At 42.4% G+C, this 72089-nt stretch overlaps 1 protein-coding gene across 1 annotated transcript; it reads left to right on the top strand.

The window, feature by feature from the left end:
* Nucleotides 1-25701: 25701 nt before the first annotated feature.
* LOC138848167 (uncharacterized) lies at nucleotides 25702-71334 on the top strand. The gene is given in 5 exon segments (XM_089336785.1): nucleotides 25702-26501; nucleotides 64629-64755; nucleotides 65000-65092; nucleotides 68503-70397; nucleotides 70399-71334. Coding segments are annotated over 4 exon segments (2211 nt in total). The 5' UTR covers nucleotides 25702-26501; nucleotides 64629-64631; the 3' UTR covers nucleotides 70498-71334.
* The last annotated feature ends 755 nt before the right edge of the window (nucleotides 71335-72089 follow it).

The following is a 72089-nucleotide window of genomic DNA, read 5'->3' as shown; positions in this document are numbered from 1 at the left end:
TTTCAGTCTCATAAGGAAAAACAGTTCCTAATATTCGTCCCACAACAATGTGCATATCCTCAACACTACTCAACTATACACTTCGAAATGCTTAAGATGATAAAATTCATCAGCTGTATTTTGTTTTGTCAGGACCACAATAATAGTACATTTTAAAAGTGGTCAAATAGGAGCTAGACCTGTGGCACAGCAGGTTAAAACCTTGGCCTGTAATGTCAGCATCCAACAAGGGTGCCGGTTCAAGTCCTGGGTGCTCCACTTCCCATCCAACTTTCTGCAAATGTGCCTGGAAAAGCAGTAGAAGATGGCCCAAATACTTGGATCCCCGCACCCACATTGGGGACCTGGAAGAAACTCCTGGCTCCTGAATTCAGATTGGCCCAGCTTGGCCCATTGTGGACATTTGGGGAGTGAACCAACCAATGGAAATTTCTCTCTGTCTCGACCTGTCTTTCTCTAACTCTGCCTTTCAAATAAATAACACAGATCTTTAAAAAAAAAGTTGATATGAAAAAAGTGGCCAAATACACATCTCATAAAAATTAACATATTCTCTCAGAAGTGCAGTTAATACTTACTAATTTTGTACAATCTCTTATATTTGCCCATTTTCACAATAACATTCCTAATTCCATTTTGTTGAGTTTTATGTCATCAATTTTTTTTGAAATAGGAATCCGATGCCATCCTCTCTCACTAAAGACACTGATGACAGAGTGGAGAAGCCGAAGCCGTGTTCAGTGTGGGTGTGGCCTAGGTTCCCTCCCTCCTGGCTGTGTTTGAGGGAGATATAATTTGGTCACCCTTGGGCATCTTACACTTGGGTGGAAGCAGGTGTACCTTGTGCTGAACAGAGAGATGTTGTGTCAACAGCCAGGGCAAAATCCTGGGGCCTGTGCATTCCCTCATAAGATATGCACACCTGAGCCCCAACTCCTCATGCACCAACACTACCACAGCAGGAAGAACAAGCATGACCCTTGCCCCTGCAGCAGGAGCTAGTTTTATGGTCACTTAACACTTGCATTGACAGGTGGGATGGATCACTCTGAAGAAATCATTGGATGATGCTCTCAGTAGAAGACGTGGACTTATGCCAGGGAAAAGCATCAGAGTTTGAGGATCATGCAAGTCCAATCCCATTTCTACATAACAAAATGTTTTTTCTATTGTGTTTCTTTGAAGTAGAAGTTTTCTATTTATTTTTATTTCTTTTTATTCACCATTTTCTACATCTTGAAAATTGATTGATCCTTCTTCATTGTTCTATGTGTTTTTTGAATTCCTCATTTTCTTCCTATATTATTATTGATATTGTTGAGTGTTCCTCTGTGTACTTTTCTAGGTTGAACAACATGCATACCCAACCTCAGAACACCAGAATATATAAGCAAATGTTGACAGCTCTGAAGGGATAAACAGCAATGGAACAAACAGAATGTATTACTACTCCACTTTCAAGAGTGGTAGATTTGAACAATATTATAAATCAACTTTTCCTAACAGTTATACAGAGAGCATTCTACCTGACAGCAGCAGAACATGTGTTCTTCTCAACAGCTGTCAACAATTCTCCAGGTGGGATCATCTGTTATTTCAGAAAATATGTGTCAACAGTTTTTAGAAAATTGGAGTCATATCATTGCTTTCATAACTTCAATGGAATTAAAATAGAAATCAATTCCAGAAAAATGGGAAAAGTCACACGTATGTGGATGTCAATCCACACTGTGTCAAACAGCCATTGGCTTGAAGAGGAAATCAGGAAATATTTCAGTGGGTACATTTTGAGTTTTGAGCTGGGATCCATAGCCACAATCACAATCCTCAAGTCCAGGCTTGGTACAAAGAGAAACCAGGTGGACATGGAAGGTCACCAGCAGAAAAGCTCTCTGAACACTGAGAACCATGGGGATCTTTAAACAGAGCAGACAGAAGTCTTCTTACTGCCCACAACAATTAAGGAGACAAGGATACTGATGCTTATGACCGAGTTCAAAGGCAGACTGCAAATTCATATATATATATATTTTTTTGACAGGCAGAGTGGACAGTGAGAGAGAGAGAGACAGAGAGAAAGGTCTTCCTTTTGCCGTTGGTTCACCCTCCAATGGCCGCCACGGCCGGCGCGCTGCGGCTGGCGCACCGCACTGATCTGAAGGCAGGAGCCAGGAGCCAGGTGCTTTTCCTGGTCTCCCATGGGGTGCAGGGCCCAAGCACCTGGGCCATCCTCCACTGCACTCCCTGGCCACAGCAGAGAGCTGGCCTGGAAGAGGGGCAACCGGGACAGAATCCGGCGCCCCAACCGGGACTAGAACCCGGTGTGCTGGCGCTGCTAGGCGGAGGATTAGCCTAGTGAGCCGCGGCGCCGGCCAAATTCATATATATTTTATATACAATATAAACATTTCATAGTCAGCTGAGCTTTATTTTATGAATGGACTGATTGAACATAAGCTCCTTCATTAACATTTAGTAAATAGTTCAGTTTGTTCATTCAACAAATGATCTTCACGTGTCAGGCACTAGACACTATTCTAAGTATTTGGGATGGAGAAGCAAAAGACATACAATCAGGAAGGTTGCTTTGTAATAGGTCACACACTACATATGAGAAAATGAATGAAAACTCACACTGATGCTGTCATAAGTGCTATAAAAATGTAAGTGTAGACAGAGAAAGAACTGGGATACAAAAAAGCTGCTTTGAGTACTCTGAACAAATCAATCCATTTCCTCCTAAAGTGCAGTATCCCCCAGATGCTTGATCCTGATGGGAGATATTTTAGAGATTTATTTATTTTGCTGAAAGGCAGAGTGAAAGGGAAGGAGATACACACACATAGGGGAGGAATAAAGAGAGAGAGAGAGAGATTTCCATTCACTGGTTCCCTCCCCTAAATGGCTTCAACAGTTGGGCCTGAGCCAGACTGAAGCCAGGAGTCAGGAACCTCATCTGAGTATTTCATGTGGGTGGCAAGGAGTCAAGTAATCAGGCCATTATCTGCTAATTCCTAGGCACAGTTAGGAGATTGGATCAGAAAGAACACAGCTAGGATTCAAGTTGGCACTCTGATAGGAGATGCAGGCATCATAAGTGATAGTTTAATGTGCTGTACCACAATGCCAGTCCCAGCAAGTGAGTTTTATGTTCATGTTCTTGATGATTATTTCCTATTCCATATTTGCACTGGAACCTGTGAACTAAACCACAGTAGAAGGTGAAGAAAAGTCTATTTTCCTGAGAACAAATGTAGGTTTCACTCAGATTTGTTCCTGGAGGATATTTAACACATATCAGGTTGTTTCTTTGCTCTGGAACCTGTGAACTAAACTGCAGTGAAAGGTGAAGAGAAGTTGGAGAGGTCCCCTGCTCAGAGGCCTGGTCTGCCTCTGTGGTCTGCTCTGGCAGTAGGCTGATATGGACGCCAGGCAAGGTGATGAGGCGGCATCTTGGCTGGAGCATCTCGTAGTCACCTTGTGTCACTTAGCAAGGGGGCTAGGGAGCTGGTGCTTCGGCTCCACATGCGAGGAGATCCAGAGGTTCGCATGCACTGGGCCCATGCACACACACACACACATACACACAGACAGTGGGGTTACAGCTCAGGGACAGCTCTGAAGGTTGGCTTGTGCCACTACCTGCTCCATGCAGAGTACTGGGCTGCCTCTTCAGCTCCGGATGTGAGGAGATCCAGAGGTTCACACACACCAATTTGGAAGAGTATTCATTTGGTGAAATACGAGTGGTTCAATTTAATTTCCATCCAAAAGCACCTTGAGTTGCATTGTGGCTGATTGAGCAGCTTATAGTTACAATCCTATTACTAAGAAGAAAGTGGTGTTCTATTGTAATACTGCATGTCCTGTATGTGTGTTAAATTTAAGAGAAGTTGTCTGTTAAGTGGATTTTTTAAAATGTTTATTTTATTTGAAAGGCAGAGTTACAGAGAAGCAGAGGCAGAGAGAGAGAGAGAGAGAGAGAGAGAGAGAGAGAGGTCCTCCATCCACTGGTTCACTTCCCAGGTAGCTGCAATGGCCAGAGCTGGGCTGATCTGAATCTAGGAGTCAGGAGATTCCTCCCAGACTCCCTCCACCCTGGATGCAGCCCCAAGCACCTGAGCCATCCTCCACTCTTCTCCCAGGCCACAGCAGAGAGTTGGATCACAACTGAAGCAGCAGGGGGTGGCCCTAACTGGCACCCAAATGTGATGCTGGCACTGTGGGTGGCTGCTTTACCCAATATGCCACAGCATCCGCCCCTGTTTAGTGGATTTCCTATAGTAGAGGTTTTGTGAGAGATCTGGTAAATGCGATGGAGTAAACATTTAAATCCCTTAAACCATCCAGCAACTGTGTCTGTGGCTGTTGATGCCCAAGGAGACAGTGAGGAGTCCTTGTCAATTTAGAAAATGCAGGAGCTTTAGGGATATTTTTCCCATTCTTGGCTCTTTTTTTCTCCCTCCCCTCCCCTTCCCTCCCCTTCCCTCCCCTCCCCTCCCCTCCCCTCTCCTCTCCTCTCCTCTCCTCTCCTTTCCTTTCCTTTCCTTTTATAAAGCATTTACTTAATGAATACAAATTTCATGGATACAGTTTTAGGAATACAGGAGTTCTTCCTCCCATACCCACCCTCCCACCCCACTTCTCCCTGTCCCACCTTCTACTCCCTCTCCTATCCCATTCTTCATAAAGATTCATTTTTAATTATCTTTATATACCAAAGACCAACTCTACACTAAGTAAAGATTTCAACAGATTGCTCGTACACAGACACACAATGTATAAAGTACTTTTGAAGATGACAAGTTTTACCATTAATTCTCATAGTACAACTCATTAAGGACAGAGGTCCTACATGGGAAGCAAGTGCACAGTGACTCCTGTTGTTGATTTAACAATTGACACTCTTAATTATGAAGTCAGTGATCACCTGAGGCTCTTCTCATGTGCTGCCAAGGCTATGGAAGCTTTTTGAGTCCACAAACTCTGTCGGTATTCAGACAGGGCCATAAGCAAAGTGGAAGTTCTCTTCTCCCTTCAGAGAAAGGTACCTCCTTTGATGGCCCTTTCTTTCCACTGAGGTCTAACTCACAGAGATTCTTCATGTAGATTTTTTTTTTTTTTTTGCCACAGTGTCTTAGCTTTTCTTGCCTGAAATGATGTCATGGGCTTTTCAGCTAGATCCAAAGGTCTTATGGGCTGATTCCTTTGTCAATATGCTGTTTAGGTCATTTGTCATCAGCTCCCCATCAAATTTCTCTCAGCTGCGGCCCAGACAAGCTATGCAGGGTGGGTATGGATCACGGATGGGTGAGGGTGTATAGTGCAGGAAGATGAATAGGGTTAGGACTCATGGGAAGCCAGCCTTTATCATGTTGCTGTTTTTCCTTTTAATAATTTTTGGAGAATTATTGAAATCCCTTAAATGTCTCACCACCCTGGTAGGTAGATTTGCAACCTCTACAGACTGCCACTATTTCTAAGGTATGCTAACTAAATACAATGTTTGGAGTTCTCTCATCTTGTACTCTCACATTACGCTAGAATCTATATACAGCACCCATACTGGGGTTTTCAGATCTGAGATAGGTTTTGGAATTCTTGGTAATCAAGAAGCAAGAACTAGGACTCAGAATACTGACTCAAATTTAAAAATTTAAATATTTAAAAATCTGGACATTGCTAGGCAAGACTGCCTAATGCATGTAAGAATAACAGCCACTGATGATGTACTATGGAGAGGCAGAGCAGTTCACTCTTGGACAGCCCATCTCACTATTGCAACCTCATAAACAACAGGGAGGTTCCCAGCTCACAGTCACACGACCTGCTCATTAATCTAAAAACGACGGGTGTCAGCCACCTTTCTTCTAAAGCCTTCTGAGGAACATGTGCATGGATGCTTGGAACACTGTAGTCCAGCAAGCCTGTATGTGATTGACATCCCCTTTAGAAATTCGGATCTGGAACTCATTTTTTTTTTAAAGATTGATTTTCTTTATTTAAACAGCAGGGTTATATAGAGAGAAAGCGGTAGGAAACTATGCTTTTTCTTATTATGCAGGTGCCTATTGGATGGTGAAGGAGAGATAGAACTGAGCTTAAATTTCCCTACTGAGGAAGGCAATCCCCCAAAGCCAAATGGCTTGAAACACCCTCATGGCCATCCAAAGAAGAAATTTGTGCCTCCATCAAAACAAGATATTGTGTATAAAATCCCAATAGCTCTGGGATCATTTTCCTAGCTAACATGCCCATCCAGTTTAATACTATGTCTGACCTACAAACTGAGCCCTAGTCAATGGCTTTACTTACTTGAGGTTAAAAATTCTTAGTGAAAGCTGCCAACAGTTTTATGATTTGCTGTTTAGGTAGAGTAATGTTAATATGTTGTTGCTTTTATTATTACTGTGAAATGATAAGGCACCTGCAAGGTAAAACATGTGGAAACTACCTGTGTGGCTCCCCTTTCCCAAGGAGGTAGAGACTGGCTTTCAAATTCATTTCCTGGATACCATCTGGAACCAGGTCTATTTTAGGAGGAATTTTAAATGAGGACTAACATTCTAATAATGTTATTGGGAATTTACTTAGGGTTTAAAGTCACTATGTTACAGAAACTTTACAAATGAACCTATGAGCCAGAAGCTAAACAAATGTTCTTGCCTTTATCTCTCTTCAAAGGGAGAAAGCAAGGGTCAAAACAATGTCAATTTTCCATTCCAAAAATTCCTCTACATTACTTTCATTCAGCAGAAAGTAGCCAGAATGGAGTCAATTCCCCTATTCCATACATATGGATCAGAAAACTTGACAGTGAGGAATTATTAGCCATAATAAAGGCACCTTCCCTTCCCACATTTTACCTTCATGAAGGCATCTACTCTAACCCTAGTCTTGTGAATATTGTTTTCATAAGAATTTTAGGAGTCCACTGAAAGGGGATGATTTGGAATGGCAGACTTTTGACCCAGCTAAAAAAAGTCTCCTCCCAACTGATGTTGAGCTCTCCCAACTGATTTTGAGCTCTGTATCAAGAACTGCCAGCCGAGGGATCCATGCTACACTCCTCTGCCAAGGTAGGACCCTCATCAGAACAAAGCATGAAAATCTGCATAATTGTTAATCAAATAGACTCATTGTTCTATTTCCAACCTCACTCTGCAACTGTCCTGTTGGCTTGTTGGGAAAGAGCTCACTTTGGATTGGGGGATCTCTTTCCCCCAAGAGTACTGGATTTTTTAAATTAACCCTTCCCTTTTACCAACACTCTGATGAATTGACCATCTGAGCAGCAAGCAGCAAGGGCCTGATTATTTGGTAACTATCATTGAGATTTGATAGACTTCTGTGTCCTCGTTTGCAAAGGATTAACTGCTCTGTTTTATTCTCCCCAAAACCATGTCCTCATTATTTTAATTGGCACTTGCTGTGGGGAGATGGGCCCTGCTCCCCACAGGGCCCTGCTCCCCACAGCTCCCCCTTCTTTTTATTCTTTGTGGTGTTCATACACGCCTGTCTTCGGTGCCCCTTGGCACATACTCTGCTCTGCTAGGTTGCCCACAGGTGCTTATCACCCTAGGCAGTCCGAATCCAAGCCCTCTCATTGCCATGTTGTGGAGAGACTTTCTTATTTTTTTTTTTTCTATTTCCCGGCTCTCTTATCCCCCCCGCAGCTTTTTTCCCCTCAGCTTTCTTTCGCTCCCTGCGGTTTTCTTCCTGCGGCTTTTTCTTATTTTCCTTTCTCCAGCTTTCTTATTTCTCTCTATTTTTCGCCCGCGGCTTTTTGTCTCTCGCTCCCCGTGGCTTTTTGTCCCCATCTGTATCTGAGTCACGGAACCACTTGTCGCTCCCCCACGGGCTCACAGGGGGAGCTACACCGGACTGGATGCTGTTGTTTAAGCGAATGACTCTGGGTTGTGTGCTCAAGTTTGCTCCTGTGCTAACTGCATTCTAACCGCATTCCACTTGGTGTGTGTCCGCATTCTTGTTATTCTTTCAGTGCATTTTGTGAGATGTCTGTGGTGCATAAGCGAATCCCTCCATGCTGCTTCTATCTTGCCTTTATAGTCCTCTTCCACCAATCCGTGCTCTGCTGCCCACGCGCTGAGCATGCTGTTCTCCTCCAATCAGAGGTTGGATCAGGAATCAGCTAATTGACGAAGCAGCTGTGTAAGATTTGTTTACTTCCTCAGAGCGCCATATGGTGGGAGATCAGGCGCATAGTTAGTCTCAATAGTCTCAGTAGTCTAGTCTAGTCTTGGTAGTCTCAGTACTTATTTCACCATGTTGCAGGAGATGGGCCCTGCTCCCCACAGGGACCCACTCCCCACACTTGGGACAGAGTCCAAGCCTTTGGAAACAACATTATTCTAATTTCTAATTAAATTTTAGTACTTTATCATCAGGTTTGATTTCCAAGTTATCTGGTTGAGCAGCTTGTTAAAATAAACAGACTACAAGAGAATATTTTACATTTCTGATTATTAAATGAGGAAAAGACATTTTATGTTTTGTCAAAATCTCATTCTCTACTTTTTTTGCTTTTGAACATTTATTTATTTATTTATTTGAAAGTCAGAGTTACACACAGAGAGAGAAGGAGAGGCAGAGAGAGAGAGATCTTCCATCCACTGGTTCACTCGCCAATTGGCTGCAATGGCCGGAGCTGTGCCAATCCAAAACCAGGAGCCAAGAGCTTCTTCCAGGTCTCCCATGTGGGGGCAGGGGCCCAAGGACTTGGGTCATTTTCTACTGATTTCCCAGGCCACAGCAGAGAGCTGGATCAAAAGTGGAGCAGCTGGCACTCAAAGTGGTGCTCATAAGGGATACTGGCACTGCAGGTGGAAGCCCTACCTGCTCCACCACAGTGCTGGCCCCCAATATGTATTGTTTTTATAAGCAGATCATACAGGGGCCAGTGCTGTGGCACAGAAGTTTAATCTCCACCTGTGGCACCGACATCCCATATGGGCATCAGTTCTAGTCCTGGCTGCTCCTCTTCCAATCCAGCTCTCTGCTGATGGCCTGGGAAAGCAGTAGAAGATGGCCCAAGTCCTTGGGCCCCTGCACCCATGTGGGAGACTTGGAGGAAGCTCCTGACTCATGGCTTTGGATCAGCCCAGCTCCAGCTGTTGCCACCATTTGGGGAGTCAACCAGCAGATGGAAGATCTTTCTCTCTGTCTCTGCTTCTCACTGTCTGTAACTCTACCTGTCAAAAAAATAAAATATTAAAAAAAGAAAGCCATATGAAGACACACAGAAAGGAGATGTCATGACAACAGGGGCAGAAATTAGAGAGATACAGCTTCCAGCCACTGAATGTCAATGATTGAAGGCAATCATCAAAAGCTAGGTAAAGGCAAGGAGGCATTCTTCTCTAGAGCCATTAGAAGGAACATGGCCCTGCCAACACCCTGATATCAGATTTCCGGCCTCAAGAACAGAAAAAGAATATATATTTTTTCCACATTTTTATATGCCTATCCCATTTTAGTTGTTTTAAGTCACCTATTTTGTCATGATTTTATGGCAGCCTAGGAAACAATACACGTTCACAATGCTGACATCTTTTACTCTGTGACATCAGATTCCGCATTTATTCATTAGCAAGGCATTAATTTTTTTTATAGGCAAAGTGGACAGTGAGAGAGAGAGACAGAGAGAAAGGTCTTCCTTCTACCATTGGTTCACCCTCCAATGGCCGCTGCAGCTGGTGCACTGTGGCCGGTGCACCGCGCTGATCCAGTGGTAGGAGCCAGGTGCTTCTCCTGGTCTCCCATGGGGTGCAGGGCCCAAGCACTTGGGCCATCCTCCACTGCACTCCCAGGCCACAGCAGAGAGCTGGACTGGAAGAGGGGCAACTGGGACAGAATCCAGTGCCCTGACCAGGACTAGAACCTGGTGTACTGGTGCCGCAGGTGGAGGATTAGCCTATTGAGCTGTGGCACCTGTTGGCATTAATCTTTCAGTCTGTCCTTCTCCAAGATAAATCTACATTGCTTCAAACATTTTTGATGTAACACAATTACTACAACCTGGTTGATTCTGTATCCTGCAACGTTATGGAATGCATTTTTGGATTTAATAGTTTTTTTTTAATTTTCCTTTTTAAAGATCTATCTATTTTAGTCCAGCAACCACCTGCCATTCCGCTATACCACGTGTGCACTGATTAGAGTCCTGTCTCTTCTACTTCCTATCCAGCTTCTTGCTAATGCACTGGAAAATCAGGGAAAGATGGTTCAGGTGCTTGGGCCTCTGCAACCTATGCTTCTGGCTCCCCAGCCATGCCACTGTAGACATGTGGGCAGTGAACCAAGATCAAAGATCTCTCTATCTCCCTGTAACTCTGCCTTTCAAATAAATGAAAGAAATCTTGAAAAATATTTATTTGCTATGTTTGCTTGCTATAATATTTATTTACTTGAAAGGCAGTTACAGAGAGAGAGAGAAAGAGAGAGAGAGAGAGAGAGGATCAGTTTTTCCATCTGCTGGTTCACTTCTGCAATAACCAGGGTTGGGACAGGCCAAAGCCAGGAGCCAGGAGCTTCTTTCCAGGTCTCCCATGTGGTTGCAGGGGCCCAGGCACTTGGACCTTGGACCCAGGTGTATTACCTGAGAACTGGAATGGAAGTTGAGCAGATGGAACCCACACTGGTATCCATATGAGATGCTGTTATTACAGGAGGCCACTTAACCTCCTCTGCCACAGTGCTGGTCCCTATTTGTCTTAAAAGCAGGAGACTCTGAGATAGGCAGAGACAGATGGGGAGAGAGAGTAAGAATGACAGTTTATTTCTTGAATGGCTACAACAGGCAGATCTTTGGCAGGCTGAAGCCAGCAGCCATCATTGTCTCTTACATTGGGTAACAGGCACATAAGGCTTGGACCATCCTCTGCTGCTTTCCCAGGCATATTAGCAAGAAACTGGATCAGAAGCAAAGTAGCTGGGATTAGAGCTGGGGCTCTGATAGGGAATGCTGGCAGCACAAACAATGGCTTGACATGCTGCATAATTCAGGACAATGAATAGCCTCTCATGGAATCATTAGGGTTTTCTAAATAGCTAAGGTCCAGTTTTATTTCTTTTTCTCACTAATTGCTCCCACTAGATGTTTCAGTCCTATACACAATTGAGGTGATAAGACTAGACATCCTTGTATATTTTGTTGTTATAGGAAATGTTTTTCTTTTCTTTTTTTAAGATTTATTTATTTATTTCAAAGTTAGAGTTACACAGAAAGAGGAAAGGCAGAGAGAGATAGAGGGGTCTTCCATCTGCTGGTTCACTCCCCAGATGGCTGTAACAGCTAGAGCTATGCCATCAGAGGCCAGGAGCCAGGAGCTTCCTCCAGGTCTCCCACATGGGTGCAGGGGCCCAAAGACTTGGGCCGTCTTCTACTGCTTTCTCAGGCCACAGCAGAGAGTTGGATCAGAAGAGAAACAGCTGGACTAGAACCAGCACCAATATGGGATGCCGACACTTCAGGCCAGGGCTTAATCCACTGCACCAAGCGCTGGCCCTGGAAATGTTTATATTTTCAAGGAGTCAGGAGAGACAGAGAGAAATCTTCCATGCTCTGGTTCATTCCTGATGGCTGCAATGGCCAGCCTTGGGCCAGCCGAAAGACAGGGGCTTCTTTTGGGGCTCACATGGGTTACAAGGGCCCAAGCATTTGGAGAATCTTCTTTTGACATTTCCTGGTCATTAAAAGGGAGCTTCATCAGAAGTGGAGTATCTGGGACACAAACAATGCCATATGAGAGGTTGGCATTAGATGGTGTGACTTTACCCAGTATTCCACGATGTCTGCCTAATAGGAAAAGTTTTCAAATTTTCACTGTTGACTGTGGTGTTAGCTGTGAGCTTGTCATTTATGGCCTTTATTTTATTGAGATGCATTTCTTTTTTTAAAAGATTTATTTAGTATTTGAAAGTCAGAGTTACAAAGAGAGAGCAGAGGCAGAGATCTTCCATTCACTAGTTCAACTCCCCAAATGAATGCCCAACTGATGGCAGGGCTGGGCCAGGTCAAAGCCAGGAGCCAGGAGCTTCATCCAAGTCTCCAACATAGGTGCAAGCAGTTGGGCCATCCACTGCTGCTTTTCCTGGCACAGTAGCAGAGACCTGGATCAGAAGTGGAGCAGCTGGGACTTGAATCAGTGACCATGTGGGATGCTGATGCTGTAGACAGTGGCCTAACCATCTATACTGCAACACTGGCCCTGTCTCTCTCTCTTTTTTAAAGATTTATTTATTTAATAGAGTTACACAGAGAGAAGAGAGGCAGAGAGAGAGAGAGAGAGAAAGAGGGAGAGAGAGAGAGAGAGAAAGAGAGAAAGAGGTCTTCCATCCAGTGGTTCACTCCCAGGTTGTGAGAGAGAGAGAGAGAGAGAGAGAGAGAGAGAGAGAGAGAGGTCTTCCATCCAATGGTTCACTCCCCAGATGACCACAACAGTTGGAGCTTCACTGATCCAAAGCCAGGAGCCAGGAGCTTCTTCCAGGTCCTCACTTGGGTGCAGGGGCCCAAGGACTTGGGCCATCTTCTACTGCTTTCCCAGGCCATCAACAGAGAGCTGGATTGGAAGAGGAGCAGCTGGTTCTAGAACTGGCACCCATATGGGATGCTGGCGCTTTAGGCCAGGGCGATAGTCTGCTGCACCACAGCATCAGCCCCTGGCCCTCTCTCTTGAAATTTTTAAATAATGAATCTGGGTTTGTTTTGCCAGATGCTTTTTTCTTTGCAGCTGTTATAGAATACAAAATTAAGAGAATTTATATAACCTAAGAACCAATTTTTTGAAAAACAAATTCTAGCAGAAAAAATAAATATATAGAAATGAATTTAATCTAGGAAGATAATTACCTGAATGCTGAATATTTTATAATGTTGATGAAGAAATTGAATACAACAGAAATAATTGAAACATTACTCAAGTTCATAAGTTAGAATAGTATTAGGATATTCTTACTATCCAAATCAATATACAGACTCAGTGCAATTGCAAAGTTTCAATGCTATTCTTTAACAAAACTTTTTAAAAGATTTATTTATGTGAAAGAATTGCGGAGAGACAGAGACAGAGAATCAATTGTTCCATCCACTGGTTCACTCCACAGATGGCCACAAAGGCTGTGGCAGGGTGCTGATCCAAAGCCAAGAAACAGGATTTCTTCAAGGTCTCCAAGGACTTGGGCCATCTTCCATTGCTATCCTAGACCATAGCAGAGAGCTGAATCATAAGTGGAGTAGTCGGTACTTGAACTGGCACGCTTATGGGATGCTGGTACTGCAGGTGGTGGTTTTACCCACTAAACCACAGTGCCAACCAGCCCCTCTTTAACAAAATATTTTAAAGTCCCCAGAATTGTACAGAACTGTGAAGGATAATGAATAGTCAAGTCAATATTGAAGTAAAAGAAGAAAGCTGGAATGGTCACAATACTTTATTTACAAAGCTATAGTAATCAAAATAGCATATCACTAGCACTAAAGCAGATACATTAAGCAGTGGGGCAGAATAGAGAACAAGTCATTAACCTATAGTCAATTGACTTTTTTTTTTTTTTTTTTTTGGACAGGCAGAGTGGACAGAGAGAAAGGTCTTCCTTCTATTGGTTCACACTCGAATGGCCGCTGCGGCCAGCGCACCACGTTGATCTGAAGCCAGGTGCTTCTCCTGGTCTCCCATGTGGATGCAGGGCCCAAGCACTTGGGCCATCCTCCACTGCCTTCCCGGGACACAGCAGAGAGCTGGACTGGAAGAGGAGCAACCGGGACAGAATCCAGCACCCCAACTGGGACTAGAACCTGGTGTGCTGGTGCCGCAGGCAGAGCATTAGTCTATTGAGCTGTGGAGGTGGCCAGTCAATTGACTTTTAAGGTGTCTAGAACAGATGAAGAAAAATAAGTAGTCTCTTCAATACAAAGTGTTTGGAAAAGTCAACCAATTCTTTTTGCATTTGAAGAGAAATTATCCAGATAACATTGAGAGCCTGGAGTGCTTCATGAAATTTATGGGGTCATGTGAGGGTATTTTAAGGATGAAAAGAGAGGAGGTTGTAGGCATTTCTTTAATTTCTTTATTTGCTTACTTATTAATTAACAGGGAGAGAGAGAGGGAGAGATCTTCCACCTGCTGTTTCACTTCCCCAGATGGTGGCATCAGCCAGGGCTTAATCATGCCAAATCCAGGAGTCAGGAGCTTCTTCATGGTCTCCTGCCTGGGCAGCCGGCGCACAAGTACTTGGGACATCTTCCACTGCTTTTGAAAGGCCATTAGCAAAGTGTTGGATTGGAAGTGCAGCAGCCAAGACTAAAATCAGTATGCTGGAGTCATAGTTGGCAATTTTACCTGTTACACCACAACAGCAGCTGCTGTAGGTGTTTCTTTAAGAAAAAACTCCCAAGTTCTGGGTTTAGCTGTAGTGATCTTCTGCATAAATAGAAGGTTTACACAGCCAGTTTCTGCATAGCTTTATCTTGCAGGTGCATCACCATTCTACAGCAGTAATAAAAGCAACATGCTAGTATTTCTGTACCTCAAATGAAACCAGAGAAATTAGTGATTTTTCTGCCTGAAAACTTTCAGTTTAAAACCAGGAAGAGTCATTGATTAAGACTTTGTGTGCATGGGGCTTCCACTTTAGTGTAGAGGATAAAGCCACTGCCTGTCTTGGCAGCATAATATGGACATGGGTTTGAGTCCCAGATGCTCCACTTCTGATCCATCTTTGATAATGCACCTGGGAAATGAGCAGAGGATGGCCCAAGTCCTCAGTTCCTACAACCACTTGGGAGACCTGGAGAAGCTCTTGGCTCTTGACTTGGGTGGGCCCGTCTCTGGCTGTTGCAGCAATTTGGGGAGTGAACCAGCAGATGGAAGATCTCTCTGTCTCTCCCTCTCTCTCTTTGTAAGGCTATCTTTCAAATAAATAAATAAATATTTAGCAAAAATAAAAAAGACTTAGAATGAGGCCAGACATTGCATTTTAAGACATGTTGAGTTCGGAAGCAGTCCACACAGCAGACTCATAGAATGACAATCATTTTAAATAGCATATAGATGTAGCATTAGGTGTGAGAATATTAAGTATCATATCTAGTTCTCCTCTCTTTTTCAAAATGGGAGGGCACTCTAGAGATTGTAGTTCTAGCAGAGTCTTTTTGTGCCAGTTACTATCCATCATTCATTAAAAATCTTTATAACTTCTTTGCTTTATCTAATTTGCTTTAGAGTTCACACCAGTGACTCACTACATCTTGACTTTTGTTTCTTCCATGTGATCAAGATCTAGTTCTGAAATCACAGCTGATCAATCATGTTCCATCTGTCTCTTGTTGCAAAGTTGTATTTGACCTGCTTTTTCATGCAGACCCATGTCAAGATAGAAACATTTGATGAGAAGAAGTCAGTGTAAATATGTTTTTAGTCACATTTGATTAACAAGGAAGATTTAGGAGTGGTCATCAGGCTAACTATCTGTAGTCCATTGCTAAACTTAGATCTATCTGTTCTGTATACAGAAGACGTTGCCCTGAAGTACCTAGCCAGGATTATTTTGCTGGGAATTGTACTTCTGCAGAAGTATGCCATTCAATAGGCCCAAAGTTCAAAATAAAAGTGTTTAACAAAACCAACAAGATGATAACAAATTGAGTTACATCTATGCATATAAGCTATACAGAAGTTATATGTTAAAACAATGAACAAGGTTACAAGCGAATAGCAGAATACCATAATTAACATCATATAAGTACACAGGAAATGCTTATTAACCTCAGTGAAAGTTTTCAGGCCCATGAACATGGGCTGGTATTGTGGCCCAGTGGTTCAGCTGCCATCTTTGATGCCTACATCCCATACGAGTGCCAATTTGAGTCACTTCTGATTTGGCTCCATGCTAATGGACCTGGGAAAGCAGTAGAAGATGACATAAGTGCTTGGACCCCTGTCACCCATGGGGAAGACTCAGATGAAGTTCCTGATTCCTGGCTTCAGCCTTGCCCCATTCCATATATTGCAGCCATTTGTGGAGTACACCATGGATGGAAGACCTCTCTTTCTCTGTCTCTCCCTCTTTGTCTGTAATTCTGCCTTTCAAATAAATGAAAAACTAAATCTATGAAATAAAACAAAAACAATGAACAGAGTTGTGATCTGAAAGAAGGAGTATTACAGTGTGCTAACTACTTACATTAAATATGTATAATGTCTGATCCAAAAATTCTGAAAGTTAAAAATTGAATCCAAGACAGGCTTATATTTTCTTTTTTACCAGCAATATCTGGTATTTTCAAGTTTTGGGGTTCACTAAGAAGTGAAAACTCTATTCACTAATTGCAAGGGTAGGAGTTCATGATGCCAGATATTCTGTGCATAATTTTTGTATATGCTAACATTTTCAAGGATATTGTGGTATGATGATAATAGATTCTTCTTTTTTAAAATTTATTCATTTTTACTTGAAAGCCAGAATTACAAAGAGGCAGAGGCAAGAGGGAGAGAAAGATGTCCTCCATCTGCTTGTTCACTCTTCCAAATGGCCACAATGGCCAGAGCTGGGCTGATCTGAAGCCAGGAGCTTCTTCTGGTTCTCCCACACTGGTGCAGGGGCCCAAGGGCTTGAGCCATCTTCCATTGCTTTCCCAGGCCATAGCAGATAGTCAGATCAGAAGTGGAGCAGTCGGGACCTGAATCATTGCCCATATGGGATGCCAGCACTGCAGGTAGCGACTTTGCTTGCTATGCCACAGTGCCGGCCCTGGTAATGGATTTTTACTGGGCTCATACAATAACGTTGCCACAAGAAATCAAAAAAGTTTTGCATTTTAGAGGAATTAAGTAGGTAGAAAGGTAAACATTTCCACCTATTTATAAAACTATACTAAAGTATAGTAACCAATAGAAATTGTAGAAATCTTCCTGAATCTAGATGAAACACTGAAATGCAGAACCAAAAACATTTAAATAAAAGCATAGAAATCCATAAATATGATTAATTCAATCTCATGTAACTAATTCTATGTATTTGAAAGACAGTTACACAGAGAGACAGAGACACACAGAGAGAGAGAGAGCACTTGCATTTGCTGGTTCACTCCCCAAGTGGCTGAAACAGTTGGAGCTGAGCTAATCTGAAGCTAGGATCCAGGAGCTTCTTCTGGGTCTCCCATGTGGATGTAGAGGCCCGAGGACCTGAGCCATCCTCTGTTGCTTTCTCAGGAACATGAATAGGGAGCTGGATCAACAGTGGAGCTCCCAGGACTCAAACTGGTGCCCATATGGAATGCTGGAGTGTCAAGCCAGGGCTTTAACCCACTGTGCCACAGCACTGGCCCCTCTACTAGCAGTTTAATGGGATTTTTAGTTTTTTTCTTTGCCGCAGCATTCTGGAAATTAGTGTCTAAAGTAGCCTAAGATCTGTATTTAAGAATATTTTCTGCTAAACTGATTTCAAGTGTTTTTAGAAAATACAAAATTATCCTTTGACATATCCAAGGGTCCAGCTAGAAATCTCAAGGTCAAAATGCTTAGAACCTTGATCCTGAGAAATCCTATCAAGAATGCAAAAAGGGCTTCACATGTTTGGTCAAAACTTCTCTTGTCATGAGCTGTACCAAATCCTCTCTGGATTTGGGGGACCAAAAATTGGGAATTTCTTACACCCAGGGGGCTGAAGCTCATGGCTCTAAGGCAGTCACCATGCTGAAAAATGACTATATTGACTCCTCAGGTACCCTAGTCTCTACTGTGGACCACATATTGATTGTCAGAGTGCTTTGCTTGCACACTAGAGTTTCTCACCTGATTTCACTCAGATTTAAAAGCTGTAGGAAATCATGGCAGTATCCATTAGGAGTTTAGGTCTCCAGACATCACCAGTCACTGGGTTCCACATTCCCCTTCCTTCCCACAACTAAGTTCAGCTAAGTCAAAGGAAAAGGGTAGCTCTTTGTATTTCCTTTCTGAAAACATCAATGCTGAAAACATTTAAGTGAAGTCTTCTCTAGAAATTTCAAGTTGGATGGGCCAGGGCCGTGGCTCACTTGGTTAATCCTCTGTCTGCAGTGCTGGCATCCCCTATGGGCACCAGGTTCTAGTCCCAGCTGCTCCCCTTCCAGTCCAGCTCTGCTGTGGCCCAGGAGGGCAGTGGAGGATGACCCAAGTGGTTGGGCCCCTGAACCTGCATGGGAGACCAGGGAGAAGCACCTGGCTCCTGGCTGCAGATTGGTGCAACTCTGGCCATTGCAGCCATTTGGGGAGTGAACCAACAGAAGGAACACCTTTCTCTCTGTCTCTCTCTCTCTCACACTGTCTATAACTCTACCTGTCAAATTAAAAAGAAAAGAAAAGAAATTTCAAGTTGGAGAGAACATTTATCCAAGGTCTATGATCTAGATTGCTGATTATTTTTAGCATCTTTGAGCAAGAATTGTTAATGAGCTTTTCATCTTAGATCACCAAAGTGTTCCAAGTTTCAGTGAAGCACCACAGAATTCAAAGGAAATCTCATCAATCTCTTCCTAGCAGTTTATTTCCTGACAGTCACCTCCCAATAAAAGCAGCCAAAAGAACTTCGAAGATCACAGACACACATTAATGGAGCAATATGCCAAGTCCATGTTTATAAATTAGCTTTCAAATGGTCGGGGATTGGGGTAGTAATCTTAAATCTCCATGCACAAGTCCACAAAACAAGACAAGCTGTGTGCCAAGAAAGAGGAGACAGAGCATGGAGCCACAGGCAGACCAGGTTTATTCAGAATGTTGATTCCCTCCAAGGTGAATGCATGGCAGAGAGTTCCCAGCAAACACAGCAAAGAGAGAACCCCCTGTCTTACAGACTGGTGCTTTATATAGCACAAAGTGGTGGGAAGGAGCTTGGAGGTCTGAGCTAAAGCAGGGCTGCTGAGATAGAGAAGAGCTTGGGCTAGATTTAAAGGTCCTTTGAGGTCACAGTGTGAGCTGGGAGGGGTTTGGGCTGAGGCTGGGCTCTGAGGCTGAGCACTGAGATAGAGGGAGACAGCTTGGGAGGAGTGGGGGAGATCTCAGGCTGATAGCAGAGTTTTCACATAGTGTTGTGTCTAAAAGTTGAGGCAGGGCATGGCTGGTCAAGGTGGGGTGGGGGGGAGAGGCTGTATTAGCAAGTCAGAGAAACAGGGGACTGCTTGTTGTGTAGGTGAGAGATCAACATGGACATAAGGATTTTTGTCCTTTCTCCATCACTGTGTATGACAAAGTCAGAATAAAGCAGACTTTGGTGGGAAATTTCTGATATAAATTCTATAATAAAATTTAGCCAATCACAATCTTTTGCAGTTCAGATAGATTTCTGTGGGTGATCCCATGGGACTGCCTGCCCTGCCCATGCAGGAGGTTGAGAGGGCATGGTGCGCTATGCCTCCCAGGAGGGACCCCACAGCCTGGCTGCTGGCAAGTGGCAGGAACTCCAGGCCCATTTCCTCCATCCCCTCTTCCTGTTGGAAGCCTTGTGGCTATGCTTTTGTGGTTCATAAACAGAGAGCTGATAAGCAACTCCCAGACATGGGCTGGTTGCACAAAGGAGCCCAGGGGCCTATGTGTGCTAAGTGACCTAGAAGTCAATTAGTTGGAGGTCTTTTGGCATGTTGCCCCTTCTGCTCTATAGACTTGCTGTTGCCACCCAAGGTTTTTTCTTCCCCTCTTCCCCTATAAATTCTGAGCCTGATTGCTAAAAAACAGACAGGCTCATCAGGCCTGTCTCCAGTGTTTCTTGTGGAGAGATGCTGTTGCACTTCCAGCCGGACAGCTGAGGGTCTCACGCAAAGAGACCACAGATGTCAGTCTTTAGATAATGGGATTCATGTTTGGCTGCCTTTCAGCTGGGAACCTGAGGAAATGTCTAGCAAGGGTGAATGCCATAGGAGTTGTCAGAGACCTAGTTGAGAAAATGATGTGCACCACCAATGGCAAAATCCAGCTCTAATGACAGAACTCCCAATCCCAATATGGAGCCACACATTTAGCATCTTTCAAGTCAGCAAGGAGTACTTACATTTTGCAAGAACTCTCAGTCAAGTCTCAAGCTATGTGCATGCCTATATTTGTTTTAAGCAAATATCATTTGTTGGGCCATGTGTAGGAAAGATAAGCAGAATATTAGCCACATTAGGCCCTTTATTCACAAGTTCCAACATCATTACTGGCACCAATTCAGATTTAAGAGGAAGGCAATTACTAACCTTGGGTGTGCATCTTGGGGAAGGGGCAAAGGAGATGCTGTGTTTCCTGTCTCTTTGCTCATTTTCTAGCCTGCAAACCTTTCTTCTTCTCTAGTAGCCCCAGGCAAGAAATCAGCCTGCTTCACTTGCTCATAAGTTCTTCTTGAAAATCCCATGGCACGGCCAGCGCTGTGGGTCACTAGGCTAATCCTCCACCTTGTGGCACTGGCACACCGGATTCTAGTCCTGGTCCGGGCACCGGATTCTGTCACGGTTGCTCCTCTTCCAGGCCAGCTCTCTGCTGTGGCCAGGGTTTGCAGTGGAATATGGCCCAAGTGCTTGGGTCCTGCACCCCATGGGAGACCAGGAGAAGCACCTGGCTCCTGCCATCGGATCAGCGTGGTGTGCCGGCTGCAGCACGCTGGCCACGGCAGCCATTGCGGGGTGAATCAACAGCAAAAGGAAGACCTTTCTCTTTGTCTCTCTCTCACTGTCCACTTTGCCTGTCAAAAAAAAAAAAAAAAGAAAAAAAGAAAAAAAAAAGAAAAAGAAAAGAAAATCCCATTGCCCACTCTCCCTCTGTCTGACCCTCATTCATATCAGGCATGTGAGTGAACACATGAGACAGCACCCAACATTGCACATTAAGTTGTCATTATGACCCACAGCCTGCATTCATTAACCAGAATCTCATCTGGTGGTCTCTCAACATCACCCACCCAGCTTGTTGTACTCAATTGAGGCTCATCTAAGTTCAGAGGAGCATAAGGGGATGGGCATGTAGTCAGGAGTCCACCCTGCCTTGCAGGGCTACCCCTGCCACATCACCTTCTGAAAATATTATTGGTATGGCAACTTTCCAACCTTGAGGCCAGTGCTTCATACTTCCTCTGACTGTAGGTCTACACACATCCCTTGGCCTCATCAGGCACTCCAGGAGCAGACTTGCTCCATGCATACTGCAATGCTGGCCAGACAGAGGCAGGATTAGCTCAAACCACTGCCACCAGTCATCCCTGATGTGTCAACAGCTGCAGCCAGTACCACGAGGCCACAGCTCACAGCACATCTGTGACCATCCTACTCTGTGGGCAGATGTGTGATGTGGCAAGCCTCTGAGTCTTCTGCTGGATCCTTTAATCAATGGGTTCTAGAGGGGCAGGGCCTTTCCTCCCCAAATGTTTTCTACACTGTCAAGACAGTGCCTGCCCAACTCTGGTCTTAGGGGATTTGTCATTGTTCCAGGAGCATGTACTCAGGGGTGGTTGGCTGGGCACTTCTGAAGTGTGAACAGGATTTTCTGTGTTTTGTTTTGTTTTGTTTTGTTTTGTTTTGTTTTGCTTTGTAAGGAGGACTCTATGGTTGAACATGACCAAAGTCCCCTGCCTCAGTTTTCTCACCTTCAAGTACACCCATAAGGTGAGAATAGATTCATGAGTCTTCCATTTACATGATACCTCAAGATTCTCTTCATTCAGCCATTCACATTCACATGTGCCCGGTGATGTGGGGCTATGGGAGGTCTGGTGGCTTGAGAGGTTTATGCTAAGAAGACAAGGTCAGGAATGAGCCTTCCTATGAAAGAGGAAATCTCAGGGTTAAAAAGATTCTGGCTTCAAATGTGGGGAGCTCCCACAGTCCCCTCAGCCACGGCCAGAGATGATTTTCTCTTTCTTGGTTATGCCTCTCTGCCAAGACATGGGCACTAGGATACAAGTTGGGAGATCCCAGCCTAGTCCAAGTTGATGATTGGTTTGACAGCCTGCCAGTCAAGATCCATGTGCTGATCCCAGCTTTAGTTACCAAGCTTCTACCTACCATCTGCCTATTTTCATTTCATACAATGGTGTCATTTCTGGGCTCTGCTACCTCTGAGATCTGACTCTTTTTTAAAAAAAGATTTATTTATTTATTTGAAAGTCAGAGTTACACAGAGATAGAAGGAGAGGCAGAGAGAATAGGTCTTCCATACACTGGTTCACTTCACAGTTGGTGGCTGCAATAGCTGGAGCTGCACTGCTCAGAACCCAGGAGCCATGAGATTCCTCCAGGTCTTCCCATGAGGGTGCAGGGGCCCAAGGGCTTGTGCCATCTGCTTTCCCAGTCCACCTCAGAGTTCTGGATCAGAAGTGGAGCAGCTGGGAATTGAACCAGTGCCCATATGGGATGCTGGCACTGATGGGGGTAGCTTTACCCTCTACACCACAATGCCAGCCCTGAGATCTGACCTTAACCTGGTGGTTCCTGCCTGATGGGCATGGCATCCACAAATGATGTTGGTGATTGTATTCTGCACCCACAACTTTTGTCACATTGTTTTTAATTATCTATGTCCTTGTCATTTGCCCACCAGGACTGAAATCACCTTTAGGGTAATCATGATATTCACATTATTCGTATTGCATCAATCATACCCAGGAGAGTACCAGGCATAATGCAGACAAGTCACCCCTGTCTCCCTTCCTCCTCTGCTCCTCATTCCCACAGTGCTAGGGGCTCTTGCTCTTCTCCTCCTCCACCCCTCCCTCTGCACAGCTACCACCACCATGAGACCCACACACCATGCTCCTCTACTCCCTCTGACCCCATACACTCTCCAGTTCCAGTGGATCCTAACAGGAGGACATATCAAGTGTGGAGGTTTAGTTGTACTCATGAAGCGAAGCTACAGAGCTCCACTATCACTAAGTGAATTGTGGATGTTGGCCTTGAAAGCTCTGATTCTTGTGCTCAGTTCCATGGTCCTATGACAACTGAGAGCATGGCAGAAATTAAGGAGATGCCTGCCTGCATATCCCATTCAGTTAGGAGCCACAGAGCTCTGCAGCATTGTTGTTGGAGCCCTTTCCATTTATTCACTGCTCAAACCTATTGCTTTCTTTTCTGCTTTGTGTCCATCCACTCATATCAGAGTAGCCAGGACAGTGAGTTTTTGTGAGTCATGATGGTGAGCCAGCGGCTAGACACCTTACTTAGACTTTATAATGTGCATTTTGGCTATTCCAGGAAATTGTTTTTTAAAGATTTACTTATTTATTTGAAATAGTTACACAGAGAGAGAAGGAGAGGAAGAAAGAGAGGGAAAGGTCCTCCATCCGTTGGTTCATTCCCAGTTGGCTGCAATGGTCAGAGCTGTGTCAATCTGAAGCCAGGAGCCAGGAGCCTCTTCAGGTCTCCCACATGGGTGCAGGGGCCCAAGGCCTTGGGCCATCTTCTACTGCTTTCCCAGGCCATAGCAGAGAGCTGGATCAGAAGTGGAGCAGCCAGGACTTGAACCGATGCCCATATGGGATGCCACACTGCAGGTGGCAGCTTTACCCACTATGCCATAGTGCTGCCCCCTCCCCAAGGAATTTTTTTTTACTTCTTTCCTGCTTAATTGTGCTTTAGTTACCTAAGGTTGATGAATCTATAAATTGTGAATTAGCGAGGTATTCCAAATTTAGCTTTGAAATATATGATTTTGTGGGTTTTTTAACTTAACTTTTTTTATATAATTTTTTTTTTTTTTTGACAAGCAGAGTGGACAGTGAGAGAGAGAGACAGAGAGAAAGGTCTTCCTTTTACCATTGGTTAAACCCTCCCATGGCCTCTGTGGCCGGCGCACTGCAGCCATTGCACCACGCTGATCTGAAGGCAGGAGCCAGGTGCTTCTCCTGGTCTCCCATGGGTGCAGGGTCCAAGGACTTGGGCCATTCTCCACTGCACTCCCTGGCCACAGCAGAGAGCTGGCCTGGAAGAGGGGCAACCAGGACAGAATCTGGCACCCCGACCGGGACTAGAACCCGGTGTGCCAGTGCCACAAGGTGGAGGATTAGCCTATTGAGCCACGGCGTCAGCCTTTTTATAAATATTGACCATTACTACTCTTTTTAAAAAATATTTATTTACTTACTTATTTGAAAATCAGAGTTACACAGAGAGAGGGGAGGCAGAGAGAGAGAGAGAGAGGTCTTCTATCTGATGGTTCACTCTCCAATTGGCCACAATGGCCAGAAGTGTGCTGATTCAAAGCCATCAGCCAGGAGCTTCCTCCAGGTCTCCCATGTGGGTGTAGGGGACCAAGTATCCTCTACTACTTTCCCAGGCCATAGCAGAGAGCTGGATTGAAAGTGGAGCATCCAGGTCTTGAACAGGGGCCCATATGTGATGCCGGCACTTCAGGCCTGGGTGTTAACCTGCTGTGCCACAGCACCAGCCCCTGAATTTTACTTTTTTATTTAGAGAAATGGATTATGTCTTCTAGTTTCTAAGTAACTGCATCATAATGAGGACCATTGTAGATTGTAGCAGTTAAAAATATTTGGCTTGATGATCAACATAAGGCTTATAGATAGTAGCTACCCATGAAATTGTGTCTTGGATTTAGGGGAAGTTTATGTCAGTTGGAGGTAGCCTTTTATTACTGATGAACATGAATGTACTGAGAACTCCTTGTCCTTTAAATAATAAAATCCAAATTGAAGATATACACATGAGTTCCCTCCTGCCTTCATCTACCACTGAAATCCCGTTGTTTCTGCCTTTTGGATCTCCCTGTAATCTGTTGCCTCTTCTTCATTCCCACTACCACCATACCTTGGTTCAGGTCCTACTAAATTACCTTTGATATACTTTTTAATTGACCTCTCTGCTTTTTGTTTTTCTTACCTTTGTGTAAAGCCTCTTATTTCATCCATTTTTCTGATTGCTCAGGTTCTCTTATTCCAATAACTAGGAAAATCATGTGGCTGGTAGTTCTTTCAACACACTGTGTTTCTCTACAGTGAAGATTAGGATTGTAGATACTCTTCCTCTTCCTCACTTTTTATTTTAGAGATGAGAAATCTGGGGTTTTAGAAACTGAGCCTGCAGATAAAAAAAATTTCTTTTTTTAAAGAAGATTGTTTTATTTGAAAGGCAGAGCTACAGAAAGGCAGAGGCAGAGAAAGAGAGAGAAAGAGAGAGAGAGAGAGATAGAAGTCTTCCATCCACTTGTTCACTCCCCAAATGGCTGCAATACCCATAGTTAAGCTAATCCAAAGCCAGGAGCCAGGAAATTCTGGGTCTCTGATGTGGATGCAGGGTCCCAGGCATTTGGGCCATCTTCTACTGCTTTCCCAGGCTAGAGTAGAAAGCTGTATTGGAAGCGGAGCAGCAGGGACTTGAACTAGCCCCCGTATAGAATGTCGGTGCTGAAGGCGGAGGCTTAGCCCACTATGCCACAGTGTTGTTCCCGAAAGACTTCTTAAACCAATATTTCATGTTGGTTGGCCTTTAACCTAGACTTTTTTTTTTTTTTTACCATACTTCCATGGGCAAATTCAATTCTAATCTCTTTCCACCTCAGCTTTCTCTTTGTAAATTGAGAATATGGTCTCCAGAATTAACCCAAGGTATAATTGATACAAAGTAAGGCATTTACTCTGTTAATCTGGACCCTAGAAGATACTTGGCAATGTTAGTTCTGTATCCAGTTGTCTTTTTTTTTTTTTTTGTACTTGGTGAATTAGAGGGTGGTGTAAAATGCTTTGAAAAGAACCACAAATAAAAGACACAAGTAAAAATCGTATTCTCAAATCTAGATGTTAAACTGTGCCGTGTACACCTGTGCTGAGAGTTACATTGAAATCCTTGTCATGGGTTACTTGAGAGAAGCTGTCCAGGAATAAAGCAGCAGGGGATTTTCCTGAGGGAAACAGCGTGTGTGAGGGAACCGGGATTTGGGACTCAGCAGCAGTGGCTGTCACTTCTTAAGATTTTGTTCAAGAAAGGAAGAACAGCAGCTGACCCTTGAGATCTGGGGTGGGAAGGAAGGGAAGGAGGGATGGAAACAAAAGCAAACGCTCTCTGGTTCCCAGCCTGTCTCCACCCACCCCGCACTGAAGCCCTAGGAGAGGGCCAGTAAGTCTATCTAGGAATGCCCTGGCCTGGACTCCATTTCCCAGAGTCACCTGGTGCTCCAACGTTTTCCGTGCTCTGAACGCCTGTGCGTGTGCATGTGGGAGAACGTGCGCATGCGTGCCTTTCCCTGTGGCTCAGGGCTGGGAACAGAAGTTCATTTACTATCAGAGAGGTCGCTGAGAGGCCGCGCTGCTCCTTCTCCCACATTCACTGGGGAGACTTGCTGTGCAAGTGCAATTGCAGGCGGTTCGGGAGCACACACCCCAGACCTGCCGCCCGCTGCTTCTGTGCCTCTGCATCTGCCACCGTGGGCCCCAAGTTCCAGCGACTTCTCCTGTCCCACACTCTCCGCTTTGCTCCCTGTGTGTCCTGAAGAAAGGGGACGTGCTCCCGAGATTTTCCACAGCAAGTATGGAGAACAGGAGGGGCACAGATGTGTGTGTGGGAGAGGGGAGGGTGCGATGGCGGGTGGCGGCTCCCAGACCTCGATCACTTGCTTCTCAGTGATGCTGGGAGCTTCTCTGGCAGAGTCAAGTCTGGGGCCCAGGTGTTGTGTCTCCCACCGCCGCTTCCCAGTCTCCCGATGCTCGGCCAGTCCCACAGGCTGCCTCGCTCAAATTCTCCTTAAAGTACACTGGACGAGGAACGGCACCAGCAGGGCAGTTGAGAGCACGCTGAAGGAAGGAGTCCCATTCCCTAAATTTAAATAAGCCCAGTTCTCACTTTGGGTGGGTCAGAGAATGCCTTGTGGCTGGCCTCCGGCTATATCCCCTGGTAGTTCCCGCTGGGCGGGGCTCGGTGGCCCTGAGCCAGAGCCTGAGGCAGTGGAGAGGTGGAGATGGAAGATCAGAGTAGGCTCTGGCTCCTGGCCCCCATGCTGGACCCCGCGGACACATTTTCAGCTGGGGCGCTGTGTGTTTGGCTGACTTTCCCAGCAGCACGTGAAGCTTGTGCAGTAGCTTTGTGGATTGATCGCTCCTCCGTGTTTAATTAACAGACTCTTTTTCAATCTGGAGCTTGAGGCCATGGAAACCTAGCTGATTTATTTTCCTGCGTTTCGATTTCTGTCTTCAACCCTTCTTTCTTCTCATGTTATTAGGGATGTCAACTTTTATTACCTGCTGCTAATCCCTTTGCAAAGTGAGAAGTGAGCTGAAATTAATGCAAGTCTACCGTGTGAGTTAATAATGAGCTACTTCAATCTGCATTTTCATAGTGGAGAGCTACAAAAACATAAATACAGAAAAGTATCAATTTTTCTTCTCTAGTTCTTTACAGTCACTCAATGCTCCACCAAGCTGATTATCTTACAGTCCATATGGTTGTAATTAAGGGGGCCAGTTACTTTTTTTTTTTAATTTGACAGGCAGAGTTAGGAAGGTCTTCCTTCCGATAGTCACCCCCCAAATGGCCACTATGGCTGGCGTGCTGTGCTGATCCGAAGCCAGGAGCCAGGTGCTTCCTCCTGGTCTCCCATGTAGGTGCAGGGGCCGAAGCACTTGGGCTATAGTAGAGAACTGGACTGGAAGAGGAGAAAATGGGACAGAATCCGGTGTGCATATGGGATGCCAGCACTGCAGGCAGAGGATTAACCAAGTGAGCCACGGCGCTGGCCAGTTACTTTAAAAAAAATTATTTATTTATTTTAAAGGCAGAGTTACAGAGAGGCAAAGACACACACAGAGAGAGAGAGAGAGAGAGTGAGCGAGCTCCCATCTGCTGGTTTACTCCCCAGATGGTCACAATGGCCAGAACTGCATGGATCTGAAGCCAGAAGCCACGAACTTCTTCCAGGTCTCTCACACAGGTATAGGGGACCTAGCACTTGGGCCATCTTCCACTACTTTCCCAGGCCATAGCAGAGAGCTGGATCAGAAGTGGAGCAGCCAGGTCTTGAACCAGCACCCATATGGTTTTACCCGCTCAGCCACAACACCAGCTTCAAGTTACTTTTCTTATTCTGGGTTCTGTGTTTAACCCCATGACATTTTCAACACGGGAGGATATTAGTGATAGATTTTCAAAATGACTGGTCTGTGGATGCCTTTGTACACGGTGTTAATGTGAAGATGGGTGAGGAAGAAAAGAGAAAATGTGCCCCTCTCCCCCACAGAGATGCCCACACAGTACAGTAAAAGATGTGGCTTTGGGCTGGCACTGTGACTCAGTAGGTTAATCCTCTGCCTGTGGTGCCAGCATCCCATATGGGCACCAGTTTGAGTCCCAGCTGCTCCTCTGATCCAGCTCTCTGCTAGGCCTGGGAAGGCAGTAGAAGATGGCCCAAGTGCTTGGGCCTCTGCACCCATGTGGGAGACCCAGAAGAAGCTCCTGACTCCTGGCTTTAGAACAGTGCAGCTCTTCTGGCCATTTTGACCAACTGGGGAGTGAACCAGCAGAAGGAAGACCTTTCTGTCCGTCTATCCATCTCACTATCTGTAATTCTACCTCTCAAATAAATAAATAAAACAGCTTTTAAAAAAAGAGAGATGTGGCCCTGAAAACTATTGCTATAGACTAACTTTCAGTGTAATGAAGTTTTCACTTGATTAACTGAGTGATTCATAGATTCTGTTAGAGTCCTGTTGTCACCAGATTACTAATCTGTGAAACTCATTTAGCATAGTAAGGTTACCTAGGAAGTAAGAATAGAAAGGGAATCCTGGATAGAGGTTGCTAGGGTGACAGCATTCTTCCTCTCAAACCCAGTGTGTTTTGACCTTTTCTCCCATGTACTCCCTATCACAGTGCTTGCGAGTGGACAAGCAGTGATGTGTTTCTGCTGAAAAGAGCTGCTTCACACCCAGGAAACAACTGTAAGACACTTTCTCAGCAACTATGTTGTGTGTACGTTAATACGAACTTGAAAACAGCCAAGAACAGGATTCCTGGACTACTCAGGCTAACTCACTGTCCTTGGCACATCATTCCCTGCTCTGCAATAAGTTTCTGGCAAGTTCTTTAAAATTTTTAGGAGAGACATATTTCACATGAGAGACATAATCTGGTAATGCAGCAGTGATGTCTTTAAGAAAAGGTGCCATGTGAGGAAGCAGTCTGATATGTCCATTCATCTTCCCATTAATAACTCTCATTGATGTCTAGCATAGGGTGGCAGAAGCAATCCTCCTTCTGAATTGCATCAAGCCAGGAGGATTCCTCTACAATTTATCTGAGCTTTCCTTGTATGAGGGAATCACCAAAATACTACATTGTATAGGGTTTATTTTAATGCATTTTATTTACTTGAAAGGCAGATTTACAGAGAGACACAGAGAGGTCTTCCATCCATTGGTTCACTCCTCAAATGGCCACAATGACCTGGGCTGGGCCAGGCTAAAACCAGAAGCTAGGAGCTTCTTCTGGTTCTCACACTTGATTTCAGGGGCCCAAACACTTGGGCCATTATCCTCTGCTTTCCCAGGTGAATTAGTAGGGAGCTATATTGGAAATGAAGCAGCCAGGTCTTGAACCAGTGCCCATGTGGGGTGCTGGCACTGCCAGGGTCTGCTTAACCTACTACACCAGTCCCATGTGCATTTTTCAAAGAGGGGGAGGGGTTAAATTTTTTCTAATATGACTCTCAAAATAAAGATTATAATGTGTAGTAGATGATGATTTTGGTTATATTTTGAATTTCATTAAATTTCAATATTTTTTAAGTTAATGAGTACTAGTAGTTATCTTATTTTTTTTAAAGATTTATTTATTTTACTTGAAAGTCAGAGTTACAGAGAGGAGAGGCAGAGAGAGAGAAGTCTTCATATGCTGGTTCACTCCCCAACTGGCTACAGTGGTTGGAGCTGTGCCAATCCAAAGCCAGGAGCCAGGAGCTTCTTCTGTGTAGTAGTTATCTTATGCTATCCTTGCTTTGGATAAACAAACTCTCCCATCCCTCATTTAAAATGCTTTTTAAAATAGGATTATTTGGAGGACTGGCACTATGGCATGGCAGGTGAGGCTGCCACCTACAGTGCTGGCATCCCGTATGGGTGCTTGTTTGAGATCCAGCTTCCTGGCATGGCCTGGGAAAGCAGTGGAAGATGGCCCAAGTTCTTGGGTTCCGCACCGCATGGGAGACCTGACAGAAGCTTCTGGCTCCTGGCTTCAGATAGATCCAGCTCTGGCCATTGCAGCCATTTGGGGAGTGAATCAGTGCATGAAAGACCTCTCTCTGTGCCTCTGCCTCTCTGTAACTCTGCCTTTTAAATAAATAAATAAATATTTACATGCTACACCACTGTGCTGGCCCCAAGACTTAACAGGTTTTCTGGGTGCTTATCTTGGGGTTCACTTTGAGCACTAAGCACAGTTATTCTGTGTGACTGAATATTTCATGTTCCTTCTTATGGAAAAGTTTTTCTCATGATCTGAGTGATTGGCTACATCTGCCCGTAGTGGAAACTAAAACTTAATTTGGCATTTGAACACCCAGAGTGCTGAGTCCTGTAATCTTCTGAATTTAATCAACAAATGTGTTTTGAAACATTTGGTCTGTGGGTAGGCAGGGCAGTTTTCCTGGATCCCTTGAGAATTGATGAGCTGATGGTGTGTTTCTACCCCACATTATATTCTGAAATTTACTTCCTTTTATTTTCCTAAAATTACTATATTTGTAATTTGCTCCCCCTTTCTGAAATGTTTGTGCTTCTGTCCTCCTTATAACCATGGACATAAGTAGCCCTTTTCCTTCTCTCTCTCTCTCTCTCTCTTTTTTTTTTTTTAAACAGGCAGAGTGGACAGTGAGAAAGAGACAGAGAGAAAGGTCTTCCTTTGCCGTTGCTTCACCCTCCAGTGGCCGCCGTGGCTGGCACACCGCGCTGATCCAAAGGCAGGAGGCAGGTGCTTCTCCTGGTCTCCCATGGGGTGCAGGGCCCAAGCACCTGGGCCATCCTCCACTGAACTCCCGGACCATAGCAGAGGGCTGGCCTGGAAGAGGGGCAACTGGGACAGAATCTGGCACCCTGACCAGGACTAGAACCCAGTGTGCCGGTGCCGCAAGGAGGAGGATTAGCCTAGTGAGCCGTGGCGCCATTTCTTTTCCTTCTCTTTATGATGTTACAAGAGCAGTGGGACATTGCAGCTCTCTCCCCTGGCAGCACATCTTCCTCATTACGTCTCTTTGAATTAGACCCTGGGTTAACTTGGCTGCACAAAAGGCATATAGCTAAACCCAGTGTACCTAATGAATGAAAGTCATCATAAAGTCAGTATGCCTTGTAAACCTCTCATCTCTTGTTTTGGAATGTGTTGTGAATGTGTCTTTTATGTCAGTGTCTGTAAGCTGGAGACTTCCCACTTAAGGCAGAAGGCTGCTGAGGGACAGCACAACTTTGGCTTTGCTCTGTTACTTTACTGTGGCTACTCTCTCACCCTCTCTCTCTATTTTATTAAGATTTAAAAATTTTATTTTAAAGCAGAGTTACAGAGGAAGAGGCAGAGACAGAAGGATGGGGATCTTGCATCAGCTGGTTCACTCAAGAGACTGCAATGAATAATGCTGGCCCAGCCTGGAAGTCCAACCCAGTGTCCCACATTGGTGCAAGGACCCAAGTACTTGTGCCATCTGTTTCTGCTTCCCTAGTTGCATTACAGGGAGCTGGATCAGAAGTGGAACAGCTGTGACTCGGGCTGGCATTGTGGCACAATGGGGAAAGCCACGATCTGCAATGCCAGCTTCCCAGATGAACAGCCGTTCATGTCCCAGTTGCTCCACTTCTAACCTAGCTCCCTGCTGATGGTCTAAGAAAAGCAGCAGCAGATGACTCAAGTGTTGGGGCCATTGTAACCCATGTGGGAGACCCAGATGAAGTGCCTGGCTCCTGGTTTCTGTGTGCTTCAGCCCTGGCCATGGCAGCCATCTCAGATGGAAGATCTCTCTCTTTTTTAGCATTTATTTATTTATTTACAAGGCAGAGATAGAGAAAGGGAGAGAATGAGAAAGAGATTTTCCATCTGCTGGTCTACTTCCTAGATGGCTGCAATGGCCAAGACTGGGCCAGGCCCAAGCCAGGCACCAAGAGCTTCATCCAGGTCTCCCACTTGGCTGTCAAGGACCCAGGTATTGGACCATCTTCTACTTTTCCAGGGCCACTAGCAGAGAAATGGATCAGAAGTGGAGCAGCCAGGACATGAACTGGTGCCAATACCAGATGCCAGCACTGCAGGCAGCAGCTTTACCTGGTAGTCCACAATGCCATCCCATCTGACTCTCCCTCCTCTCCATAACTCTGACATTTTTTTAAGATGTATTTTATTTATTTGACAGAGTTACTGATAGAGATAGAGACAGATAGAGAGGTCTTCAGTCTGCTGGTTCACTTCCCAAATAGCCACAGTGGCCAGATCTGAGCTGATCTGAAACCAGGAGCCAGTAGCTTCTTCGGATTTCCCACGTGGATATAGGGGACCAAGGACTTGGGCCATACTGTGCCACTTTCCCAAGCACATTAGCAGGCAGCTGGATTGGAAGTGGAGCAGCCAAGACCTGAACCAGGGACCATATGGGATGCAGGCCAGTGTCTCAACCAGCTGTGCCACAGCACTGGCCCCCAAAACTCTGACTTTCAAATAAATAAATCTTTTTTAAAGGATGGACACACATATTGGATCCCAGCATTTTATTTGGTGGTGGTTTAATCCACTGTGCCACAAAGCCAGTCCCACCGTTTATCCTGGTGACTTGTGTGTCAAGATCTGGGTAATATCTGCTGAACAACTGTTGGTATTATGGTAGACTCTTCTGTTTTATTTTGGTTCTCATTTGTTGAGTTTATTTTGGCTGCCACTTTTGGGTAGCAAGCTGTGATGTCATCAGTGGCTAAAGCTGCTGTGTGTTAGGCTGGCACTGATTCTACCTTTCCATTTCTTCAAGTAGAAGTGGAAAATGAAATCCTCTCAAAAGTAACAAGCTACAAAGTAAAAACTGGAAATCAAGCTTCCTTTCTTCTCACCTAACAGACCCAGCTGGTCTCTGTGTTTCTCATTTTAGCCCAAACCTACATCAGATTCCTAGAGCAGAAGGAAGCTTATTTTTTAATGCAGAATTCATAGATGTGGTTGTCCATTCACCTCTGAGAATTAAAGCCATCACTCTGCTTTTTGACTGGTTTTCAATTTGTGGTGGTGCCCTCTCTCACAGGAGGACAGATTCCTCACAGAAGAATACACCTAGGAGGAGAAAACTTCAAGGAGTGGGCTTTCCAAAGTGAAATGGAATTCTGGCCTGGACATCCTTGAGATCATGATCAGCAGAGTGGGGAAATTCTTGGCTATGTCCATTCACATCCTTTCCTTTTTGTTCATTGTATTCCTCCCTTATATAGTGCTTTGTGCTCTCCTTCTGTTGCACACACACAAGGCATGTCTGTGATTGAGGCTGTTTGTGGACCACTGCAGCATCTGGAGTTGCCTTTGTCTCCATCTCTAACCAGAAACTCAGATGCAGAGTGAGGAGGGGACTGCCAGCCAGCCACACAGGGTTTGGGCCCCTTGCTCCTTTACTTTTCTTCAGTGCAAGAGCAGCCTTAAAGAGAGCCACACTGGGTAGTATTATTTCTTTTGGATTTGAGTGCTTGGAGAGCAAAAGAAATACACATTTTTTTTCTTATAGAATGGATTGAGGAGGCACTACATAAAGTCAGCAGCAACTTTTTTGGCTCTTGTTACATGTCAAGATGAGTCAGAATATTTAGGGCCATTTGTTAAATTTTTTAAAAAATTAAAAATATTTATTTGAAAGGCAGAGTTACAAAGAAAGAAAGAGAGATGTAAATCATTTATCCACTGTTTCACACCCCTAATGGCCACAGCACCTGGGGTTGAAACTGGATTAAAGTCAGGAGCCAGTATCTTCTTCCACATTTCCCATGTGGGAGTAGGAGCATAGGCACCAAACTTTGTAGCTTTCCTAGGCACATGAGAGAGCTGGATCAGAAGTAGAGCAGCTGGGACATGAACTCGTGCACAACATGGAATACCAGCATCACAGGCAACAGCTTTCCCACTATGCTCTACTGTCTGTTTTTATTATTATTATTATTATTATTATTATTTGAAAGAGAGAGAGAGAAGCAGAGGCAGAGAGAGAAAGAGAGGGAGAAAGGCCTTCCATCTTCTTGTTTACTCCCAGATGGCTGCAATGGCTGGAGCTACCCTGAACTGAAGCCAAGAGCCGGGAGCCTCTTCCAGTTATCCCACATGGGTGCAGGGGCCCAAGGTCTTGGGTCATCTTCTACTGCTTCCCCAGACCTTAGAAGAGAGCTGGATCAGAAATGGAGCAGCCGAGACTCAAAGCAGCACCCACATGGGATGCCAGCAGTGCAGGCAGCAGCTTTCCCTGCTGGGACACAGTAGCAGCCCCTCTATCATCTGTTTTATAGAAATATTTAAGGGACGTTAGAAGGCCATTCAGGCCCTTCCTACATACATTTTGAAATAATGATTGACAGTCCACAAGACTGCTTCCAAAGGGAGAGAGCTGCAGGGACAGAGAGGCAGTGATGTTGAAAGGGTATGAGGAACAAGGGAAGATGGGAAGGCCAGAAGAAATCTTGAAAAGTATTCCAAAGGATAAAGTAATAGGACACAGGTCATTTGTGCAGGTTTCTATTATAGGGTTTTCCTTTTTTTTTTTTTTTTTTTTTTTTAAATTAGAGATAATTTCTAACATAATTTGTGATATACTGGACTCACTTTTCAGTTTTCTTCTTACAGATAAGATGTGCTTATAAGATATAGAGGGGCTGGTACTGTGGCTTTGTAGTTTAATCCTCTGCCTGTGGCACTGGCATCCTATATGGGCACCATTCTAGTCCCAGATTCTCCTCTTCTGATCCAGCTCTCTGCTATGACATGGGAAAGTAGTAGAAGATGGCTCAAGTGCTTAGGCCCCTGTACCCAAGGAGGAACAGAGAAGAAGCTCCTGGTTCCTGGTTTCAGATCAGTGCAGCTCCATCTGTTATAGTCATTTGGGGAATGAACCAGCAGATGGAAGACTTTTATCTCTGTCTCTTCCTCTCACTGTCTATAATTCGACCTCTCAAATAAATAAAATCTTAAAAAATAAGATGTAGAGAAGTACTGGAATTAAATGCAATAGTACACTCCTAAATATGCAGTTAGCATTAAATTTTTGTTGAGAAAGGGATGCGCTTGGCTTTATGTGTGTCTTGCTTAGAGCAGAATTTTTATGACTGAATTTGAGATAATGAAAAATCAGTTTCATAATTGAAACATTGACCATTTTTACTGCTGCAGCCTCCCCCTCACTCTGTATCCCTATGCAGATAGTCCACATGAAGGTACAGCAGAAAGAGAGGCCTGCATATCTAGAGTAATGCAAATATGCCCTTTGCTTAAACCAGGGGATTGATCGACTGGAGTTCTTTGTGATTTAGTTTGCATTTTTCTGTAGAGTAAAATATAGTGATTTGGGTAAAGTATCTTGTCTTCTAGTAGATGATTCCAATTGGCTTTCTTATCCATCTACCTGGCATCACAGGTGATTCCCAAGACAGGTGTTGGGCTCTATGGAAAAAAAGAAGTAGCCTTTTCAGAGTTGATGTATTTCTCCTGGAAAATTGGAGAAATATTTTGTAAGAAGCAGTTCATGGAGGAAGTGTACTTCCCTAGAAATGAGACAGAAGTGATTCCCTTTCCTTGCCCCTCCCTGAGCTAGTTCCTGAGGCTTATTGATCAGGCCAAGAATGCTAATATTTATAGGCCAATTATGAATGATGCATGTTTGTCTTACACATGAGATGTCTACAGATCTGTTTCTCAAGGCCTTTAAGATAAAATAAGAAAACTTTGCAACAAAAGAGAAGGTTGGCGTTGCCTGTTGCCTTGGTCTAGGATCTGTGCATTTATTACCCACTTAGTACTCTGACTCCTATTGTGCGCATCTCCTGATGGTTCTTTTTTGGCCATTCCTGTGTCCAGATTCCTTAATGGGTGACAATCTTTGTCCAGACTGCCAGTCTGATAACTCAGCCCAAATTGGAGTTGACTAGTTTGTGTAGCCACTTCAGGATTAAGGTGGTCCAAAACTGCCAGTGCCCAATGACTGGGCTGCCTTTATGCTCACTCAAGAGATAAGACTCTGGGCACAGGTCCCAAGTGGCTTTGCTTAGTCCTCTTCCCTAGATCTCCCTGGTGAGCAGGCTGATTCTCAGGTAGGCAGGGAACTTGTTGGCTCCAGATTTCTGTTTTGCACTCATCTGGAAAATATTTGAGTTTTCTCTTGAATCTCAAGAGTCCTGAGTAGGGAGTTTTATTTTGTATTGAGATGTGTCTTTATAAAGACAGGTGTCACTGAAGACTGTGTGTCCTCAGAATCAACTGAACTCACCCAGGCCTGCATGGAGTTCTGGGATCCTGGCTTCAAGCTGAACATTGCCTGCTGTTGTGAGCATTTGGGTGTGTACCAGAAAATGGAAGAAATCTCTCTCCCTCTCCATCTCCCTCTACCTTTCAAATAAAATGAAAAACAGATAAAAATTGGAAAAAGTGTGCTTTGCCTTGTGTCCTAAGGATAAAGTAATTACTGTTGTTATAGGTAGAACTCATTTGTACACTTCACAAATACTCACAAATCTCAGGTTAAAGGCTTGGTGGTCACTACTGCCTGGGCTGCCTACTCAGCTCCCATTCTGTAATGCATCCCCTTCCATCATCTGCAGTTCACTTTGGGTGCTCATAAAACACCAAACTGCCTCCTGACTTTGCATCCCTACGTTCTTTATACATAGCTGGGCCACAATCTCATTTTCTTTAGCAGCATGCTAATTTTTATGAGTGCTTCATAGGCAAAGAATAATGGGGACATTGAATTTTTCTGAGCTTTTGCCCTAAGTGGTTTATTTTATGAAGCTGATTCTGGGTACTGTATAGAACTTTGCTGGATCAGAAGTTGGGGTGCAGAGGTTGACATTAGAGAAATAGAGCTAGCACTGTCACTTCCACCCTGCAACCCATGCCTGCCTTTAGTTTCTGCTTTCATAGAGTGTTGGAATGAGGCAGTAGTGATGCAATAAAGGAATGAACTTTCAGTTGTTAAACATTTTTATTTTTATTAATACAAAGAGAACAGATTGCATAAGATGGTGATTCCAGAAGAACATAACCATACTTCTCTATTGCCCCCTCCTTTCTTCCTTTCTCTTTTTAAGGATTTAATAAGCTGGCTTTTTTTCCCTAACCTAGTCTTTACCCCTTCACCTCCAGCCTTCCTGTCCATTTGTTCCTACTTTACAATCTAGTACTTTAAGCTTTTTTCCCCCTTCTTTCATGCATGTTTTTGCCTACTCCTACTCCAATTCCGAAGAAGGAAAAATGAATAAAAATCATGAGATATTGATTCAAAGACAGGAATCCTATCCAGAAATACAGAAAAAAAGTTACTTCCTTTTTCTTTTTATTAACAATTTATTTATTGATTTACCTCTCTGGAAGAGGCAGCTGGAAGTTCTCTGAGGTCTGTCCTTAGAATGTGAGGAGAGCCAGAGATATTGGATAGACTCTTTACAGTCTGTTTTACTGTGAGAGATGTGGTTCCACTTGCCTGTGGCAGAAAAAAATGAGATTTCAATGATTTTTTTTATGTATTACTAATTTTTATGATGAGTTTCTTCTTTATCAATGGATAGAGACCTGTCAAATTTACTATGAGCAAAAAATTTCACAGACACAACTGCTTCCAGAGGAGATGAATGACTCTCGATTCCCACGTGACCTTCCCCTGAGATCTCCAGGTGGCTTCTCTTGGTCTCCTGGAAGCAAAGAGAAGATTCCAACCATAGAAGAAGTTCGCTATGACTGTGGTGTTGTTCCTTGGAAGTTCCTGCCAGAAAGTAATCATTTAAGAACACCAGGGGCATTTCATTAGTTTCACAGGACTCTCTTCTTCCTGGCTTCAGTGGAGGGGAAAAATAACCACAGTTGAAGCATGATTCTAGGCAAAGCACAATTATTTATCTGCATAAGAAAAATCCTTATGTTTTTCTGCACATTGTTAGTCTTACATGGGTTAGAAAAAAAATGCCATTTAATGTCTTAGAACTCTCTAATGTTAAAAAGTGCAAGAATTAAAAATTGCTATTATTTTATGCTCTTATAATGCTGCAAAAGCATCAACATTGTGCATTTCTGGGTGATTTGGAAACTAAATTAGAAATCAATTACGTTGACTGGCTTTGCAGAGTAGGAAGAAAATAATTGGTTTATTAATTATTTATAAAGAGAGACTATGAAAGAAGCTATTCATTGGTACCAATTGTCTAAGCTTTAGTGTTTATGAAACTGATTTATTTATTTGTTTGTTTATTTATTTATATTTGAGAGAGTTATATACAGTGAGAGAGACAGAGAAAGGTCTTCCTTCCGTTGGTTCACTCCCCTAATGGCCACTATGGCCAGTGCTCTGCCGATCCAAAGCCCAGAGTCAAGTACTTCCTCCAGTTATCCTGTGCGGGTGCAGAGAACCAAGCACTTGGGCCACCTTCCACTGCCCTCCTGAGCCCAGGAAGAGGAGCAAATGGGATAGTACCCAGCACCCCAACTGGGACTAGAACCTGGGGTGCTGGTGCCACAAGTGAAGGATTAGCCAAGTGAGCCATGGCATCAGCCTATGATTTATTTTATTTTATGAGCTATGTCCACTTGAAGTTGTAAAAGAAAACAAACAATGGTGGTTGTAATTCACTTTAACAGACTTTTTGAAGGATTTTATTTATTTCTTTGAGAGGCAGAGTTACAGACAGTGAGAGGTAGAGACAGAGAGAAAGGTCTTCCATCCACTGGTTCACTCCCCAAATGGCCACAACAGCCAGAGCTGCTTGATCCAATGCCAGGAGCCAGGTGCTTCTTCCTAGTTGCCCTTGGGTGCAGGGGCCCAAGCACTTGGGCCACATTTTACTGCTTTCCCAGGCCATAGCAGAGAGCTGTAGTGAAAGAGGAGTAGCTGGGACTAGAACCAGTGGCTATATGGGATGCCAGTGCCACAGGTGGAAGATTAACCTACTGTGCCATGGCACCAGCCCCACAATTCTCTTGAAAACAGAAACATTTATTCCTGAGTCTTTTGATGAGCTAGGCCAATGAAGTCCTGACAGGGCACATATGTCTCTAGAATTAGAGGAGCGCTCATCATTCTCATACTGTGTTCTGTTGCTGTTCAGCCTGTGACAGTGACATGTAAATAAAAAACCAGATATTCAGCATGTGGTTACCCCACAAGGAGTCTTATCTTGTCTGCATCTGAATAATTTTGATAGTCAGGTGGTTTTTTTTTTTTTTTTTTTTTTGGACAGGCAGAGTGGGCAGTGAGTGAGAGACAGAGAAAAAGGTCTTCCTTTTGCAATTGGTTCACCATCCAATGGCCACCACAGCTGGTATGCAGCGGCCGGCACACCGTGGTGATCTGATGGCAGGAGCCAGGTGCTTCTCCTGGTCTCCCATGGGGTGCAGGGCCCAAGCACTTGGGCCATCTTCCACTGCTTTCCCAGGCCACAGCAGAGAACTGGACTGGAAGAGGGGCAGCCGGGACTAGAACCAGTACTCATACTGGATGCTGGCACCATAGGCAGAGGATTAACCTCTGCACCACATCACCAGCCCCAAGTACATGAAGAATTTAGAACAGAAAATCTAACAACCTCATGGAGTTTATCTCCCTTTCAAAACTTTTAATAACCTTTGGGATGGAGAATGCTAATTTAAGGTACTATAATTAAGTTCACCTAAACAAAAGATGTTTTAGGATGTTTTCCTTCATTATTTAAGTTAGATACTGTTAGGAAATTCTAGATTATTTTGGGGATAAATTGTCATTTCTTTTCACAAGTGTATTTGAGTAGAAACACAAGCTTTTATAATCAATTGTTTATGTTTAAAACATATGCTTATGTATGTTTTGTATTAAAATAACAGCATTTTATGAAGTTTAGATACATCTTGTTCAATACAAGCCTATACTTTTTTAAGTTTTATTTAAAAAGAATCTTTGTATTCATTTTTTTTAACACAGCAAATTCCGGTGACACAGTAAGTCCATAATTTCCCACAAAATTCATAAACTTAACAACTGAGTATCTTAAGTCTTATAAATCTTCTGAATCATTCATAGTTATGCACTCGATGGAACGTACTCCTCAGCAGCTGAGAAGAATCTTAACTTAAAAGCACCAACTCTTCAGGCATCTCTACAGACCTCTATTTTTCATTCCCTAAGACATGCAGTCAGACTGCTGATGCACAAATACCAATTCACCTTAAGCTGAATGGATAAGAAAAAGCATTTGGGAAACCAACATTCTTAATATTAAGTCTGAAAGCATTTCTACCTCTTTACTGAATGACTTTCCCTTCTGTCAGTGGTAAACTCTAATGAATAAAAATTGTGTTTTGAACATAATTTTTTCAGGTTAATCTAGCACTTTAGGACATTTGTATTTGTTTTATAAGCCTTAAGGAAAACAAAAAGATAATCTCTAATCTAGACAATTCTGGACTCTTTCATTAGATTTAGAATTTTACAGCAAAGTAATATAATCTGTTTGTCCAAATAGTATGCCTTTTAAAAACTTCTCTTCATGTATGTAAATTAATAAAGCTTATTTCCAATATATATTTTCTGTATTTTCATTTGCTGAAGCAGGGTTCAAAGGGTGTTTTTAGGATCTTGCCAACATCAGCCCTATGTACCCATAAATTATTGGAGCCATTAAATGGACAATAAAAACTGGTTGAGGCTACTGATGAATGCTTCAAAAGGAATCTGAATCTTTTCCAGGTGTCTTTTTAGGCCATTAAGGTGATTGATAACATCCCAAAACCCTGTAGTTTGGAACATACACCCTAGCGGTTTGGACCCTACACTTTAGCCAATCATTTTAAAAAGCATCACCCCCAAAGCCATCTAACCACCTTTACTAGGTCTATTCCCACCACTGGATTTACTAATCAATTTTAAGAGATGTTCTTTAAATTCCCGCAGAATGAGATGATTTGCTGAATGGTGCTATAATATGTAGAATGTCTCTGAAAACTCTATATAAACCCCACAAAGTATATGGGATGGGTCCTCATCAGATGACCACTGTGATGATTGGAGGAGTGGACCCTAGATCAAGCTAGAACAATAAACCTCTTTGCTTTTGCATCATTGAAGTCTCTCATTGGGATAATTGAGTCCCATCCAAGTTCGGTCTAACAGAAAGAGAGTTGGCCTTTGCCATGCGCTAGTTCACTCCCCAAATGGCCACAATGGCCAGAGCTGTGCTGATCTGAAGCCAGGAGCCAGGAAATTCTTCCAAGTCTCCCACATGTGTGCAGGGGCCTAAGGACTTGGGCCATCTTTCTACTTCTTTCCCAGGCCAGAGCAGAGAGCTGAGTCAGAAGTGAGCAGCTGGGACTTGAACTGGAGCACATATGGTGTGTCAGCACTGTAGGCCAGGGCTTTAACCTGCTGCACCACAGTGCCAGCCCCCCAACTATTTATTAAGAGCTCCTACCTGACCTGTTAATTTTGATAAAAAATTTATGACATTCATGAGTTTTATTATGAATCTTCATTCTAGTTTGCATGGCATATAAATGATCCCCTTGGTGAAATACATAATGATCAAACAATGGCTGCTAACAAACACACCTCAGATCAACTTGAGCAACTATCCAGTAATAAGCCACCACAGGGCCCTACTTTTCATGCTGCTGAACCATCAGGTGATGCTGTATGTTCTTTTATTTTTAAAATTATTTTTTTTTTTATTTTGACAGGTAGAGTTATAGACAGAGAGAGACAGAGAGAAAGGTCTTCCTTCTGAATGTTGTTGGTATTTTGATTGAGATCATGTTGAATCTGTAAATTGGTTTTGAGGGGCTGGCACTGTGGAATAGTAGTTTGAGCCTCTGTCTGTGGCATTGGCATCTCATATGGATGCCAGTTTGGGTCCCAGCTGGTCCTCTGATCCAGCTCTCTGCTCATGGCCTGGGAAGGCAGAGGAAGATGGCCCAAGTGCTTGGGCTCCTGTATCCACATAGGAGATGAGGAGGAAGCTCCTAGCTCCTGGGTTCAGATCAGCCCAGCACCAGCCATTACAGCTGTTTGGAGAATTAACCAACAGTTAGAAGGCATCGCTTTTTGTCTCTCCATCTCTCTGTCTATAACTTCTTCTCAAATAAATAAATGATTGTAAAAGTAAAATTAAAACTAATTTCTATTGGTAGAATGGGAATTTTGATGATATTTGTTCTTCCAATTTATGAACATCAAAGATTTTTCCTTTTTTGTGTTTTCTTTTTTTTTTCTTTAATGTTTTGTAATTTTTCTTATAGAGATCTTTCACACCCTTGACTAAATTTATTCCAAGGTAATAAAAAATTTTATGGTTATCGAGAATGGCACTGTTCTGATAAGTTATTTTTCAGCCATGGCATTTTTGTGTATATAATGGTTATTGATTTTTGTGTGTTGATTTCATATTTTACAACTTTGCCAAACTTTCTTGTGAGTTTCAATAATCTCTTGGTGGAGTCTTTTGGTTTCCCAATATTTAGGATCATGTCATCTGCAAACAAATTATTGGACTTTCTCCTTTCTAATTTGTTTTCCTTTGATTTCTTTTTCTTGCATTATTGCCATGGCTAAAACTGTCAGTAGTGTATTGAACAGCAGTAGTGAGGGAGAGCAACTTTGGTTTCAGATCTTAGTGGAAATGCTTCCATGATTTGCATTCAATATGATGTTGGTTGAAGATTTGTCATATATTGCCTTGATTGTGATAAGGAATGTTCCTTCTATTCCCAACTTGCTTAAGGTTTTTATAATGAAAGGCTGTTTTTTATCAAATACTTTCTCTTCATCTATTGATCATCATGTGGTTTTTATTCTTTAGTTTGCCAGTGTCACATATCACATTTATTGATTTGCATATGTTGAACTATCCCTGCATACCATGGGTACATTCCACTTGGTCCAGGTAAATTATCTTTATGATCTGTTGTTGGATTTTATTAGCTAGTATTTTGTTGAGAATTTTGGGATCTGTGGTTATCAGAGATATTGTTCTTTAATTCTCTTTCTCTATTGTATCATTTTCTGGTTTAGAAAATAAGGTGACACTGGCCAAACAGAAGGAGTTTGGGAATACTCTTCTCTTTCAATTGCTTTGAATAGCTTAAGAAGTATTGGAATTAGTCTTTCTTTTTTTTTGGACAGGTAGCATGGACAGTGAGAGAGAGACAGAGAGAAAGGTCTTCCTTTGCCATTGGTTCACCCTCCAATGGCCGCCGTGGCCAGCACGCTGAAGCTGGTGCATTGTGCTGATCCAAAGCTGGGAGCCAGGTGCCTCTTCTGGTTTCCCATGGGGTGCAGGGCCCAAGCACATGGGCCATCCTCCACTGCACTCCCGGGCCATAGAAGAGAGCTGGCCTGGAAGAGGGGCAGCTGGGACAGAATCCGGTGCCCCAACTGGGACTAGAACCCGGTGTGCCAGTGCCACAAGGCAGAGGATTAGCCTATTGAGCCATGGCGCTGGCCAATTAGTTCTATTTTTAAAAGTCTGATAGAATTTAGCAGTGAAGCTTTCTGGTCTTGGGCTTTTCTTTGGAGGGTTTTTGTTACTGATTCAATATCTGTTTTGGTTTTTGGTTTGTTTAGGTTTTCTATATGTCTTCATGGCTCAATTTTTTTACCTAGCATGTGTCTTGATTTCTTCCAGGTTTTTTTGTTTTTTTGTTTTTTTTTTTTTTTTTTGACAGGCAGAGTGGACAGTGAGAGAGAGACAGAGAGAGAAAGGTCTTCCTTTGCCGTTGGTTCACCCTCCAATGGCCGCCACTGCAGCCGGCGCACCGCGCTGATCCGATGGCAGGAGCCAGGAGCCAGGTGCTTTTCCTGGTCTCCCATGGGGTGCAGGGCCCAAGCACCTGGGCCATCCTCCACTGCACTCCCTGGCCATAGCAGAGAGCTGGCCTGGAAGAGGGGCAACCGGGACAGAATCTGGCGCCCCAACCGGGACTAGAACCCGGTGTGCCGGCGCCACAAGGTGGAGGATTAGCCTATTGAGCCATGGCGCCGGCTTTCTTCCAGGTTTTCTAATTTGTTGGTCATTGCATGTGATGCCCACATTCTATATTGCAGTGCTAATCTAAGTTTTCAGTGTTTCACTTCCATAGTAGTTTCCTGCTTAATATCTCTGAGAAGCATAGGGTAGTGGCTCAAATTCTTCAGTTCCTTTCACCTAAGTGCAAGATCTACTACTTATTAGGGGACCTGAGAGCCTGGTCCAGCCATAGCTGTTGCAAACATTTAGAGAGTGAACCAACATAAGCAAGACCTCTCTTCCTCTCTCTCCTCACCCACTTTCTGTGTGTTTCTCTGCCCTTTCTAAAATCATTTTAAAAGTTATTTACTTCTTTATTTGAAAGTCACAGTTAGAGAGAGAGAGAGAGAGAGAGACATAGAGAGATCTTCCATCATCTGTTTCACACCCATGGTTTCTCCAATGGCCGGTGTAGGGCCAGGTTGAAACCAGGAGCGTCTTTTGAGTCACCCATGGGGGTGGCAGGAGCCCAAGTACTTGGGCCATCTTCCACTCTATCAGGCCATTAGCATGAAGCTAAATCAGAAGTGGAACAAGTGTGACTTGAACTGGTGCCTATATAGGATGCCAGTATAACAGATGGCAGCTTTGCATACTGCAGCACACCATCCTCCTCTCTGCCTTTCAAATAAACAAATCTTTAAAAAAGAAATGAAAATGTCCTTAAGATAGTAAAAGTCATCATGATTGAGCACTGAGGAATCGATTGAAATGATTACATTTTAAAAGATTTATTTATATATTTGAAAGGCAGTGTTAGAGTGAGAAAGGGAGAGACTGATTTTCCTTCTGGTTTGTTCTCCTCCAAAATGGCTGCAATGACTGGGGCTAGACCAGGCTGATCTCATGAGATAGGAGCTTCTTCCAGATATCACATGGGTTCAGGGGCCCAAGCATCTGGGCAAGCCTTTGCTGCTTTCCCAGACACATTAGTAGGGAGCTGGATAAGTTTGGAGCATCAATATCTATGACATCTTCCTTGTAGTACAAGGATATAGAGCCCATCTGGCACAATTTACGTCCTATATATGGGTGGGCCAAGTATAACAGCTTGCAACTCTCAAGGTTTGGACTAGATGGGTTCTGAGGAATTGTGTTATAACAGATATTAATCCATAACTCTTGGTTTAAGCTTTTGTTAGCAGATAATGCTGTGACTACTTTGGGTCTCTGGATTGTCACCAGTGAAGGCATCCAGATTAATAGTAATGAAATCAGCAGTCAGTAGAATGGTGTCCAGCTGAACTTAAATGGTTTTTCTTTATTATTGTTAGAATAGTGACCTCCTGCTGTACCCTGGCATCTGGACATAGACAGCAGACATTGGAAGCCATCCCCTTTGCCAAATGGAGTATGCCAAGTTTGGGTCCATCATCTATTAAGGAGGCCTTAGTAGCCATTCTCATGTTTTACTGTTCTATATCCATGGCCAAAGTCCTACTAGATAACAAGGTTTGGAGAATCACAGGCTCAAGGTGTGTAGGTGACTGTTTTTCCAGTATAGCACAATTAATAGAAATCTAATTTAATTTTACTGGCACATAGCAAGGTTCCAAGAGAGGTTATTCCTTGCATCACAGCCCTTGAGAAGTAGTGGATATCACAAATGATCCAGAGAATTTAGAAGGCATATGAGCTCCTCGAGTGAAGAAGTCACTGAGAGCACTAAGGATAGTGCCCACAGTATTCAATTTGACTTTTCATTGGAAGGGGGGCCATATAAGCTGGACTGATTTGTAGCATCCATGACAATTAATTTTTTAAATGAGGCATGCATTGCACCAAAACCCAGGAAGGACTAAAAGGTATTAGCATTGTATGTTCTTCACAAGTGTGTCAAATAGTCTCATGAAGGGAGGAAGTCATCAATGTGATATATTCTTGTGCTCCTGATAAAAGCTGGTACAGTTAAATTCTTTGCAAAAATTATGTTTGATGGCCAAGTCAATGAGATGCTCATGTATACCCTAGAAAAAGTGTCTTTCCAAAGTGAAGGCAAACTAGACTGAGGAGCTGTTGGAAAAGCTTTGAGCAAAAACACATTTGCCACTTTTGTAATAGTTAAGACAGGTCATTTATCTACTAAGAGGCATGAGATATGTTAATATTAGATATAAAGTATGGTGAACATAATGGCATATAGCATTAAGATTTTAGTAATCTACCATGAGATGCCATTTACTTTTTTCCAGATTCAACAGGTAAAATTGGGCTGCCAAGTGGGAAACAGCTGGAATAATCACCTTTTTGTTTATTAAGTTTAAGGTAATACATTTTAATGCATGAAGACATTGAGTTTCCTTTTATTATGTCATCTTAATTATTTTAGTTTGGGACCTGTGGAGTGTTATTTTCCCTAGTTAAGTTGTAGCTTAAAATTTTTATTTTAATAATTACTTGCTGTGTTAGGCCATCTCTCCCACCTGTGGGATTTTTTGAGTACATCTGACTATGGGAAATTTAGGTAATACTATAGTTAAAATGAGATGTACCAAATAAATAATTTTTTTCTTCTGATACATATTTTGGAACTTTTCTAAAATGATATTGAGCACCCTGTTTAAATTTAGGGGGATTCCCTGGGTAAGACTGTTATTTGAGACACATTACTGATTTCTTCTATGAAAATCTGTGAATAAGTGCATCTAGAACCTGGAAAAGTTGATGTCTTATGCTGAAGAGACATAAGAATCAATGTCTTTTTATCTTTTTTTAATTATATACTTTACAAATAACTTTTAGATGACTAAAAGGATGAAATTATGTACTTTTCAGAAATTTATACCTATATACAAAGATAGTTGATATATTATACATTTTCTTTCTTTAGGTTTTTAAGACTTCTTAGGACTGGCACTGTGGTGTGGGCAGAGGCCCACACACTTGGGCCATCTTTTGCTGCTATTTTCCCAGGTTCAATAGCAGGGAGCTGGATCAGGAGTGGAGAGACTGGGACACAAACTGGCACAAATATGAGATACCATTCCCATCTAGTAAAACTTGATCAGATAACACTGGTTGCTTCTATTAGTGATAAGTAGCTCAAGCTTGACCTCAAATTTAGTCCTTGTAGGATCCTGAATTAGTTTCAGTCTGTGATTCTCACTCTCTTTATATCTTAGGGACTATATTTTTCATTATTGATTCAGTAAAATCAAGTGTTAGAGCTCCTATTTCTAAGTGCTTGAAATTAGAAATGCTGGTCAGAAGGTGTATTTAGGGTTTGGTGCCATGGCTCACTTGGTTAATCCTCCACCTGTGGCACTGGCATCCCATATGGGCACCGGGTTCTAGTCCTGGTTACAGCTCTTCCAGTCCAGCTCTGTGCTGTGGCCAGGGAAGGCAGTGGAGGATGGCCCAAGTGTGTGGGCCCCTGCACCCCCATGAGAGACCAGGAAGATGCACCTGGCTCGTGGCTTTGGATCAATGCAGCGCTGGCGACAGCGGCCATTTGGGGAGTGAACCAGCACAAGGAAGACCTTTCTGTCTCTCTTTTACTGTCTATAACTCTACCTGTCAAATAAAAACAAAGGTGTATTTAAAATCAGTGAGAGAAAATGAATTGTAAAAGATCAATCAACAACAATTGAGTGTTGCGTGCTGCCTTCCCACTTTCTTCTCAGGAATCCCCACAGAATTTTCCAGCATAATTCTAAAATCAGCAACTCCTGCTGTCAGAAGTGTGTGGCTACCACTATGGGGAGCAATAATTTTTAGAAAGGACAAGGGAATTCACTATTTCATGATACTATTCTTGTTTGATGCCTACAACTTCATTTTCTGTTTGCATTGTATGATGCTGGGAACTAAGTAATAATTTTATTCTGGGTCTGAGGTGAAGTTATGTAAGATTGAAGTTCAAGACTGAAGTCCTTCAATTTGCAGAATGAAGTCACTGAAAGGCAATTACCAGATGATACAGGCATTTGCATGGCACAATTCATACACTATACATAGAAAAAATGATCAGTAGCTGTGGGCCAACAGTCAATGGCCCATGAGACCATCACTCAAATCCTCAAGAGTTTGTCTATAATTTCATGGCAATTCTCATTAGACTAGTTTCATACAAGATGGCCGTGGGAGGAGTAAAAGCAGGAGCTCCGTGACACCCTAATATTTGTCTCTTGCCTAATTTGTGTCAGAAACTACTACTTAAGTGCAGTGTTTTTTAAAATATAGCTTTGTTAAAAATATACAGATAACTGGATGTGATAGATAGATGAATTTCAGGATGTTTTGGGTAAAGAATATTCACAAAGATTTTACAAGGCATTCACCCTGTTTTCCAGCCATATTAATGTACCAAATTATTACTATTTTACTGTAAAATATGATCCATTGATGGTCCACAAATTATTTTAATAGGTAAGATCAAGCATCATTTTAAAGGATTAAAAATGATTTATTCAGGATATTATTTTCTTCTTTAAACACTAAAGTTAAAGAGAGTCCTTGGAGGTTTTTTCTAAGTATCTGTAGAAGTATTTGAGGTTTTAGAACCACAATTTAATTATGAGAATTTAAAAAATATTTATATATATAAAGACAATTTCCAAAAATTCTTTCCACATTTTAATTTCTCGACTTACAGTATGTTTCTTTTCTTTTCTTTTCTTTTCTTTTCTTTTCTTTTCTTTTCTTTTCTTTTCTTTTTTACAGGTAGAGTTAGACTGTGAGAGAAAGAGAGACAGAGAGAAGGGTCTTCCTTTTTCCATTGGTTCACACCCCAAGTGGCCACCACGGCTGGCACGCTGTGCTGATCCAAAGCCAGGAGCCAGGTGCTTCCTCCTGGTCTCCCATGCAGGTGCAGGGCCCAAGGACCTGGGCCATCCTCCACTGCACTCCTGGGAAACAGCAGAGAGCTGGACTGGAAGAGGAGCAACTGGGACAGAATCCAGCACCCTGACTGGAACTAGAACACGGGTGCTGGCGCCGCAGGTGGGGGATTAGCCATGGTGCCGGCCAAGTTATAGTATGTTTCTTTCAAATATATTTGCCAAGCCAGGAATTAATGAGGAATTGGAATATTATGCGAGCACTTCATATGGTTAGACAAGTTTTATGTATACTCGCTGTATCCTAAGAGGTTGATTTTCCAGCAAATTTCTTTCTAATGGAGCTGTGCACTGTTTTACAGGGAAAGTAGCTTCATCAGCCCATGATGTCAACAGGGAAAGATCATGGAAAGTCTCCTTTGTTTTCCTTCTCAGCATATGCCATTGCAACCACTCCCACCATCTTTAGAGAATTTCTGGTCCTGAAGCTGTCCTCATATTGCTCAAGGACTGTGTGATTGGTTTCTATGTCTGTGAATGTTAGTGTGGGGGTAAAGGGAACTTTGGAGAGCAGGGCAGGTTCCTGTCTCTTGATGGCATAGGTGCAGTTGTAGATTGGAGGCATTATAATCTCTCTTTCAGATACACCCTATAGACCTTGGCTGGTTCAGGAAGGGATACCAGTGGTAGATCCTCAGTTCCAAAGTCATAGAAGGAATGAATAATGTTGGATTTTCAAGGATTTTTTTTTTTTGTCAGAAGATGAGGGGCTAGCGCTGTGGCTCAGTGGGTTAGCGCCCTGGGCTGAAGTGCCAGCATCCCATATGGGTGCCGGTTCTAATCCCGGCTGCTCCTCTTCTGATCCAGCTCTCTGCTGTGGCCTGGGAAAACAGTAGAAGATAGCCCAAGTCCTTGGGCCCCTGCACCCATGTGGGAGACCCAGAAAAACTCCTGGCTCCTGGCTTCGGATTGGCACAGCCATCTGGGGAGTGAACCAGCGGATGGAAGACCTCTCTCTCTGTCTCTACACCTTTCTGTAACTCTGCCTGTCAAATAAATAAAAATAAATCTTTTTAAAAAAGAGAAGATGATGTGTCTGACAGAAGACCAGTGGGTCTCCAGGTACACAGAAAGGGGTTCTAAAATTTCTGTAGACAACTAGTCTCATACAAGATGGCTGTGGGATGGAGATGGGTATTCAGACCATTTGAGCTGAATTGTATATGAGCTGAATGTAGGTTGCACCTCTGTCACTGTTTACTCATCTTTAAGATGAGTATAGCAACAATACTAGTGAAATGTCTTCACTGTGAAATGTGTGCACTCTGACTTACACTGTGTTGCAATTGCATTTATGGGGTTTCTGGTGTATCTTCCTTAAATGAAGTTTCTCATTTCCTGCACTGTATAGCCTTCCCAGTGCTACTCATTCAAGGTTACAGAACTTATACAATAAACAGTTTCTGGGAACATGGAAGTTTGGGTACTGGGGGACAGTCCCATTTCCTTTGGAAGTGAGAAGTTTTTATGGCATTTGAAGAAGGGAGCTCAATAAATAGGAATCTTTTCTAACAGAATACAACTTAAAGCTCTCTGAGATAACACCTTAAGGCTCAGAGCAGAGACAAGAGTCATTAAAAAGTAAAGATCCTAGTTGCATGGTTCAAGCAGTTATGGGTCATACTGACCAGAGTGAACAAGATGTGCTTGATATTACGTTACCTCACCCATTAGTTTTCAAAACTTGGTGGTAATAGAAGTCCTGGACCAGCATTCAAAAGAGAGTTGTGAGTGGATTAGAAAGACAAGGGTCTTAAGGGTACAGCCTGGAGTGGAGGGATAACCTCTCCAATCTGAGAGTCACTATTTGCATTGCTTCCTGCCACATGCCCATTACATCACTCCACTATCAGCATCTCTAGAAATGGAGGTCTGTAAAATCTAATCTGTTATATACTTGGTACCTGGGCTATGCTTCTGCCCACTGTATTCTTTTCCTCTTTAACTTTTATTTAATAAATATAAATTTCCAAAGTACAGCTTTTGGATTACAATGGCTTCCCCCCACCACCTGCAACCCTCCCATCTCTGGCTCCTTCTCCCATTCCATTCACATCAAGATTCATTTTCAATTATCTTTATATACAGAAGATCAATTTAGCATATATTAAGTAAAGATTTCAACAGTTTGCACCCACACAGAAACACAAAGTGTAAAGTACTGTTTGAGTACTAGTTACAGCATTAATTCACATTGAACAACATATTAAGTACAGAAATCCTACATGGTGAGTAAGTGTACAGTGACTCCTGTTGTTGATTTAACTATTGACAGTCTTGTTTATGGCATCAGTAATCACCCTAGGCTCTTGTCATGTGTTGCCAAGGCTGTGGAAGCCTTTTGAGTTCACCGACTCTGATCTTATTTAGACAAGGTCATAGTCAAAGTGGAAGTTCTCTCCTGCCTTCAGAGAAAGGTAGCTCCTTCTTTGAAGGCCTGTTCTATCCACTGAGATATCACTCACAGGGATCTTTTATTTAGGCTTTTATTTCTTATTTTTTTTATTTTTTTTTTCCAGTGTGTCTTGGCTGTCCATGCTTAAAATACTCTCATGGGCTCTTCAGCCAGATCCAAATGCCTTAAGGGCTGATTCTGAGGCTAGAGTGCTGTTTTCCCATGTTGGATCATTCTCTCCTTTTTAATTCTGTCAGTTAATATTAGCAGATACTAGTCTTGCTTATGTGATCCCTTTGACTCTTAATCTTATCATTATGATCAACTGTGAACAGAAATTGATCACTTTGACTAGTGACATGGTATTGGTACATGCCACTTTTATGGGGTTGAATTGGAATCCCCTGGCACATTTTTAACTCTACCATTTGGGGCAAGTCAGCTTGAGCATGTCCCAAATTGTACATCTCTTCCCTCTCTTATTCCCACTCTTATATTTAACAAGGACCACTTTTCAGTTAAAGTTAAACACCTAAGAATAATTGTGTGTTAATTAAAGAGTTCAACCAAAGTATTAAGTAGAACAAAAATGTACTAAAAGGGATAAAGTATTAAGTTTTTCATCAATAGTCAGGAAAAGGGGTGATCAAGTCACTGTTTCTCAAAGTGTCCGTTTCGCTTCAACAGGCTTCCTTTTAGGTGCTTGGTTAGTTGTCACAGATCAGGGAGAACATATGATATTTGTCCCTTTGGGACTGGCTTAATTCACTCAGCATGATGTTTTCCAGATTCCTCCATTTTGTTGCAAATGACCAGATTTCATTTTTTTTGACTGCTGTGTAGTATTCTATAGAGTACATGTCCCATAATTTTTTATCCAGTCTACTGTTGATGGGCATTTGGGTTGATTCCAGGTCTTAGCTATTGTGAAGTGATCTGCAATAAACATTATGGTGCAGACATCTTTATTATTTGCCAATTTAATTTCCTTTGAGTAAATTCCAAGGAGTGGGATGGCTGGGTTGTATGGTAGGGTTATATTCAGGATTCTGAGGAATCTCCAGACTGATTTCCATAGTGGCTTGACCAGTTTGCATTCCCACCAACAGTGGGTTAGTGTCCCTTTTTCCCCACATCCTCTCCAGCATCTGTTGTTGGTAGATTTCTGAATGTGAGCCATTCTAACCGGGGTGAGGTGAAACCTCATTGTGGTTTTGATTTGCATTTCCCTGATGGCTAGTGATCCTGAACATTTTTTCATGTGTCTCTTGGCCATTTGTATTTCCTCTTTTGAAAAAATGTCTATTGAGGTCCTTGGCGCAATTCTTGAGTGGGTTGTTTGTTTTGTTTTGAAGATTCTTGATCTCTTTGTAGATTCTGGTTATCAACCCTTTATCTGTAGCATAGTTTGCAAATATTTTTTCCCATTCTGTCAGTTGTCTCTTCACTTTCCTGACTATTTCTTTTGCAGTACAGAAACTTCTCAATTTGATGCAATCCCAAGTGTTAATTTTGGCTTTGACTGCCTGTGCCTCTGGGGTATTTTCCAAGAAGTCTTTGCCGGTGCCAATGTCTTGCAGGGTTTCTCCAATGCTCTCTAATAATTTGCTGGTGTTGGGTCATAGATTTAGATCTTTAATCCATGTTGAGTGAATTTTTGTGTAAGGTGTAAAGTAGGTGCCTTCCTTCAAGCTTCTGCATTTGGAAATCCAATTTTCCCAGCACCATTTATTGAATAGACTGTCCTTACTCCAGGGATTGGCTTTGGATCCTTGATCAAATATAAGTTGGCTATAGATGTTTGGATTTCTGGTGTTTCTATTCTGGTACATTGGTCTATCCACCTGTTTCTGTACCGGTACCATGCTGTTTTGATTGCAACTGCCCTGTAGTATGTCCTGAAATCTGGTATTGTGATGCCTCCAGCTTTGTTTTTGTTGCACAAAATTGCTTTCGCTATTCGAGGTCTCCTGTGTCTCCATATGAATTTCAGCATCATTTTTTCCAGATCTGAGAAGAGTGTCTTTGGTATTTTGATTGTTATTGCATTGAATCTATAAATTGCTTTTGGGAGAATGGACATTTTGATGCTATTGATTCTTCCAATCCATGAGCATGGAAGATTTTTCCATTTCTAGGTATCCTCTTCTATTTCTTTCTTTAAGATTTTGTAATTCTCATCATAGAGATCTTTAACATCCTTGGTTAAGTTTATTCCAAGGTATTTGATTGTTTTTGTAGCTGTTGTGAATGGGATTGATGTTAACAGTTCTTTCTCAGCCATGGCATTGCCTGTGTATACAAAGGCTGTTGATTTTTGTGCATTGATTTTATATCCTGCAACTTTGCAAACTCTTCTATGAGTTCCAATAGTCTCTTAGTGGAGTTCTTTGGATCCCCTAGATAAAGAATCATATCATCTGCAAAGAGGGATAGTTTGAGTTTTTCCTTCCCAATTTGTATCCCTTTAATTTCTTTTTCTTGCCTGATGGCTCTGGCTAAAACTTCCAGAACTATGTTGACTAGCAGTGGTGAGAGTGGGCATCCCTGTCTGGTACAAGATCTCAGTGGAAATGTTTCCAACATTTCCCCATTCAATAGGATGCTGGCCATGGGTTTTTCATGAATTGCTTTGATTGTATTGAGGAATGTTCCTTTTATACCCAATTTGCTTAGAGTTTTCATCATGAAATGGTGTTGTATTTTATCGAATGCTTTCTCTGCATCTATTGAGATAATAATATGGTTTTTCTTCTGCAGTTTGTCAATGTGGTGCATCACATTGATTGATTTGCGAACATTGAACCGTCCCTGCATACCAGGGATAAATCCCACTTGGTCTGGTTGGATGATCTTTCTGATGTGTTGTTGCATTCAGTTAGCCAGAATTTTATTGAGGTTTTTTTCATCTATGTTCATCAGGGATATTGGTCTGAATGTTCTTTCAGTGCTGCATCTTTTTCCAGCTTAGGAATTAAAGTAATGCTGGCTTCATAGAAAGAATTTGGAAGGATTCCCTCTTTTTCGATTGTTCTGAATAGTTTGAGAAAAATTGGAGTTAGTTCTTCTTTAAATGTCTGGTAGAATTCAGCAGCGAATCCATTCAGTCCTGGGCTTTTCTTTCTTGGGAGGGCCTTTATTTCTATCTCAGTTATGGGTCTGTTTAGGTTTTCTATGTCTTCCTGGTTCAATTTAGGTAGGTTGTATGTGTCCAGGAATCTATCCATTTCTGACAGTTTTTCCTGTTTGCTGGCATACAAGTCCTTGTAGTAATTTCTGATGACTCTTTTTATATCTTTGGTGTCTGTTGTTATGTTTCCTTTTTCATCTCTGATTTTATTGATTTGGTCTTTTCTTTTTTTAGTTAGTTGGGCCAGTGGGTTGTCAATTTTATTTATTTTTTCAAAAAAGCCAGCTCTTTGTTTGGCTGATCTTTTGTAATTTTTTTTTTTTGATTCAATCCTGCTGATTTCTTCTCTGATTTTAATTATTTCTCTTCTACTAGATTTGGGTCTGGTTTTTTGCAGTTTTTCTAGATCCTTGAGATGAATTGAAAGCTCATTTATTTGGTGTTTTTCCAATTTCTTGATGTAGGCACCTATTGCTATAACCTTTCCTCTTAACACTGCTTTTGCTGTATCCCATAAGTTTGATATGTTGTGTTGTTATCCTCATTTACCTCCAGAAAGTTTTTGATTTCTCTTTTGATTTCTTCTATGACCCAGTGTTCATTCAGGAGCATGTTGTTCAGTCTCCATGTGTTTGCATATTCTCTAGGGATTCCTGAGTTGCTAATTTCCAACTTCATTCCACTATGGTCTGAGAAGCTGCATCGTATGATTCTAATTCTTTTAAATTTGCAGAGACTTGCTTTATGGGCTAGTATGTGGTCAGTCCTAGAGTAGGTTCCATGCACTGCTGAGAAGAATTTAAATTCTTTAAGTGTAGGATTGAAAGTTCTGTAGATATCTGTTAGATCCATTTGGGCTGTAGTGTCAATTGAAACTGCTGTTTCCTTGTTGATCTTCTGTCGGGTTGATCTATTTCTGAGAGTGGAGTATTGAAGTCGCCCAATACTATTGTATTTGAGTCTATGTCTCCCTTTTAAGTCCCTTAACACATCTTTTAAATAAACCGGTGCCCTGTAATAAGGTGCATATCCATTTATAATAGTTATGTCTTCCTGTTGAATTGTTCCCTTAATCATTATATAGTGCCCCTCTTTGTCTCTCTTAACAGTTTTTGTGTTAAAATTTATTTTGTCTGATATTAATATGGCTACACCTGCTATTTTTTTGGTTTCTGTTGGCATGGAATACATTTTTCCAACCTTTTACTTTCAGTCTGTATGCATCTGTATGGAAAGATGTGTGTCTTTTTCTTTTTTCTTTTTTCTTTTTTTTTTTTTTTTTTTTTTTTTTTGACAGGCAGAGTGGACAGTGAGAGAGAGAGACAGAGAGAAAGGTCTTCCTTTTGCTGTTGGTTCACCCTCCAATGGTCGCCGCCACTGGCGCACCGTGCTGATCCGATGGCAGGAGTCAGGTACTTATCCTGGTCTCCCATGGGGTGCAGGGCCCAAGTACTTGGGCCATCCTCCACTGCACTCCCAGGCCACAGCAGAGAGCTGGCCTGGAAGAGGGGCAACCCGACAGAATCTGGCACCCTGACCGGAACTAGAACCTGGTGTGCCAGCGCCACAAGGCAGAGGATTAGCCTAGTGAGCTGCAGCACCGGCTTGGAAAGATATGTTTCTTGTTGGTAGCAAATAGATGGGTTTTTTTCCTTAATCCGTTCAGCCAGTCTGTGTCTTTTAACTGGAGATTTGAGTCCATTAACATTCAATGTGACTATTGATAAGTAGTAACTTTGCCCTGCCATTTTCCCAAAGATATTTCTAATATATGCTTTGAAATTCCTGTGATCTTTTACTGGGAGATTTTCTTCCTTTACCTTTTTTCATATTTATGGCCATGTTTCTGTGTTTCTCTGTGTAACACATCTTTAAGCATCTTTTGCAGAGCTGGACGAGTGGTGACAAATTCTTTCGATGTCTGTTTGCTATGAAAGGTCTTTATTTCACCTTCATTCACAAATGAGAGCTTAGCAGGATATAATATTCTGGGCTGGCAATTTTTCTCTCTTAGTACCTGGGCTATATCTTGCCATTCCCTCCTAACCTGTAGGATTTCTGATGAGAAGTCAGCTGTGAGTCTAATTGGAGATCCTCTGAGAGTAATCTGATGTTTCTCTCTTGCACATTTTAGTATCTTTTGTTTATGTTTCACTGTAGTGAGTTTGATTACAATGTGTTATGTCGAGAATCTCTTTTGGTCATGTTTACTAGGGTTTCTATGAGCTTCCTGTACTAGGATGTTTCTGTCCTTCTCCAAATTCAGGAAGTTTTCTGCTAGTATCTCACTAAAAAGGCCTTTCTCTCTCTCCATGCCTTCAGGAACTCCTGGAACCTGAATGTTGGCTTTTTTAATAGTATCCTGTAGATTTCCAACAATATTGTTTAGATTTCTAATTTCCTCTTCTTTTCTTTGGTTTCACTGTATGCTTTCCTGTGCTCTGTCTTCTAAGTCCAGTAGTCTCTCTTTTTAAGGCTCTCAAATGCATTTGTCATTTGATCTATTGAATTCTTCATTTCATTTTGATTTCTCTTCACTATCACAATTTCATGTTCTACTAATTGCTTCATTTAATTTTGATTTTTCCTTAAGATTTCATTTTCATGAGAGATTTTCTACCCTGTCCAGTAAGGATTTCTGTAGTTCAAGAATTTGTTTTTGAGAACTTCTAAGTGTTCTTATCATATATTTTTTGAAATCCATATGTTGCATTTCTTCTATCTCATCATCTTGGCTTGGGGTATCTTGTTCTCTTGGGGGCATCATAATGTCTTCCTTGTTCTTGTTTCCTCAGTTTCTGCATTTCTTGCTTGGCATTATGGAGATATTCTTTGGTTTTCTTCTTCTTTTTTTTTTTTTTTTTTGCTGTTGTGGTTTTTCTTGTTATACTATGACTTGATTAAGTGGACTGTCTGCTTTTGATGGATCCTTAGAGGCTTGTGATGGGTGTTGCCAGAGAGCTCTGTTTGATTCTTCAGGGTTAAGGGTGACACACCCAGGTTAGACATATTAAATTTTTCTCTTTCTCTCTTTTTTTTTTTTTTATTATTAAGAAGGGAAGTAATTCCACACAGCTGAGTGGAATTGAAGGCAGTCAGTGTCTGAGCTCTGGCCCCTGTGGGTATAATATTTGTCTGCTCTGTCCCAAGGACCACACAAAGGATCTGTGCAGTCCTCAGTGTAAGCTCAGATTCCCCTGAAGTCTTCCACCAGGTTTCCAAGGTTACCAAGTTTGTGGCATCTCCTAAGAGTACTCACATCTCAGGCACTCCACGAGTTCTCTCACACACCCTCAGTTTGTTTTTTTTTTTTTTTTCACAGTCACAGTTCATAAGCTCCCACACATCACTAGGTCCTAACCTCCTTTTATTTCTCGCACCAGAGTCAGGTTTTTCTGCTTGGCTGAGGGCGGGCACAGCCCTGAGGTAGCACAGCTTTTACATATGTCCAAAATGGTGCCTGCTCTTTGTCTTGCTCACCTTTGTAAGGTGAGTGGAGAGAGAGAATCATGTCCATACTGGTCCCTTTTATTTTATTTTATTTTATTTTATTTTATTTTATTTATTTTATTTCAGTCTTTTAGTTAGCCTAGTGGTCTTTCCCCCACAGGGCTTTAAGCCTCATTCCCTCTAGGCTCTTCCTGCGACATCCCTGCCAGTGTCTTGGGCTACTGAGGTTTTGCCTCACCTCCCTTTCCAGCACTGGCGTGTAGACTCAGCAGCTTGGGTCCTGAGCCATGGGCACCCGTACCCTCCACATGGGTCCACCATGTCCCACTAGTTCTGGAAGAGTTCCTTCTGCAGTTTTTTCCCCTAACTCTTCCCTGAAACTACAGTATCTCCACTTTTATTAAACTATCTTTTCCTGGACTATCAGTGTGCTCCCTCCCTATTCCACCATCTTGGAGGACTCCTGCCCCCTGTATTCTAATAGTCCTTCTTGGTAGCTCAAGGAAGTTTTGCCAGGATCTCTGTAAAAAAGATGAAATAAATTGTATTTCAGGAGAAAAGTGCTTTGTGTAGTGTCACATGATTTGTAAATACCCAGCACCTTAACTTCTGCCTAATGTTCTCTATCTTGCCACACTTAATTAAAAAACATTTATTTTTCAGATCCATTTCAGAAATTGTCACCAATTCAAATAGTACTGCTTTAGAAAACTTTCATGAGCATGTCTTTCCTTTTGCTACTAATGCTATGTTTGGAGTGTATTACTTCAAAAAGCATATCATGAGGCTGGTGCTGTGGCACAGCAGGTTAATGCTCTGGCCTGAAGTGCCCACATCTCATATTGGCACAGGTTCAAGACTCGGCTGCTCCACTTCTGATCCAGCTCTCTGCTATGGCCTGGGAAAGCAGTAGAAGATGGCTCAAGTCCTTGGGTCCCTGCACCCATGTGGGAGACCTGGAAGAAGCTCCTGGGTCCTGGCTTTGGTTGGTGCAGCTCCGGCCATTGCAGCCATTTGCAGAGTGAGCCATCAGATGGAAGATATCTCTCTCTCTCTCTCTCTCGCTCTCTGCATAAATTTGACTTTCACATAAATACATCTTTAAAAAAAACAAAAAGCATATCATAAAAATTTCCTCCCTTTCAGTAATTTCTTCTTGAACAACATGCAGTATACATGCAGCTACAGAAAATTACTGTGAACCTTTATCCTGCCTTCTGAGATAGTAAAAGTATATTAAATTAGATTTCATATGATAATAAGCTTCTTAAAATTTAAACCAAAAGAACACAATGACCATATATAAGCCAAAATGTGAAGAACAACCTTATGGTCTCCAGATAATTTATTTTTATGAATCCCAGGACTTTTTTTTTTTTTTTGTATCAGCAGCTTTTCTAAGGTCTAATTGATAGGCAAAGATTGTGTTTATAGGAGCTTTTATTCAAGTTTTTTTAAAAAAAATTATTTCAAAGTATTGTATATAGAGGAGAGACCCAGAGGGATCTCCCTTCTGCTTGTTCACATCACAGATGGCTGCATTGAGCAGGGCCAGGAAAGAATGAGGCCAGGAACCAAGATCTTCATCTGGATCTCCAACATTGGTAGCATTTGCCCAAGTATTTGGATCATCTTCCATTGCTTTTCTCAGGCCATCAGCAGGAAGCTGGATCAAAAGCAGAAGAGCCAGAACATGACCCAGTGCTCATATGGGGTGCTTGTATTGCAGACGGCAGGTTTACTTGCTATGTGACAATGCTGGCCCTGTTTTATGGGAACTTCCAAATGAAATTTTGAAGTTGTATGCATTGTAGTTTGCATGTAATTCAACTTTCTGCCATACTTACTGATATATATCAGCATTTGATGTAGGACAAATCAGAAAACACAATGGCTTAACAAATAGCCATTTGATTTGCAGTTCAGACTCTGTGTTATGGGCTGTACTCAGCTGGGCAGTTCCTATGATCAGTCCAGGAGCAGAAATGAGAGTTTAGTCATTTGGGGAACTGATTGAGGCTTCACTTAAGTGTCTGGGGTTTGTGGTGAATCTTGGCTATATATTATCTTTTTTTTCTTTTTTTGACAGGCAGAGTTAGAGAGAGAGAGACAGAGAGAAATGCCTTCCTTCCATTGGTTCACCCCCCAAATGGCTGCTATGGCCAGCATGCTGTGCTGATCCAAAGCTAGGAGACAGGCACGTCCTCCTGGTCTCCCTTGTGGGTGCAGGGCCCAAGCACTTGGGCCATCCTCCACTGCCTTCCCAGGCCACAGCCGAGAGTGGACTGGAATAGGAGCAACTGGGTCAGAACCAGCACCCCAACTGAGACTGTCACCTGGAATACCAGTGCCACGGGTGGAGGATTAGCCTAGTGAGCCACGGCACCAGCCTACATACTATCTCTTCAACAGGCAGGCCCCAGGGTTTTTCAGAAGATAACTGTCAGAAAAAGAAAAGCTGAGAAGGCAAATACTTTACAAATTGTCTATTTCTGGGGCTGGTTCTGTGACATAGCAAGTAAAGACACCGCCTGCAGTGCCAGCATCTCATATGGGTGTCAGTTCATGACTCGGCTGCTCCACTTCTGATCCAGCTCTTTGCTACAGCCTGGGAAAACAGTAGAAGATGGCCCAAGTCCTTTGGCCCCTGCTCCCTTGTGGGAGACCTGAAAGAAGCTCCTGGTTCATATCTTTGGATCTACACAGCTCCAGCCATTACAGCCATCTGGGGAGTGAACCTGCAGTTTGAAGAACTCTCTTTATTCCTCCTTCTCTCTCTCTCTCTCTCTCTCTCTCTTCTCTGCCTCTCCTTCTCTCTTTGTGTAACTCTTTCATATAAATAAATATTTTAACAAATTGTCTATTTCTATCACATTTACTGGTATCTCATGGGGGTAAATCAATTGAAATGGTGAAATTCATGGTCTTTTTCAAAAATATTTATTTATTTATTTGAAAGAGTTACACACAGAGAGAGGGAGAGGCAGAGAGAGATAGAGAGCTCTTCCATCTGCTGGTTCACTCCCCGTTGGCTGCAATGGCCAGAGTTGTGCCAATCCAAAGCCATGATCCAGGGATTCTTCTGGGTCTTCCACATGGGTACAGGGGCCCAAGGACTTGGGCCATCTTCTACTGCTTTCCCAGGGCATAGCAGAAAGCTGGATCAGAAGTGGGGCAGCTGGGAATCAAACCAGTGCCTATATGGGATGCCAGTCTGCAGGTGGCAGTTTTACCCGCTAGGCCACAGTGCCAGCCCCAATCCAGGGTTTTGTGAAGGGATGAATACAGGGAAAGGTGCTACTTGGAATCATTACTGGTAAAGTGCACTGCATTAAATATACATTATGTGTATTTGTTAACTTTCTTTAGTATAAACTTCAATAACAACATAATGTTTATCTCTGATAACCTTATTCATTTGAACACTCAACTTTTCTTTTTACTTTCACATTATTATTTTACAAAATTTGTAGATAATGCTTTTGTTAAACCAATGCTAACTTCTGTTTAATCTCTGCTACTTAATATAGGTGGATGCATTTTCCTATGTATTTCTATTTTTACAGGATTATTCCTCCACAGTGAAGCTGATGTTTTCTTGGTTAATGTATTTATTATTCTTTATTCATTCTATTATATCCTTTTTTTCCCACTGTTCAGTGCAGAAGGAAACCAGAGTTGTTTTTTTTTTTTTTAAAGATTTCATTTATTTATTGAAAGAGTTGCAGGGAGAGAAAGTCTTCTATCTGCTGGCTCACCCTCCAAATTACTACAAAGGCTGGAGCTCAGCCGATCCAAAACCAAGACCCAAGAGCTTCTGGGTCTCCCATGCAGGTGCAGTGGCCCAGGGACTTGGACCATGTTCCACTGCTTTCTCAGGACATAGCAGAAAGCTAGATTGTATGTTGAGGAGGCAGTACTCAAACCAGAACCCATATGGAATGCTGGCACTGAAGGCAGCAGCTTTACCCATTATGCCACAGCGTTGGCCTCCAGAGTTTTCTTTGAACTCCTGCCATTCACCTTCTCTCCCAGGTATGATTCTGGGTCCTCCACATGTTTCTAAGAGGAAAGAAAATTAATATATCACCTGTAAGTGTTTTTTTTTTTTTTAAATTATTCCCCAGCTTGTCAGTACTCATTTTAGGTGTTTAATGCTAGTTTATTTATTTATTTTTTTAGAATTTTTTTATTTATTTGAAAGTCAGAGTTACAGAGAGGCAGAGGGGGAGAGAGAGAGAGTCTTCCATCTGCTGGTGCACTCCCTAGTTTGCCACAGTGGCCGGGGTTGCACTGGTCCAAAGCTAGAATTGAAGAGCTTCTGGGTCTCCCACATGGGTTCAGGGGCCCAGGGACTTAGGCCATCTCCTACTGAATTCCCAGGCCATAGCAGAGAGCTGGATTGGAAGTGAAGCCACTGGGACTTGAACTGGCACCAATATGGGATGCCAGCACTGAAGGCAGTGGCTTTACCTGCTAGCCACAGTGCCAGTCCCAGTATACTAGTTAATTAAAATGGAAAATATGGGGCTGGCTCTGTGGCTCAGTGGGTTAATGCCCTGGTCTAAAGCATCGACTTCCCATATAGGCACCGGTTTGAGACCTGGCTGCTCCACTTCTGCTCCAGCCCTCTACTATGGCTTGGGAAAGCAGTGGAAGATGGCCCAGGTCCTTGTGCCCCTGAACCCATGTGGGAAACCCAGAAGAAGCTCCTGGTTCCTGGCTTCAGATTGGTGCAGTTCCAGCCATTGCAGCCAACTGGGAACTGAACCAGCAGATGGAAGACCTCTCTCTCTCTCTCTGCCTCTCCTCTCTCTGTGTAACTCTGACTTTCAAAATAAATAAATAAATCTTTACAAAATTTTAAAATAGAAAAATAAACATAAAATTTGTTATCACAGAATATACAGAAATGAATTATGAATTTGGCATGATTATGAAACGTTACTGTCATCTATAATAATGCAGTTTGGTTTCTTGTCTTTCTGTTGCTATAGCAAAATATATATTTGTTACATGAATTGAGTTGAAACTAAGCACAATATGCTACATTTTTGGGGTCATGTCTGAAACATTCTACACATAGATGATGTACTGAACAGTGTTTTAGTGCTACCTATGAAGTAAACACTTAGCATTCTGCAAGAGGAAGAGTTACCTAGTGCTGGAACACAAATCAGTTAAGTTTGTTTTCAAATTGTTAGAGTAATGGAGTTCTTAATACCTTTGAGAAGCTGAATTGGATTCTGGAATAGGATAAGGAATGTGTGGAGAAAAGAATCTACTGGAGGCTCATTTATTTTTTTAAGATTATTTATTTGAAAGGTGGACTTGCAGAGATTGGGAGAGACAGGGAGACAAAAGGATATATCTTCTATCTAGTGTTCATTCCCCAAATGCCCACAATGGCTGGGACTGGGCCAGGCCAAAGCCAGGAGCCTGGGACTCCATGGGTCTCCCACATTGGTGGAAGGGTCCAAATACTCAGGCCATTTTCACTGCTCTTTCAGATTAGCAGGGAACTAGATTGGAAGTGGAGCAGCAAGGACTCAAGTCCTCTGTTTACATGGGATGCCAGCATTGATGGTGGAGGCTTAGCCTGCTGGATCACAATTCTGGTGACTATTGCAGGTTCTGAAACGAATCTCTAAGCATTTTTCTCAGTGAGTCACAAATGCAGATTGTACTGCAGACATTCCCAGGTTCTCTTTTTGGGCAAATAATTCCATTGCTTTCATTTAATTATGTATAATGTTATTTCAAATGTTTATCATTTGAATGCTTTGGGCAAGTATTTTCATTGCTTTCACTTTAATTAGGTATAATGTTATTTCAATTGTTTATCAGTAGAATAATCATAGACAAGGGCAAAAGCTAATTTGTATTCTTTGTCTTACCTGTATTTTCTCTTTTACTTAAAAAAATATTTATTAGCTTGATAGAGAAAAAAGTTGATGGACTGAGAGATAGAGAGCTTTGACACATTAATTCACTTCCTAGATAACCATACCAAACAGGTGGGGCAGGACTGAAGCCAGGATTGAGGAATGGAATCTAGGCCTCCTTCATTGGTGACATCACCATTGCTTCCCCAGGTTTGCATTATCTGGGAGCTAGAAACTAGAGCTGGCATTGGAAATCATAGACACTCTGAGGTGGCATCATAAACAACACTAAGCTAAATGTCTGCCCTGTCTTTTAATATATTTTTTCTCTGACATATTGGAAATGATATGCATGGTGTTTTCCTGGAAATTGTTTTCTGTTCATTCCCATCGTAGTTTCACTGATGGTTTCTTGCCTTTTTTCTCAATGCTTCTACATACTTCTCCTTAACATTGCCCAGTCAAGAGTCAGTATTGCCCCTCTTCTAGCCTGCTGTGCAATTCCCCTTGACAGATGTGGCCTTTGTGATTTGAACCTCCTGGTTCCCTCCAGCTTGGGCATGTCTCACAGCCTGCAGATCATGGGTTTGACTCTGTTGAATGCTCCGTGTGGCTTTCTAAACACTCCACAAGTCTAATGTGAAACCATATCCTTCCTTTTTTCCTTCATATCCATACACAACTGTCAGTGTTTATTTTGTGACAGAGTTAACATGTTGACTGGAAGTGTATTATTATAGGTGATGACAGCATTTGAAGACCTGGCTGTGTACTTTACGTGGGAAGAATGGCAGAAAATGAACAACGCTCAGAAAATCCTGTACAGAGATGTGATGCTGGAGACCTACAGCAGCCTGTTCTCCTTGGGTGAGTGACACCCATCACATGCCCAGTGATAACATTTTCTTGCTATTTGACAAATAAGGAAACACTTTATAATGTTTAATATTGGACAGGATTAGAATTTGAGTCCATGAATAATCCGAATATCTACCATCTAACAAAAGATTCAAATTGGAACATTTGTTGCATAGCTCCTGAACCAAGCTGTAGCCCTTTAAATAACCCAAGATAGTGATTTTACAAAGTCTTACTTTGTTTCCATTAATAGGGCACTGCATTACCAAACCTGACTTGATCTTCAAATTGGAGCGAGGAGAAGAGCCATGGATCGTGGATGAATGCTTGAATCTGAGCCTTTCAGGTCAGTCTGCACATAAGAGACAGGGAGGCCAAGGCAGAAAGTGTGCAGATGTTGACTGGTGTTCTTTCCATGAATTTTTCTCAAGCCTTACTCCTGATGACAGCTGGTTTTGTGCATCAGACACAGGCATTTAGAGATACCAATATCTTTCTAATTTTTGTTCTTAGTGAAGATGTCCTTTGATTAAAAAAAAAAATCCAGTCATTTTCTGATGTTACTAAGGCTTTTATCTAGGTTTGATACATTCCCCCAATTCTAACTTGTCCTTCTCTACACTTTCATACCTTTCCCTTCATGCACTTATTAGTTCCTTCAGTGCTTGTTAGTTAGGCAACATACAGAAACTTATTTTTTTTAGGATTAATTTTTCTGTGTTTTTTTTTTTTTTTTTTTTTTTTTGACAGGCAGAGTGGACAGTGAGAAAGAGAGACAGAGAGAAAGGTCTTCCTTTTGCCATTGGTTCACCCTCCAATGGCCACCATGGCCGGTGTGCTGTGGCTGGCACACCATGCTGATCCAAAGCTAGGAGCCAGGTGTTTCTCCTGGTCTCCCATGTGGGTGCAGTGCCCAAGGACCTGGGCCATCCTCCACTGCACTCCTGGGCCACAGCAGAGATCTGGCCTGGAAGAGGGGCAACTGGGACAAAATCCAGCACCCCGACCGGGACTAGAACCTGGTGTGCCGGTGCTGCAGGTAGAGGATTAGCCTATTGAGCTGCCATGCCAGGCTGTTTCTGGTTTTTTTTTTAAAGATTTATTTATTTATTTGAAAGTCAGAGAGAGAGAAGAGGGAGAGGCAGAGAGAGAAAGAGAGGTCTTCCATCCACTGGTTCACTTCCCAATTGGCTGTTGTGGCTGGGGCTGTACTGATCTGAATCTAGGAGCCAGAAGCTTCTTCCAGGTCTCCCATATAAGTACAGGGGCCCAAGTACTTGGGCCATCTTCTACTGCTTTCCCAGGCCATAGCAGAGTGCTGGATCAGAAGTGGAGCACCTAGGACTTAAACTGGTACCCATAAGTGATGTTGGCACTGCAGGTGGTGGCTTTATGCTATGCCACAATGCCAGCCCCCAGAAACTTATTTCTAACTCATTGCTCAGATTGAGTTCCCACTCATGATTTTGCCCAGGCATAGGACTTGCTCAGGACTGAATCAATAAATGTGAACTCTCTCTTAGTCTCTTTCTTTTTTTTCCTCTGTGCCTCTCAAATAAATAAGAAAATTATAGTCTGTTGGAAACATTTGAGGAGTGAGCCTACAGTTGGCAAACCTCTTTTTCAGTCTGTTTTTATCTCTCATTCTGTCTCTCTGACTCTCAAGTAAGTAAATAAGTAAATGCTAAAAGATGGTCATGTGGCTGGCGCTGTGGCACAGTGAATTAACACCCTAGCATGAAGCACCAGCATCCCATATGGGCACCAGTTTGGGACCCAGTTGCTCCACTTCCAAAAGCAGTAGAAGATGGTCCAAGTCCTTGGTCCCCTGCACCTGAGGGAGACCCAGAAGCAGCTCCTGGCTTGTGGCTTCAGATCAGCACAGTTCTGGCCATTGTGGCCAATTGGGGAGTGAACCATTGGATCAAGACCTTACTCTATCTTTGCCTCTCCTCTCTTTGTGTAACTCTGACTTTCAAATAAATAAATAAATCTTTAAAAATAAAACATGGTCATGAGTAAGCCTCTGTGCTGTGACATCAGAAATTATGAAGCTAGGAATGACACTGTGGTGCAGTGTGTTAAAGCTCCAGCCTGTAGCACTAGCATTGCATATGGGTGCCAGTTCAAGTCCCAGCTGGTCCCCTTCTAATCCAGCTCTCTGCTAATACACCTGAGAAAAGAGCAGAGGTTGGCCCAAGTCTTTGGCCCCCTGTACCCATGTGGGAGACAAGAAAGATACTCCTGGCTCCTAACTTCATTTTGGCCCAGCATTGGTTGTTGTGCCCATATGGGGAGTGAACCAGCAGATGGAAGACTTCTCTCTGTCTCTCTCTCTATAATTCTAGCTTTCAAATAAAGTAAATCTTTGAAAAAAAAGAAATCCTAAACTAAGCATGAACTTACATAAAACATGAAAATAAGTGATCCTAGACTCACCAAGAAAATACTGAGATTTTGAGACCCAAGGTCAAGTAGCCTCATGGGGTTATGTTGAGTGGCTCAGATTTCTTTAAGGGTGGAGTTTGAAGTATGATTTCTCTTATTTTTCAGTATCATTGAAAATAAGCAAACAAAAAGATAAGAAAAGCATAGGAAATGAAGCTTTCAGTGAAAATAGGAGGCAACTGATCAAAAGCCTCCAGAAATTCAAATTATCACACAGGAATGTTTCTAGAAAGAATTTAGAGGAGGTAACCAGCACTGATGATTTCAGAATGAGTTAGAAAACACTTTTCAAAGATGAGCAATTCCCGGTTTGCAGAAACAAATTCTTCAAACTGATTGGGAGTGTTTAACTAAAGTGGTATATTGGGAATTTTCTGTACCTGTTGTACTTCTGAGAAGCTGAAGGTGTTGGGTGTCCTTAGGAATTTGGGGAAGCTGTCATAGAGTAGAGACAAAGTCATTTTTCATTTGAAAAATCCCACAAATGATGTTTACCTAGGAAGACTGAGCATGAGACACTCATAGATTCAAATCCTACTCCTTAAATGTTGTCCTGCTTAAAGTACAGGCACATTTCACTCTTCTCCACCTGCAAGTAAATGATCAGTAAAACTTTTTCATGTTTATGGTTGAGATATCAGAGAAGCAAAAAGCACACAATTTTTATAAAAATAAACTGGAGAAAAAGCACAAGGAAAAAAATGGTTGCTAGGTAGTGGGTGAATATTTGTATTAAATATTTGCCCATTCTTTAAAATATTTTATAGTTATTTCATCTTTGTGAAAGGCAGAGTGATAGTGAGAGAAGAGAGAGAGAGAGAAAGAGGTCCTCTATTAGCTCACTTCCCAGATGCCTGCAACACTTAGGTCTAACTAGTCTGAAGCCAAAACTCTAGAATCCCTCTAGTCTTCCCTGGTTTCTCACAGGTTCCCAGGCACATGAACCATTATCTGCTTCCTTCCAGTTTACATAGGCAGAGAGCTGTACTGAAAGCAGAGTAGCCAAGGCTCAAACCAACACTGTTTTGAGATGCAGGCATCCCGCACATCATAGCACAAATGTCATTCTACCATCCTTAACAAATTCCCATAGTAAAAAGGATCATGTTTGAACATTGGGAAACCTCATGGTATATTAATGTATTAAGGAGGAAAACCATATAATGGTCACAAATAAGTACCTCATACTGATTTTGTGAACATCTTATGCCACTTGGATTACAAGTAACTTCATTCCCTTTACATGAGTATGCCAGGAGAAACAGTTACATGTGATTCAGTGACATGATTGCTTTTTTCTCATTTCAGTGGTCATGAAAAGGGATGACCTGATTAGGATCAACCAGGAAAGTCAGGACAAAAATCTGAATCAGGATTTTATGAAAAATAACAAGACATCAGCTCTCAAGAGAATTGAATTAAGAAAAACACTTAGTTTAAATTCAAGCCATGTTCCAACACTGATTATTAAAAAGGGAATCTATTCAGGATTGAAGCCTGAGGAATGCAATAAATGTCACACTGTGTATCCCCCCAGTGGGCCTGATCAACTACAGGCTGGAGAGAAATTTGATAACACTAAGATACCTGGAAAATCTCTCCAGTTCTGTGAGCCTCCTAGCCAGCTTGACAATATTCACATCATGAAGCAGCCATTTGGACCCACTGGACAAGCAAAAGTCTTCACAAGAAAGATGTTCTGTAAATCTGAGAGGGTTCATATGGCAGAAAACTGTAATAAGTCAACTGTCACTTTTGGAAAAGCAACACAAATAGAAAAAGCTATCCATGAAAATTCTAGCCTCAATATGCATCAACAAACTCACACAAGAAAGAAATTTTATAAGTACATTATGTATGTTGAACCTGTCATTCACCAGTCACATCTTGCAATAAACCAGAAACTAAATACAAGGGAAAAACTTTACACATGTAAACCTTGTGGAAAATCACTCAGTTTTAATTCACCTTCTGAATGTAATGACTGTGGAAAAGCCTTTGGACAAAAGTCAGTCCTCAGGAAACAACAGAAAGTTCACACAGGGGAGAAACCTCATGAATGTAGTTTCTGTGGAAAAGCCTTTGGACAAAAGTCAAACCTCATCATACACCAGCGAATTCACACAGGGCAGAAACCTCATAAATGTAATGACTGTGGAAAAGCCTTTGGACAAAAGTCAAACCTCATCATACACCAGCAAATTCACACAGGGGAGAAACCTCATAAATGTAATGACTGTGGAAAAGCCTTTGGACACAAGTCAAACCTCCTCATACATCAGCGAATTCACACCGGAGAGAAACCTCATAAATGTAATGACTGTGGAAAATCCTTTGGACAAAAGTCAGACCTCATCATACACCAGCGAATTCACACAGGGGAGAAACCTCATAAATGTAATGCCTGTGGAAAAGCCTTTGGACAAACGTCAGGCCTCAGGAAACATCAGAGAATTCACACAGGAGAGAAACCTCATAAATGTAATGACTGTGGAAAAGCCTTTGGACACAAATCAGGCCTCAGGAAACATCAGCGAATTCACACAAGGGAGAAACCTCATAAATGTAATGACTGTGGAAAAGCCTTTGGACGAAAGTCAGAGCTCCTCATACACCAGCGAACTCACACAGGGGAGAAACCTCATAAATGTAATGACTGTGGAAAAGCCTTTGGACGAAAGTCAGACCTCATCGTACACCAGCGAATTCACACAGGGGAGAAACCTCATAAATGTAATGACTGTGGAAAAGCCTTTGGACAAAAGTCAAGCCTCATCATGCATCAGCGAATTCACACAGGGGAGAAACCTCATAAATGTAATGCCTGTGGAAAAGCCTTTGGACAAAAGTCAAACCTCATCATACACCAGCGAATTCACACAGGGGAGAAACCTCATAAATGTAATGACTGTGGAAAATCCTTTGGACAAAAGTCACACCTCCTCATACACCAGCGAATTCACACAGGGGAGAAACCTCATAAATGTAATGACTGTGGAAAAGCTTTTGGACGAAAGTCACACCTCATCATACACCAGCAAATTCACACAGGGGAGAAACCTCATAAATGTAATGCCTGTGGAAAAGCCTTTGGACACAAGTCAGGCCTCAGGAAACATCAGCAAATTCACACCGGAGAGAAACCTCGTAAATGTAATGACTGTGGAAAAGCCTTTTTCTATAAGTTATACTCATATCAAAACAATTCATACAGGGCAGGAACCTTATGAATCTAGTAAGTGTGGAAAAGCCTTTATAAATCATGTTGTGAATCTGTGGTATGATATGAGCTATGATTTATAACATGGGAGAGACTTCATGAATGCAGTGACTGTAGAAAAGCCCTTGGCAATAAGTCACATCTCAGAATGCATCAGAAAATGCACAGGAAGAGAAACCTTTTGGACATAATGACTTGGAAAGCTTTTTCCCATAATTCAGCCCTCATTGCACATCATCTAATTCATATGGGGGAAAACACTTTGGATATAATGCATATGGAAAAGCCTTTATCCATAAGTAACACCTCATAAAACATCAGAATTCACATGGGGGAGAAACCTTATGAATGGAATGAATGTTGGAAAACTCTGCCAAAATCACACAATATAACATCAGAGAATTTATTACATGGTGGAAATCTTGTAATAAATGTGGGAAAGCCTTTTGTCAGAAGGAATACCTCATAACATGTAGATCAAACAAGGGAGAGAACTTAAGAATATAATGAATGTGAAGGACTTTTTCCAAAATCAACATAACCATGTTACAGAGCCTTTTGCTGGAAATTACATCCCATACAATAGGCACTCCCATAAGGAAGAAAGGTTGGGACCAGCGCTGTGGCACAGTAGGTTAAAGCCCTGGCCTAAAATGCCTGCATACCACGTGGGCACTGGTTCTAGTCCCAGTTGCTCCTCTTCCAATCCAGCTCTCTGCTATGGCCTGGGAAAGCGGTAGAAGATGGCCCTGCACCCACATGGGAGACCCAGAAGAAGCTCCTGACTCCTGGCTTTGGATTGCTGCAGCTCCAGCCATTGCATCCATCTGGGGAGTGAACTAGCAGATGGAAGACCTCTTTCTGCTTCTCTGTCTCTAACTCTGTCTTTCAAATAAAAAAATTAAATTGTTAAAAAAAAATGAAGTTCAGAAATATTATTAGTGTGACAAAAAGCCATTTGTCAGAAATGGCATTATACATCAGAAAATTCACACAAGTGGTTTCTTAGGAGTGTAATGAATGTGGAAGTATATTTTCATAGAATTCAGGCTTGCATAAATATGCAACTCAAAAAAGGTGATATCCTTCAAGTGCAACAGAGCTCAAAAAACCATAGCCAGAAATTAAACATCAGGCTGGCACCGTGGAGCAATAGGTTAATCCTCCACCTTCTATGCTGGCATCCATATAGGTGGCAGTTCTAGTCCCAGCTGCCCCTCTTCAATCCAGCTCTTTATTGTGGCCTGGGAAAGCAGTAGAAGACAGCCCAAGTGCTTGGACCTCTGCACCCACATGGAAGACCAGGAAGAAGCACCTGGCTACTGGCTTCAGATCAGTGCAGCTCTGGCCATTGTGGCCATTTGAGGAGTGAATCAACAGAAGGAAGACCTTTATCTCTGTCTCTCTCACTGTCTGTAACTCTACCTGTCAAATAAATAAAAATCTTTAAAAAAAAGAAAACAAGAAATTAAACATCAACTAACATCAGAGAATTCATACAGTAAAATTTCAATTTAATGCATGTGAAAAAATTTTTCTGCCATTAATCAATTCACATGAAGAGACTCCAAAATGAGAAAACATACATGCATAGAAAAGTCATGTACCATGGCCATGGTGATTTCACTTTTATTGTAAGATCATCATCACCCCCAACATTCTGTAAGTTGCCCTG

The sequence above is a fragment of the Oryctolagus cuniculus genome, chromosome 7 (assembly GCF_051225735.1).
Source record: "Oryctolagus cuniculus isolate XC-2025 breed Fujian yellow rabbit chromosome 7, ASM5122573v1, whole genome shotgun sequence".
In the NCBI taxonomy this organism is placed as follows: Eukaryota; Metazoa; Chordata; class Mammalia; order Lagomorpha; family Leporidae; genus Oryctolagus; species Oryctolagus cuniculus.
Note: the sequence above shows the minus strand (reverse complement) of the source record. Positions and strands in the feature narration are given on the sequence as shown.